The sequence below is a fragment of the Schistocerca nitens genome, chromosome 12, assembly GCF_023898315.1.
Source record: "Schistocerca nitens isolate TAMUIC-IGC-003100 chromosome 12, iqSchNite1.1, whole genome shotgun sequence".
In the NCBI taxonomy this organism is placed as follows: Eukaryota; Metazoa; Arthropoda; class Insecta; order Orthoptera; family Acrididae; genus Schistocerca; species Schistocerca nitens.
Window position 1 is genome coordinate 11,106,062 of NC_064625.1, and position 72,089 is coordinate 11,178,150.

The following is a 72,089-nucleotide window of genomic DNA, read 5'->3' on the forward strand; positions in this document are numbered from 1 at the left end:
TCGATGAGTTTTAGAGACGTTGTAGAGGCACCTCTCCTGGGTACCTGGCTAGCAGCTTTTGATGCGACGGCCCTAGTTCCCGAGAAAATCGATATTGTTTTCCAGAAGCGGAAATCACCATCAAGGCGTATACTCGTATATTTGTAGGAAAATTAACATTCTCGGTTGGAATAGCTGTGCGCAGTGTACGAGGTGCGACAATAAAGTACGAGACTGATTTTCTTTGCAAGATGTGGCAACCCTGCAGGCTTGTTTAGGCACAATATCTTTGACCTTGGTCTATAAGCTGCTTGTAGTCCAAGCGGCACATCGATGCAACTGCTCAGTCGTGAGTTGTGCTGGAATACGTTAACACGTGTTTGTGTCTCTCGTCACGGAAATGGAACCGCATAATATTGCCCAACGGTATGCAATTTCTTTTTGCGTTAAGTGGGGTGAAAACGCGACGACAACTTACGGCAAGCTTCAGAAGGCTTTTAGAGAGGAGGTTATGTCAAGAGCTCAAGTTTTTCGTTGGCATAAAATGTTTAGTGAAGGCAGAAGAAATGTTGAGGATCAACACCACAGTGGCCGACCATCAACCTCACGGACTGATGTCAACTTGGCCAGGGTGAGTGAACTCATACGATCTGATCGAAGATTATCCATGAAAATGATTGCAGAAGAACTGAACATCAATCGAGAAACGGTTCGTGTAATAATAACTTAAGATCTTGGTATGAGAAAGACTGGATTCTGCATCACGATAATGCACCATCCCATACTGGTCTCAAAAAAAATTTCCGTAGTACCACAACGACCTTATTCCCCAGATATCGCTCCATGGGACTTTTTTCTATTTCCAAGAGTTAAAACGGCGGTCAAGGGACACGATTTTCAAACAACACAAGATGTCTGAAAAACTGTGACGAGGGTCTTGGAGGATATTACAGATGATGAGTTCCAGAAATGTTACCATCAACGGCAGAAGTGCTGGAAAAAGTGTGTGCATTGAGAAGGGAACTACTTTGAAGGAAACAACACTAAACTTGACTAAAACGGTAAGCAACATTTTTTTTCACGTCAGTCTCATTATTGTCGCACCTCTTATATGCAATACTATGAGATGCAGTCAGTATGTCGACATATACTGTCAGATTGTTTCACATTTGATGTCAGTAGCACAGTATATAGCAAGACATCAACTACTGAGGTGGTGGAAGGTGGAACTCGGTATAATGGGGGTCTGCTCTGTGCGGTATTTGCGTGTGAGTACGTGTCAGACAGGGAACAGACACCATTAGTGAGAGTACGTGTTGTGTACATATATCACGATTCTCACAATGCCACGCGGAAAACAGTTATCTTGTAACGAAAAAGCAAAAATAAGTGATTACGAGGAAATGGGGCACACTAACCGTCAAATCGCCAAGAAACTGAACCGTTCAAGTGAAGTGCTTGATAGTTTCGTTAGATTGGAAGCTGATATGGGCTGAATGGAAAATACTGACAAAGTAGAAAAACATCTGGATCATCTAAACAGTTACTTTCGCTCAAAGCAGGGGACAAAAACCGTTAGTCTTCTAAACCTGTTGCCAATCTACAGATCGCAGTAACTGCTAGACATGTACGATAAAGACCTCGTCCTGTACTTTCCAAACTTTACAGAAGCTCTTGCCCGCGAAATGCAAAGGTCCTGGGTTCGAGTCTCGGTCTGGTACACAGTTTTAATCTGCCAAGAAGTTTCACGTACGATAAATTTTGTCAACTGACAAACATATTGCATTCAAGAAACAACTGCATAACCTGGCCTACCTTCAGGATGTAAACAGGATGGAATGGAGTTTACTGAAAAACTTATGTCATGGACTTCAGAATGGGATAAGGTCATCTCCAGTGATGAGTAGAGGTTTAATTTAGATGGTCAGGATGAATTTCAGTATAACTGGCATGTTCTGAGAACAGAGCAGCAGTTAAGAATGAGCAAAAATTTTGGAAGTGGAAGTGTTACGATTTTAGTAGCTTTCTACGCTAAAGGTAAATCTCGCTTTGCCTGGATGAACACCAGAACGAACTCTAACATGCACACTGAGATGCTAGAGACAGAATGGATTAGAACGTATGTCAGGAGCAAGAGGGACGAAAGTCTAATGTTTCAACAAGATACTGCGTACATGTTTGTGCTGCAAGCAAAAGAGGATTCAAGATAAAGATATCGATGTCTTGTAGGAATTTGAATCCCGTGGAAAACCTATGGGGAATATTTGCTAGGCGTGTTTATCGCAATGGAAAGCGATTTCAGGACGTATGGCAGCTGGAAAGAACGACACCAGAAGAGCGGGCGACAGTTTCACTGCAAGAACCGGAAACCATTACAAAATCAATACCGAAGACAATTTCTCAGGTAATCAGGAAAAACGGAGGTTGGGCAACAAAGTACTAACAGTACGGTAACACAACACGACAGGACAGTGAGTCCACCCAGGAAATGCAAACGCCTTATTTTTTTACTCGTATTATGAAAGACACTGTGTAATTCCATCATGATTGTTTATATTTATCTACTACTTCAATAACAACGAGCGAGGTGGCGCAGTGGCTAGCACTCTGGACTCGCATTTGTGGGAGCGACGGTTCAAACCCCCGTCCGGCCATCCTGGTTTAGGTTTTCTGTGATTTCCCTCAGTCGCTTCAGGCAAATGCCGGGATGATTCCTTTGAAAGGGCCTGACCGACTTACTTCCCCATCCTTCCCTAACCCGATGGGACAGGCGACCTCGCTGTTTGGTTCCCCTCCCCCAAATCAAACATCCAGCCACAACAAATTCAATAGATACATGATTCAGACATTGTACTATTACTTTCGTAGGAAACGTGCCTTTACGCCGATTTCCACCATAGTATGCGTACGTCCTACATCCGTGCCGTTGGCTATGCTTCGACCGAGTCAGCTTACCACAGGGGGCTAAGGTTCACGGCTAACACACCGGCTGTACGTTTACACACCCTGCGTGTGTACCCTCTTCTCTTCTTTCAGTTTCATCGTATAGATAATCGCTAAATAGTTTACCTCAAACAAAATTATTCAAAACTAGTCGTTTTCGCCCTAGTAGTTCCACTAATATATCAATTATTATTACATCACACTTTCCTCAAGTTTGTAATCTGTTTATGATTCTACATCTACATCTACGTGGATACTCTGCAAATCAAATTTAAGTGCCTGGCAGAGGGTTCATCGAACCACCTTCACAATTCTCTGCTATTCCAATCTCGTATAGCGCGCGGGAAGAATGAACACCTATATCTTTCCGTGCGAGCTCTGACTTCCCTTATTTTATCTTGGTGATCGTTCCTTCCCATGTAACTCGGTGTCAACAAAATATTGTCGCATTCGGAGGAGAAAGTTGGTGATTGGAATTTCGTGAGAACATTCCGTCGCAACTAAAAGCGACTTTCTTTTAATGATGTCCATCCCAAATCCTGTATCATGTCTGTGACACTCTCTCCCATATTTCGCGATAATACAAAACGTGTTGCCTTTCTTTAAACTTTTTCGATGTACTCAGTCAGTCCTAACTGGTAAGGATCCCACACAGCGCAACGGTATTTTAAAAGTGGACGGACAAGAGTAGTGTAGGTACTCTCCTTAGTAGGTCTGTTACATTTTCTAAGTGTCCTGCCAATAAAACGCAGTCTTTGGTTAGCCTTCCCCACAACATTTTCTGTGTGTTCCTTCCAATTTAAATTGTTCGTAATTGTAATACTTAGGTATTTAGTTGAATTTACGGCTTTTAGATTAGACTGATTAATCGTGTAACCGAAGTTTAACGCGTTCCTTTTAGCACTCATGTGGATGACCTCACACTTTTGGTTATTTAAGGTCAACTGCCACTTTTCGGACCATTCAGATATTACTTGTAAATCGTTTTGCTGTTTCTTTTGGTCTTCTGATGACTTTATTAGTTGATAGACGACAGCGTCATATGCAAACAACCGAAGACGACTGCTCAGATTGTCTCCCAAATCGTTTATATAGATAAGGAACAGCAAACGGCCTATAACACTACCTTGGGGAACGCCAGAAATCACTTCTGTTTTACACGATGACTTTCCGTCGGTTACGGCGAACTGTGACCTCTCTGACAGGAAATCAGAGTTCCAGTCACATAGACGATATTCCATAAGCACGTAATTTCACTACGAGCCGCTTGTGTGGTACAGTGTCAAATCCCTCTGGAAATCCAGAAATACGGAATCGATCTGAAATCCCTTGTCGGTATCACTCAACACTTCATGTGAATACAGAGCTAGTTGTTCTTCAATAAAATTCTTCAGGGTATCAGACCGCATCGTCATAATTTAAAATGCGCCAATGCATTTTAAATTATGACGATGCGGTCTGATACCCTGAAGAATTTTATTGAAGAAGACAACGGCCGCGGAAGCCTTCGCTTACAGAGCTAGTTGTGTTTCACAGGAACGATGTTTTCTAAACCCATGTTGACTGTGTGTCAATAGACCATTTTCTTCGACGTAATTCATAATGGCCGGCCGGACTGGCCGAGCGGTTCTAGGCGCTACAGTCTGGAACCGCGTGACCACTACGGTCGCAGGTTCGAATCCTGCCTCGGGCATGGATGTGTGTGATGTCCTTAGGTTAGTTAGTTTTAAGTAGTTCTAAGTTCTAGGGCACTGATGACCTCAGAAGTTACGTCCCATAGTGCTCAGAGCCAATTCATAATGTTCGAACACAATATATGTTCTAAAATCCTGCTGCATATCGGCGTTAACGATATGGGCCTGTAATTCAGTGGATTACTCCTACTACCTTTCTTGAATATTGGTGTGACCTGTGCAACTTTCCAGTCTTTTGGTACGGATCTTTCGTCGAGCGAACGGTTGTGTATGATTGTTCAGTATGGAGCTAATGCATCAGCATACTCCGAAAGGAACCTAATTGGTATACAGTCTGGACCAGAAGACTTGCTTTTATTAAGTGATTTAAGTTGCTTCACTACTGCGAGGATATCTACTTCTACGTTACTCATGCTGGCAGCTGTTCTCGATTCGGATTCTGGAGTGTTTACTTCGTCTTCTTTTGTGAAGGCATTTCGGAAGGCTGTGTTTAGTAACTCTGCTTTGTCAGCACTGTATTCGATGGTATCTCCATTGCTATCATGCGGAGAAGGCATTGATTGTTTCTTGCCGCAGATAAAATTCCAAATACACTAGCGGGAAAAATATCGCAACGCCAAAAAGTAATTAATGTAGATTAATCAAACTTCGGGAATACTTTTGTCTAGGTAACAATTTTAAGTGGTTGACGTTGCAAGATGTCAGGTTTGTATAGGCGTCAGATAAGCCATTGCAAATCTAAAATGCTGGTACATTAACAACCGGTGTAACCGACAATATGTTGAATGCAGGGACGCAAACGTGGATGCATTGTTTTGTGCAGATGCCGGATGTCAGGCTGTGGACCGGAGTACCATGCCTGTCGCAGTTGGTCCACCAATACAGGGACGGTTAATGCTGTTCTCATTCGATGATGTCCCACATGTGTTCCACTGGACACAGATCAGTCGATCGCACAGGCCAAAGGAACATGGCGACACTCTGTAGAGCATGTTGGATTACAGGGGCGGTATGTTGGCAAGCGTTATCCTGTTGGAAAACATTCGCTGAAATTCTGTTCGTGAATGGCAGCAGGAGAGGTCGAATCAGAAGACTGACGTACAGTTCTGCAGTCAGGGCGCGTGGGGTAACCACGAGAGAGCCCCTGCTGTCACCCGAGACCATAACTCCAGGTGTAGGTCCAGTGTGTCTGGCAAGCAGACAGGGTGGCTGCAGGCCCTCAGCCGGCCTCCTCCTGACCCACATACCGCCACCACTGGTACCGAGGTGGGACCTGGTTTCTTCAGAAAGTGCAACTGACCTCTACACTGCCCTCCAATGAGTTGGCAAATGGTGGTGGCTTAGGGTCAGTGGAACGCACCCCACGGAGCGTCTGGCTTGGAACTGTCCTCGAAGTAACAGCTTTGTAACACTTCTTTGTGTCACTGTGGGCGAACTCCTGCTCGAATTGCCGCTGTGGGTGCAGTACGATGTTCCAGAGCCGTACGCCGAACACGGTGGTCGTCCGTCTCGCTAGTGCCATCTACATCTACATCCATACTCCGCAAGCCACCTGGCGGTGTGTGGCGGAAGGTACTTTAAGTATCTCTATCGGTTCTATTCCAGTCTCTTATTGTTCATGGAAAGAAAGATTGTCGGTATGCCTCTGTGTCGGGTCTAATCTCTCTGATTTTTTCCTCATGGTCTCTTCGCGAGATATACGTAGGAGGGAGCAATATACTGCTTGACTCCTCGGTGAAGGTATGTTCTCGAAACTTCAACAAAAGTCAGTACCGAGCTACTGAGCGTCTCTCTTGCAGAGTCTTCCACTGGACTTTATCTCCGTAATGCTTTCGCCATTACTAAATGATCCTGTAACGAAGCGCGCTGCTCTCCGTTTGATCTTCTCTCTCTCTTCTATCAACTCTATCTGGTACGGATCCCACTCTGCTGAGCAGTATTCAAGCAGTCGGCGAACAAGCGTACTGTAAGCTACATCCTTTGTTTTCGGATTGCACTTCCTTAGGATTCTTCCAATGAATCTGTCTGGCGTCTGCTTTACCGACGATCAACTGTATATGATCATTCCATTTTAAATCACTCCTAATGCATACTCCCAGATAATTTATGGAATTAACTGCTTCCAGTTGCTGACCTGCTATTTTGTAGCTAAATGATAAGGGATCTTTCTTTCTATGTATTCGCAGCACATTACACTTGTCTACATTGACATTCAATTACCATTCCCTGCACCATGCGTCAATTCGCTGCAGATCCTCTTGCAGTTCAGTACAATTTTGCATTGTTACAACCTCTCGATATACCACAGCATCATCTGCAAAAAGCCTCAGTGAACTTCCCATGTCATCCACAAGGTCATTTATGTATATTGTGAATAGCAACGGTCCCATGACACTCCCCTGCGGTACACCCCAAATCACTCTTACTTCGGAAGACTTTTCTCCATTGAGAATGACATGCTGCGTTCTGTTATCTAGGAACTCTTCAATCCAACCACACAAATGATCTGATAGTCTATATGCTCTTACTTTGTTCATTAAACGACTGTGAGGAACTGTAATTTGAGAAACACGGCATCTGCCTGGGAACCCGTGTCTATGGCCCTCTAAGTCACGTGGACGAATAGCGCGAGCTGGGTTTCGCACGACCGTCTTTTTCGAAACCCATGCTGATTCCTACAGAGTAGATTTCTAGTCTCCAGAAAAGTCGTTATACTCACGGCCGTTCGGAGCCCGGTCTTCTTGCGACCGTACACTCCCGTGACCACCGCTGCCATCCAGTCATGTACAGTGGCAACATTCCTGTCAAGTCTTTCTGCAATATCGCAGCAGGAACATACCACTTCTCGCAGCCCTATTACACGACCTCGATCAAACTTATTGTTGATGTTGTCGTCTTGGCCGCCTTAAAGACATTCTTGACCAACATCAAGTCAGCAAGACCAATCTCAAAGATAACTAATGCTTACGGCCCTTACAGCGTGTATTTAAAGCAAACCCTAGCGCCTCTCTTGGGCGACTGGCGTGATATACACTCCTGGAAATGGAAAAAGGAACACATTGACACCGGTGTGTCAGACCCACCATACTTGCTCCGGACACTGCGAGAGGGCTGTACAAGCAATGATCACACGCACGGCACAGCGGACACACCAGGAACCGCGGTGTTGGCCGTCGAATGGCGCTAGCTGCGCAGCATTTGTGCACCGCCGCCGTCAGTGTCAGCCAGTTTGCCGTGGCATACGGAGCTCCATCGCAGTCTTTAACACTGGTAGCATGCCGCGACAGCGTGGACGTGAACCGTATGTGCAGTTGACGGACTTTGAGCGAGGGCGTATAGTGGGCATGCGGGAGGCCGGGTGGACGTACCGCCGAATTGCTCAACACGTGGGGCGTGAGGTCTCCACAGTACATCGATGTTGTCGCCAGTGGTCGGCGGAAGGTGCACGTGCCCGTCCACTTGGGACCGGACCGCAGCGACGCACGGATGCACGCCAAGACCGTAGGATCCTACGCAGTGCCGTAGGGGACCGCACCGCCACTTCCCAGCAAATTAGGGACACTGTTGCTCCTGGGGTATCGGCAAGGACCATTCGCAACCGTCTCCATGAAGCTGGGCTACGGTCCCGCACACCGTTAGGCCGTCTTCCGTTCACGCCCCAACATCGTGCAGCCCGCCTCCAGTGGTGTCGCGACAGGCGTGAATGGAGGGACGAATGGAGACGTGTCGTCTTCAGCGATGAGAGTCGCTTCTGCCTTGGTGCCAATGATGGTCGTATGCGTGTTTGGCGCCGTGCAGGTGAGCGCCACAATCAGGACTGCATACGACCGAGGCACACAGGGCCAACACCCGGCATCATGGTGTGGGGAGCGATCTCCTACACTGGCCGTACACCACTGGTGATCGTCGAGGGGACACTGAATAGTGCACGGTACATCCAAACCGTCATCGAACCCATCGTTCTACCATTCCTAGATCGGCAAGGGAACTTGCTGTTCCAACAGGACAATGCACGTCCGCATGTATCCCGTGCCACCCAACGTGCTCTAGAAGGTGTAAGTCAACTACCCTGGCCAGCAAGATCTCCGGATCTGTCCCCCATTGAGCATGTTTGGGACTGGATGAAGCGTCGTCTCACGCGGTCTGCACGTCCAGCACGAACGCTGGTCCAACTGAGGCGCCAGGTGGAAATGGCATGGCACGCCGTTCCACAGGACTACATCCAGCATCTCTACGATCGTCTCCATGGGAGAATAGCAGCCTGCATTGCTGCGAAAGGTGGATATACACTGTACTAGTGCCGACATTGTGCATGCTCTGTTGCCTGTGTCTATGTGCCTGTGGTTCTGTCAGTGTGATCATGTGATGTATCTGACCCCAGGAATGTGTCAATAAAGTTTCCCCTTCCTGGGACAATGAATTCACGGTGTTCTTATTTCAATTTCCAGGAGTGTATGAAGAGGCATAGGCGCGCCTCCCCGTTGAAATGGGCCCGCCGGTTCGTCCCACACGACTTTACTTAATTTGTCACTTGTGCGGCGTGTTTCCCCCGCCGTTATCTGCATCGCTAAATTTTTGCTTTGGCAGGAATATCCCTCGGAAGAGATAATGGACCAAGCTAAGTGTTTCACGCTCTAAGGCATAAAAACTACACACGCGAACGGAAATCGGCAGTTGTCCAAAAAAAATTTACAATTTCATAAAAACTGGGTGATTGTTTCAAGAGAGAGAGCTTCACAAATTGAGCAATTCAATAAAGCGTTGTTTGACTTCCAGTCGTAATGCAGGCACTTACTCTGTTAGGCATTGCTTGACAGAACTACAGGATCTCCTCCTGAGCGATATCGTGCCCAATTCTGTCCAACTGTCATCTTAGGTAGTCAAAATCCAGGGATTGTTCTCAACTGAGGAGAGACTTGGCGATTTTGCTGGCCAATGTAGAGTGTGGCAAGCACGGAAACAAGCGGCAGGAACTCTCGCAGAGTGCAGGCGGGAATTATCTTCCTTAGGTTATGAAACGTCCCCTTTGAAAAATTGTACAAGACTGTGCTTAACCTGACACACAATATTTTTAGCGCAACGCAATCTGACTTTCAAAAATCCCTACAAAAGAATGGCCCTGACTAACATTAACCTATACCTTCCACAAATCACTTACCTCACCAAAAATCTTCGTTACTCGAACTACTGCAATACAGCGAGCGCCACTACTGCCAGCTAAATAAAAGATTCAAACTACTGAGGGCACTAACTACTGATAGGCATAGTTAGCAAATGAAAGATTCTGATAGAGAACAAACAATGTATTTACCTTAATAGTCATAATATACACTCCTGGAAATTGAAATAAGAACACCGTGAATTCATTGTCCCAGGAAGGGGAAACTTTATTGACACATTCCTGGGGTCAGATACATCACATGATCACACTGACAGAACCACAGGCACATAGACACAGGCAACAGAGCATGCACAATGTCGGCACTAGTACAGTGTATATCCACCTTTCGCAGCAATGCAGGCTGCTATTCTCCCATGGAGACCATCGTAGAGATGCTGGATGTAGTCCTGTGGAACGGCTTGCCATGCCATTTCCACCTGGCGCCTCAGTTGGACCAGCGTTCGTGCTGGACGTGCAGACCGCGTGAGACGACGCTTCATCCAGTCCCAAACATGCTCAATGGGGGACAGATCCGGAGATCTTGCTGGCCAGGGTAGTTGACTTACACCTTCTAGAGCACGTTGGGTGGCACGGGATACACGCGGACGTGCATTGTCCTGTTGGAACAGCAAGTTCCCTTGCCGGTCTAGGAATGGTAGAACGATGGGTTCGATGACGGTTTGGATGTACCGTGCACTATTCAGTGTCCCCTCGACGATCACCAGTGGTGTACGGCCAGTGTAGGAGATCGCTCCCCACACCATGATGCCGGGTGTTGGCCCTGTGTGCCTCGGTCGTATGCAGTCCTGATTGTGGCGCTCACCTGCACGGCGCCAAACACGCATACGACCATCATTGGCACCAAGGCAGAAGCGACTCTCATCGCTGAAGACGACACGTCTCCATTCGTCCCTCCATTCACGCCTGTCGCGACACCACTGGAGGCGGGCTGCACGATGTTGGGGCGTGAGCGGAAGACGGCCTAACGGTGTGCGGGACCGTAGCCCAGCTTCATGGAGACGGTTGCGAATGGTCCTTGCCGATACCCCAGGAGCAACAGTGTCCCTAATTTGCTGGGAAGTGGCGGTGCGGTCCCCTACGGCACTGCATAGGATCCTACGGTCTTGGCGTGTATCCGTGCATCGCTGCGCTCCGGTCCCAGGTGGACGGGCACGTGCACCTTCCGCCGACCACTGGCGACAACATCGATGTACTGTGGAGACCTCACGCCCCACGTGTTGAGCAATTCGGCGGTACGTCCACCCGGCCTCCCGCATGCCCACTATACGCCCTCGCTCAAAGTCCGTCAACTGCACATACGGTTCACGTCCACGCTGTCGCGGCATGCTACCAGTGTTAAAGACTGCGATGGAGCTCCGTATGCCACGGCAAACTGGCTGACACTGACGGCGGCGGTGCACAAATGCTGCGCAGCTGGCGCCATTCGACGGCCAACACCGCGGTTCCTGGTGTGTCCGCTGTGCCGTGCGTGTGATCATTGCTTGTACAGCCCTCTCGCAGTGTCCGGAGCAAGTATGGTGGGTCTGACACACCGGTGTCAATGTGTTCTTTTTTCCATTTCCATGAGTGTATATAGCAGTTCATGACATCCAGTCTTACAAATTTCAAAACTCCGCCATCTCTCTCCCCACATCCACCACTGCTGGAGGCTCACCTCCAACTGCGCAACGCTATGCGCTGTTAACAGCCAACTGCCCAACACTACAATGGCAGACAACAATGCAAACTAGCCACAGACTGCACACAGCACAGCCAGTGATTTTCATACAGAGCGCTACGTGGAGTTACCAATAAGAAAACCTAAATAGCCTACTTACATAGCCCCCATGCTCCCCACAAAAAATTTTACAAATTGTTTTGGGCACTGGCCAATACATATTTGTTAAAATTTTTTCACAATTACAATAACAAAGAAATCAAATGCACACACTTATTGATACAATGTTGGTCAAAAGCTAAAATTTTCACACAGTTCATAAAGACAGTCCTGATCGTTCATCACAGTAAAATTGCAGTGTTTTTCTCAAAGTCTGAGCAGTAAACAAAAATGCACACGGAAGTAGTGGATTTCCATGCAGTCTTGAAGAAGTAGTGTTGTCCTTCCAACGGAAAGACGGTGCTGACTCTTGACATGCAGACAGGTAGTGGGCCACAACAGAGCAAACCCACAGCAGAGTCAGTCGAAGTTTTGAAGAATACTGGTAGGTAGGTCATCACAGAACAGACCCACAGTAGTCCTGGTAGAGATTATGGTATTGGTGGGCCACCAGAGGTGCAGACCCACTGCAGTCCTTGTAGAAATAATGGTATAGGTGAGTCATCGAAGGTGTAGACCCACTGTAGTCCTTGTAGAGATGGCTAGCAGCCATCCTTTGTGACTGTGCAGGTGCACAAGCACCATCGAAGAGTCTTGTGGAGAATATAGCAAGTCCATGAACCAACACTTCTGCACTGAAAAAAAATTTTTTTTAAATGTCCTTAGAACCAGCAATGCTGTTATCCAGTCCCTTGGTGAATTATTAACACACTTCCAAACACTAACAGTCCCTACTTCTCACATATTTTGCATATACCATGACCATCAGAAATTTGATGAACTGGTGTCAATTACAATTTTATGATATGAGAATACAATAACAACGGTACAAAATACATAATTAAAAACATAATAATACAGATAACATTTGTAGTACAAGCTTTACAAAAGAATCGAAATAACATATACATCAGTGTTACAGGAATTATGACATGAGTACATACATAAAAGATCAGAATAACTTTCGAAACATCAACTTCACACATGAGCATTAAAACAGAACAGAATAAATAATGTCTAAACATCTTTACAAAGAAAATAACATATTATCAGAAAAATTCTACAACATAACTCTCATCAGATAAACACATAAAGACAGGAAAAACACAAATATACAAGAGTACACAAACACATAGCAGAATAACACAGGGGGAAAGGACAGGGTTTGTTTTCAGTGTAACATTTGGTACTGCAGTATTTTGCAAACAAAACCTTTTTTTTTCTTGGAGATCTCCCTTCGTTCATCATTATTCTCAAAAACTCCTATCTATACCTGCTTTCTGTACTTTTTTCGTATAACTTCTAAATGCATTTCTTCCAATTCATCGCAACTCATTCTCTTATATAGTCTACGCCCTCTTAAGCTAACTTAAATCTACTGAGCTCAGTTGCTAAACTAAGGGACGAGGCAATGCAGCAGCACAAAACAATTAATACAAACAGCAATGAAAAAAATGGAAATTGTCAAAGCAAGCTACAGTAAATCTAAATTACCAAGCAATGCAACATTGCAACTAATATGAGCCAATGTGCAGCAACAAGAAAAATAAATCAGTAGTAAAACTAGCTTAACAGAGTAATACAAAGTGAAATTTAGTAGCACTATGCCTGGCAAACAGCAGCAGCAAATGTAATAACTTATATCTAAACATGACAAAGCTCAAGCAGAAAAAATATTACAGTAAAAATGGCCATGTTTAATACCTATGTCACATCTTAACACTAGAGTGATGCATCATGATAACTTACTCTACCAAAAAAATTACCAAGTAGTTGAAAAGAAAATTATGTATGCAGTTACTGTTATTAATCCCTTCTTATTGTTCTTTCCATTCCAAGTGCTCCTTTTTCGAGGAATATGGATCATAAAATAATTATTTAATAGATCTGTTGACAGAAAGTGTTCACATTAGCATATGCATTTAAGTTTATTTTATAAAACCAATGCTGCAACACAGCTGGAAAACAGATATCAAATGAAATAAGCAATTACGCAAACCAAAGCATAAAAACATCATTCAACAGCTATGTGGCATTTCATAAGTCAGTAGAAATTCTCTCAATTCTCGTAGAAAGACACTTGTCATCAGGTGTGCAGATGTACGAATTTCCCATCAATTCATAAGCATTTCAGTAAGTAGCACAAAGTATGAGTAATCATGTTTCCAAGTAATGAGGGTGTCGTATTTGCGATGCTTTCTGCAAAGAAATGTCAATAGCGAGGATAATGGCCTCTTTTTTTTCTCCATCTGTGCCTCTGAAAGGCACACACTAATGGCTTTTTTCCAGGCAGGTGGTACAGCTGGGCATTCACGACGCATTACGTGAAGGTCACTTAACTTTCTTACCGAAATATTTACGACAGCAGTGACAGTCTCATATAGAAATTTCACAGGTCGAGAATTTGCGTTACAAATGTGTAGAAACAAAATCCTGTAAATATAACAGTGTCCAAAAAATTTTCGCCGGCGTTGTGATACATTCACGCATTTACACACATTTCATAACTCTTAAAGTACGATTCTTGGTTTCCAACATCCTTTTTCACAAGTCAGAGTCCCTAACCACTACTCCTTATTCCTTACCTTATTACACATATACATATTCATCAACACATCTTCAATATTTCATCATAATAAATATATAGCATAATCAGATTCCTCATATAGCATCATCTCATTGATCATAAACGTACCTCAACGGCATAATACACATCGTCGTCGTAATAATATCATAACAGATCAATCACATCTCAAAATTGTCGTAGCTTTCTGAATATTTTAAAACCTAAAAAAAATTCTCTGCTCATTTCAAAAGTGTTATCTACCTCAAACGTACTTTAAAAATCATGATCCCATAGCAAATACGTCATTCAAAACTCTCATAGTATCACAATGGTTCTGAAAAAATATGAAGAGTTCACAAAGTACAGACAAAATACAATTTCATGTGTGAAGTTATCCAACGGTGTAATTACGTGAACATCTGTCACTGATGTAGTAAAATAAATGTTTGTCTCTCTTAGATAATCAGATAGCTGTGAAATTCTGTGTTAGAGAAACATGGTACCGATGTGTAAAGTTGTATAAGCAAATACCATATTAGCTAGGGCTCCTTGTGCTTGCCAAACACATGATACACAAAGTAAGCGTGTACCCCCCTGAGAATTAATGTAATTATACCCTCAGGTGTTACAGATTACAGCAATGGAATGAAATGTATCACGGAAAACCTTTGTATCATTGTAATTCAAAAATCTTTAAAAATAAATGTTTTAAGTACAAAATTAATCACTCAAATACGTGTACTGTAGCGCTAAACTGTGCGTTTTGTTGTAAGATAATCTCTGTGGAAGTGTCGTAGTTATCGTCCTCCGAAAGCTAAGTTCTGCAGAAGCCAATGTTCTTACCTCATGATAAACAAAAGTGAAATGCTTTGCGTATAGATATCTTAGTTATTACGCTTATTGCCGTGATGAAGAAAGTACTGTACTGTAACGTATTGTTGTGCTACAGAAAAGGCTGTCTCATTGTAGCTATACCACAAAAGTTACTACTAAAACATGTTTTACTTTCCAGAATAATGCAGAAAAACTGTGCAGATATAAAACAGAAACACCGCAAAAGCAACATTGTAAATTGTCACTCATTAGTAGCGTCGTGATAAAACCGTGTAGTTGTCACATAAACTAACCACTGTGTCGTCTGGTATGTCACAGAAAGTACTTTAAATCCAGAATGTATTTTCAAGTAAACCAAAATGTTGCATTAAAATCTCATTAGCAGTACCAGTATATGTTCTATGTATGTAAGCCTTATAGTCGTTACGTAGTCGTGCAACTAACAAGCAAGAATGTACACACACAATAACACTGTGACGTCTGTTCACTACAACAATGCTTTCGTAATTTCTGTTTCAATAAGTTCTCTTGGTTCTTGACTGGATATTTAACTTCAAACATTGTTGCATGTTAACACATTCTAAGTCTGACAAGCATACTAGTAATGTTAAGTGAAAAGTTATATGGCAAAGACAAAGTTAAAAAGCAGATTATCTTTCAATAAACGGTTTTACATGTGAAATGTGGTGCAATCCTTTACTCTTCCTAGTACGCAGAGTTTCAACTTCAACGCAATTATCATGTGGTATACGTCGGATTCTGTAAGGTCCATTGTAAACTAGAAAGAATTTGTGACTCAAGCGTTTCTTCTTATGTGACAATGAATGAGCTTTAATGAGAACTTTCTGACCAATGTGTAATTTCTTTGCATTTGCTTTACCGTGTAGTTTTCTCCTTTTGTCTGCTGCAGATTTTATATTTTTAATAGCCAAATCAATTATGTCCTTGTGTCGAAGTTTACGTGTATTCGGGAAAGGTACAAGCTCTCTGATTCTGTTCGGTGGTTCTTAATTCTTCAGTACAAGAGTAGGTGGTAAAGCAGTGGAATCATGAGGCATTTCATTCAGCACATTTTGAAATAAGTGTAAATATCTGTCCCAATGCTGATGCTTTCTGTGACAATAAAGTCTGCAAAGCTTATTGATTTCTTTCATAATCCGGTCAGATGGGTTACAATGTGGTGAGTACAATGAAATAAAACCAGGTTTGATTTTATGATTCCGAAGCATGCGTGACCAGATCTGAATTGCGGTCCGTTATCTGAAATGACTTTAGCAACGTGGCCAACTTCACGCAAGAAATTTTTAATAAAGGCGTTGGATACAGACTGTCCAGTGGCTTTACGTAACGGAGTGAAAGAAACAAATTTTGAAGTAAGTTCAACAGCGACTAGAACGTACGAAAATCCATTCGATGTTCTGACAAGGGGTCCCAAGAGATCAACAGCAGCAAATTCTTTTAATTTAGAAGGAATAATAGGAAACAACGGAGCACGATGGGAGATAGATAGAAGGTTTCGCCTTTTGACAAAGTTTGCAAATAGACAAGACTCTTCGAATTCTCTTTTCCATATTGTTAAAATAACAAGTCGTCCGAAGAATATGATGACATTTTTGTGGACCAAAATGTGCATAGCTGAAATGAATGTAGCAAATGAGCTTATTCACAAAATCGTCAGGAATTCAAAGTACCCATAGCTTGTCATCAACAGTGCAGCGTTTGAAGAGTATGTTGTTTCTAACCAGATAATAATACCGAATCTGAGTGTGCGGCTTTTCATGCCATTTACTTTTGATGTCTTTCCAAATCGGATCTTTATCTTGTTCATGAGCAATGTCCTTTAAAGACGTGGTGATGAAGTTTTCAAAGGCGACTTTCTGAATGTGAAGAATACTGAAATTTTTCTCGAGGTTGCCTTCTGTGTTACTTTTCTCAAGCCCAGCTGGTACGCCTGACAGTGCGTCCGCAACAATGTTCTCCTTGCCGGGAATGTAGACTATTGTGAAGTGGAATTCTTGCAGAAACAATGCCCAACGTCAGTAAGTCATGATTTAATTTTGAAGACATAAGAAATTGTAATGCACGATGATCACTGTATACTTTTACGTGCTTACCAGAAAGAAAGAAACGGAATTTGTTAAATGCTCAAACGATAGCTAAAGCTTCTAATTCAGTAACGGAATAATTTTTTTCAGATTTTGTTAGCACTCGGCTAGCAAAAGCAATGGTTTTCTGAACGGTAGTGTCATTTTCTATGGCTTCTTGAAATAAATGGGCACCAAGACCGACTTTAGAAGAATCCATGCTAAGGCAGAAATCTTGTGACAGATCTGGATGAGCTAGTATTGGCGCGTTAAGTAGCGATTCTTCCAAAGAATTGAATTCCAACTGTGCTTGTTCGTCCCAGTTCCAAATAGTATTTTTTCCAGTGAGGGAACAAAGTTTTGGTGTAACAAGAATTTGCATATTCAGAAAACGACGGTAAAAATTTACGAGACCTAGAAAACTGCGGACTTGTTTTTTTGTGGATCGAACTGGAATGGCTCTGATTGTTTCTAACTTTTCAGGATCCGGCTGAATGCCTTCAGAAGAAATAATATGTCCCAAAAACCTCACCTTTGACCTACCGAATTCAGACTTTTCTAAGTTAACTGTAATTCCAGATTCTGCAAAAATACGTAACAAACTGTTGAGGATGCGATTATGTTGTTCCCATGAAGCTTCTGCTATTAGAATATCGTTCACATATAAGGTGATGTGACGTTTTAAGAGCTCAGGTAATATGGAATTTAGCCCGCGAATGAATGCTGCCGAAGAAATGTTCAAACCAAAAGGAAGTTTCCGAAACTGATAACAAACGCCGAAACAAAGGAAAGCTGTGTATTTTCTACATTCTGGATGAAGTTCGATCTGATAAAAGCTGGATCTGAGATCAATGGAAGACAACACTTTTACACCATTAAAATTTTGAAGAAGTTCTTCCATCGTTTGCGGCCTGTCTGTTTCAGGAATAATGATAGTATTGATTTGTCTCGAATCTAAGACAAGCCTGATCGATCCATTTTTCTTCTAAACAACATGTAATGGATTGTTGTATGAGCTTACTGCAAGCTCAATAATGCCCTCGTCAAGCATAGATTGTATTTCTGTTCTAACACGGTCCCTATAATGTGCCGGAATTACGTATGGTCTAACATAAAATTTAGTATGCTCACGAACACGAAATTGGTATTGAAATCCCTTGAGTGTTCCTGTTTTGTGAGTAAAAACTGTGGAATGTGCTTGTAAAATCTCAAAAAGGTCCTGCCTATCAGTGTCATTACAATTCTCAGTTATTTGAATTTTATTCTGAATTAACTCATTAGTATCAAATGCGCCGTCGATATCATCCCTGTCAGTACTTGCAGAGTGATTGTTAGTGTCAAGTTCCGTCGAAAATTCCGAACTGTTGTCTAACAGGAGGTAAAGCCGATTAATTTCTTCGTCATGGTTTGAGAGCCAATCTTCAAATTTCAAAGCTACTGACTTACCTTCTTTTTCTAAACTTATTTCAGCATTGTGAAAGTTTAAGATTGCTTTGTATTCATGCAAAAAGTCTACTCCCAGTATAATTTCCGTCGACAATAATGGAACAATAAGAAAGTTCATAGAGAAGCTTTGGCTTTCACAAAAGAATTCTAAGTTGGTTTGTTGGCGTACATTTACACTTTTTCCAAAGATTGTACCTTGTAATTTAATCTTACGTAACGGAAGTGTGGGGCAATCGTTCGATTTGTTGCATTTGCTAAAGGCTGTTTCACTAATTACTGAAATGGGACTGCAAGAGTCAAGTACTGCCGTAAATTTTACGTCATTTACAGTAATGTGAATCACAGGATATGCAATGTTGTTATGTTTTACGTCGTGTTCCTGGAGTAAGATGTCCCTAATGTCTTCCATTTTTACGTAATTACTAGCTACGGCAGCTGCGTCGTTAGTTTCAACACGTACGTTTTGTGGCTGCCAGCGGTATGAGTCATTGCCTATTGTCTCTTTGTTGGCGCGCGTCGTTATTGGGGTTTGGAGACCTAACTTCTACAAATTCACCTTGTCGAGAGGGCCCTGCCCTGTTTAAATCCCGCCAGTTCTGATGCAATTCATGTCTGTCGTTACGATCATATCGTCTGTCGTCATGTCGGTAGATTCCATAGTTTCTTTCTTGTCGGTCACGTGGTGGAGAATTTCTTCCTGAACTGTAACTGCGCGCTGGACCGTTGCGTCTAAAGTCATTCTCTCTCCCTTGATAATATTTATTTTGGTTCCCATATTGTCTGTTTCTCTGATTGTCTCTGTGATAGTCATTACCGCGGAGAGGTGATCTTTCCCTGTAATTGTTACTACTCTGCCAACGGTTGTCATACGGGTGGTGTCTGTTTTGGTCACGATTTGTGTTGTGAGAATAGCCTTGTCGTGTACAGTTATTATTTCTTTCATCGCGGACTCGTGATGGCTGGGTGTTGTGTGATGTCCTTAGGTTACTTAGGTTTAAGTAGTTCTAAGTTCTAGGGGACTGATGACCATAGCTGTTAAGTCCCATAGTGCTCAGAGCCATTTGAACCATTTTTTCATCGCGGAATTGCGACGGATGTGACCTGTAATTGTTGTGTTCCTGTTTTCGCGTTCCGCGATTGTCAGTGTCAATTTCTAATTCTTGTAAGAGTCCCTGAAAGGCTTCAATGTCGTCTTTGCAACGTCCTGCCAAAATAATATGTCGTAAATTTTCAGGTAATTTGATTAAGCAAATGCGGATGAGTTCTGAGGGGCTGTATGGGTTTGACAGGTACTGATTCTTGTGCAACATGTCTTCAAAATATTTCACAAGACTGGAAAATTCAGATTGTTCGAAATGTTTCATCATTATGATGCTATGTTTTACTCGGTCTTGTGTAGCTTCCTTCACCGTGACAATCGTGAATGACCGATCGCATTCTTACAGCTGGTTCATTCTCTAAGTAGCCACACATACATTCTAATCTGTGTTCTAACGACCAGTTGGGAGGAAAACAATGAGAGAATTGATGGAGCCATGCTTGTGGATGAATGTCGTTGCCAGAATTCTTAAATGTTTTTAATTTACGTGTAGTAATGAACAGCTTATAGTCAAAATCATCATGTCGGCGAGTCGCATGTCGGTCATTGTTACGTCGTTTCGGCGGTTCCATCTCAAAATTCGGTGTCCCTTGCCAATTTCTTTCATAATTTCCGAAGTGTCCTGTGTTATTATTTTGTGGCTGTTCCGTATTTCTAAGTTCCTCTTCCCGTGTTGGAGCGCGAGTGTCCTCTGAAATATGTATTTTTTGTATTACTTGTGCCAACTGATCTTGTACTTCCCGGATTTCTCTTTTGTGTTGCGTATTAATTTGATTCTGATTTTGTTTGAATTTCTTAATTTCTTCATACTCTTCTTTGTCAGTGATGGCTACAGGTCTTGTGTCATTCAGATCATCATCTACCTTTGTAGATAAGTTAGTGAACTGATCCGAAAGTTCGGCTACTTTCTCCGATAGTGTACTTATTTCCTCAGTGTGTTTTTCTGAACCAAGTTTCAGAGTATCTACTGTGTCCTTTAAGTTTTCCTGAGTTTTTGCAAGTTGCGTAACCGAATCGGTAGATGCAACTGAGTCAATTTTAGCTTGCAAGGTGTCGTGATTTTCATGAACAATGGTTTGCAGTTCTTTCATGGCTGCTTCGTGATTCTGTAATGCATTTTCATGCCGCGAAAAAATAGGTTGAAAATGCTCACAAATTTGTGTTTTTACTTCATTACAGACTTTTTGACATTTCGATTCAATGTTATGTAACTCAGTAGTTAAATCTTCACGTGTTTGTTCAAGTGTGGTGTCTAACTTTTGAAGCTTTTGCTGTGTTTGTCTCTGATTTTGTTCCATGGTGTGTAACTTTTGAAGCATTTGCTGTGTTTGTCTCTGATTTTGTTCCATTTCTTGCATTAACTGTAATAACAATGCATTAGTGTCTGGAATCTGTTCCTCTACGCTTTTCGGCAGTGCATTTGCACCGGCAACATTCACATTTTGACAAGCAGAAAATGTGTCTTGACTTATTTGAGAAAACGGTGAGGACGCAAAACCTGAATCTACAGTATTTGCAAAATTGTGTCCTGTCATTTCGGATTCCTGAGGCGAGCTGTTGCCGAGTGATCGATCGATATTTGAAGAGCAAAATAAGATAACACATTAACATAGCAATGGAAATAATGTCTACTTAATTGCAAGCGCAGCTGCGAAATACTTGGTGCAAATCTACATGCATGTCACAACTGTTTTACTGTACAACAATGAAAAACTACAATTACAGAGGAAATTCTCTCTATGATTACGCGCTAGCAATAAACAAAGGCTACACTAATTACACAAACTACAAGAAAAAATCTGAAATTTCCAGTCAAGTATCCTCGGCTAAGGGTCGACATATGAAACGTCCCCTTTGAACAATTGTACAAGACTGTGCTTAACCTGACACACAATATTTTTAGCGCAACGCAATCTGACTTTCAAAAATCCCTACAAAAGAATGGCCCTGACTAACATTAACCTATATGTGGTGTCACCGCCAGACACCACATTTGCTAGGTGGTAGCCTTTAAATCGGCCGCGGTCCGTTAGTATACGTCGGACCCGCATGTCGCCACTATCAGTGATTGCAGACCGAGCGCCGCCACACGGCAGGTCTAGAGAGACTTCCTAGCACTCGCCCCAGTTGTACAGCCGACTTTGCTGGCGATGATTCACTGACAAATTATGCTCTCATTTGCCGAGACGGTAGTTGGCGTGGCCTTAAGCTGCGTCATTTGCTGCGACCTAGCAAGGCGCCATTACTAGTTACTATTGATGCTGTAAAACATGTACCGTCAAGAGCGATGTTCACCAATTATGGATTGAGGTTGAGTATTCCGTTTTTGGCTATTCTCATTTCCGTGTCCTGTTCCAGACCTCACGCCAGCCTGCGTGAGCTTAAACGCGTGCCTTTTGGCTTCCTCCTAGTGGATTGGCTGTCTTGCCAATCCACAACACTAGACGTTTCACAAATCACTTACCTCACAAAAATCTTGGTTACTCGAATTACTGCAATACAGCGAGCGCCACTACTGCCAGCTAACTAAAAGATTCAAACTACTGAAGGCACCAACTACTAATAGGCATAGTTAGCAAATGAAAGATTTTAATAGAGAACAAACAATGTATTTACCTTAATAGTCATAATATATATAGCAGTTCATGACATCCAGTCTTACAAATTTCAAAACTCCGCCATCTCTCTCCCCACATCCACCACTGCTGGCGGCACACCTCCAACAGCGCAACGCTATGCGCTGTTAACAGCCAACTGCCTAACACTACAATGGCAGACAACAATGCAAACTAGCCACAGACTGCACACAGTACAGCCAGTGGTTTTCATACAGAGCGCTACGTGGAGTTACCAATTTGAAAACCTAAATAGCCTACTTACAAGGTGTAAGCTGTAACGCCGGAAATGCATAGCCTCCTATTTCCGTCTATTGTACTGTAAATTTTTTCCTTAATTTGTTACCTAAAGATATGACATTTCTTGGTTTGTTTTGTAAATATTATTTGTATTTTTACGCTGGGTCTGGCCTAGGGAAAACAATGCTATCGAACGATTACATCGATAGGTCGTGTGGAGAACCAAAGTGTTTAGGATCTTTGGTAGTGTTAACTCTGCCGCGTGGATCGCGGGCAGAGCAGAGTCTGGCGCGAGTAGGGCGGCGGAGCAGGTGTGTTGTGTGACGCTCCCGCGAGTTGCCGCGCTTTCGGGGTTTGGCGGTATGTAATTGCGCTCGACTTGCTATGTTAGTTTCTGGCACGGTGTCGCGGACGGGACACGTTAGCTGGCACACATCATTGCCGACAATAAGAGATTGCCGCCACCTCCTCGATCGACGACTTCAAACCTTCAATCAACCAACAAGGAAGACTGAAGAAAGCACATAAAGTTTTAGAGCTGTATGGCAGACCTCAGCTTTTCAAACTGTTCCATTTGCATCACTAAAATATAGCAACTTAGCATGAAACTTTGTTGCTCATTGTCCCAATTGCATTACCAAGCAGGGTCCCTTCCTTTTCCGAAATGAACCCGAGTGTCGTTGAAATTCAAACGCCAGCATTAAAGTAATATCATTCCATTTCACTGCTATAATTTCAAAGTTCAGTTAAAGTACTCATAGCTGGGTACAATATTTAGATTACACAGGCACAAATTAAGAGTGCGAGTTTTGTTACCATATTTTAGCTTACCTGTGACTGCAGCTCAGCTTGGTACGTACTAAATTTTACTACTGTTAACTGTACAAGATCATTTAATTCAAGTTCAAAGTTAAACCTCTTGTTTCTAAATTGCGTAGATTCAAGTAGCTTTTGAGATGATTGTTGAGGTAGCCCAAGACTAACCTTATTTTATTTTATTTTATTTCTTAGTGCTTCAGAAACAAAGTTCACTATTAATTTCAACCACTAAATTAACTTTCAATTTTCTGGTTTTATTAATTCGTTTGCTAAATTAAGTGAGAGTGTAGCGAAATTTATTACTTCTGACAAACATTCAGTTTTCACACAACACTTGTCAACCTTCAGTTGCCACACTTTTAGTGCTAATTATATGTGCCTTTCTTTTTCAGTTATTATAGTAGTTGTCCACAGGACTGGCGACCGTAATTTTCGCCAAATCTCAAATATATAATTAGCGCAAGTTAATTGTTAACGTAACGACCGCACATTTACTTTCTTTATTAACTTTACCCTTTTTCAAAATTAATTTACACCAATTTCATTTGCATTTTTCCTTTCATTGAGATGTAACTTTTCCTACCGACAGATTAACTTCGGTGAAGATTGCTTTTCCCAAATTTCCATTAGGTACACGCGGTTTAATTTTACACTGTCATCAACGTCGATAAGTGAGGGGGAGGTTACAAAGCCCAGGACAGCTTGCCATCAAGGGCAACAAAACGGATCGTAGAATATCGTTGGGTGCCGCAGATGACAGCCAAAGAGATCCTGCTGTGAAAAGAATTGGCAACCCACACCATCCTCCTTGGTTGTGGGGTCATACGGCGGGTGACAGACATGTTGGTATCCTACCATTGTTTGGGGCGTCTCGGTGCAATTTACGAATATTTTATGGAACAAGGTGCGTCGTTGCGTGTCCTCCTGTTCATACGTCATTTTACGCGATAACTAGCCCATAAGCCACACATTGCCAGGGTATTCATTTACTCCAATTTTCTGTCAGTCCATATAGTCCTCCCCCTTTCTGTCTGTCCATCTTCTCATCCACTTTCCCTTTCCACCTCCTCCCACTCTTCTCTGCCCATCACCCTACTATCACCCACACCCCAATGGGAGGTTGATGATTTTTAATACTACTGTATTTCTTTCCTGGCGGTAAGTAATGTGTTACGTACATTGAAGGCAGGAGGGGGGAGGAAGGAAATCAAAGGGAAGGAACTAATGATATCAGCTGCATCAGGACTTGCGGCGGTGCGGTTCCTTCCGTCCCTTTACGACGCACCTGCACCTACCTGTGAGCATTGTCTCAGCAGATCATCAGTAGGGAAGCCGAGCGAAACCTACTGTACTTCGACTTGAACCAGGCTGCAATTAAAGTCACTAATCTATATTTCGGGAGAAAGTTTTCACACGAAATGAAAATTTGGAAATTTTGTCCTTAATTAATATATCCTGAAACTTACGTGAACGCCGGCCGAAGTGGCCAAGCGGTTCTAGGCGCTACAGTGTGGAACCGCGCGACCGCTACGGTCGCAGGTTCGAATCCTGCCTCGGGCATGGATGTGTGTGATGTCCTTAGGTTAATTAGGTTTAAGTAGTTCTAAGTTCTAGGGGACTGATGACCTCAGAAGTCCCATAGTGCTCAGAGCCATTTGAACCATTTTTTGGGACGCGAGTGGAAGATGACAATAAAGGGAAGTTACATGTGGGATCTGGCTGATCCACAATTACACTATTGTATATTTGTAACTATAATAGAATGAGCCACTTGCAATTGGAGGAACTCTTTCTGCATGTTTCTGCATCAATGCAGCTAGCACCATGTCAAACGATATGAAAACATATCCAGCAACGGATCTTCATAATGATGACACAGTTGACCAGGAATGCGAGTGCAACGTCATGTGCACTTGATATACGCTCTATCCAAATAGGACGGCGAAATGGTAGATGCGATGTGCATTTACAGACAAGCTGATGATTACTGAGCCGTGTTGGGCTCATGTTTGAACCTTGGTTCCTGTTCTGTGTTTCCCGCGGTTATTGCAATTATGCTGCTGTTCTCTCTCCCTGTGAGAGGCAGCAGTGGTGTTTATCGATATTCGCACCTTGTACTATATTTGGTCTGGTGCTTAGAGTTTCCGGCTGTGCTGTGTGCGAGCAGTCGGTCGGTTGGCGTAGAGCAGCAAAGAAATACCCGCGGGGCGTGGTTTGGCCGGGCCCGCTGGTGGTATCTACGCAGTGTCTGAGTGAGTGGGGCTGTTGCTATTGCTACGAGGTCCGTGGCTCACCGGCCCTGGACACGAAAGTTGAGTTTGGATTTAATTTACCAGCAAGTCAAGACTGTTGACATTGTGCCGTTTGGTTCTTGTTGTTGGCTGTTGGGACATTCCCGCGAGCAACAACGTGTGTGTTCGAGTTGGCAAAGGTTTAGCCACCGTCCGGTGGAGTGTAAATGTACTTTGTTATTTGCAGTTGAAGTGCACCAGCGGAATTTTCTGCCTTCTGGCCGTTAACGATCCAGTTACCTGCCCAGGCCGTTGACGTAAATACAGGCTGTGTCCTTTCCTCTCCGTTTTGTCGCTGTCCAGCACAGTGTGTAGTTTGACAGCTTAATGTATGCTTGGTTGTGAGCGTCCATGCCTTTTTACGTTTTGTATTGAACTCCCGGTTGTGCGCTGGTCGAGTGGAGCGAAAGTTACCTTGTTGGTGGGTCCGTTGTCTTTCTGTTGGTTTGGTTGTCGTCGGGTCGAGAGTGGTTGGACCGACTACCTGTCTCACCTAAGTGATCGTTAGTATTTCAAGTGCTGGCCGACCCCAGAAACTTCTGAGCACCGTTAGCTGCACTGCCTTTTCTTATTTTCTGTTGTGTTTATTTGTATGGCTCATAGATGATGGTTTCGAATTAAAGTTGAATTGTTTTTAGTGGTGTTTTAAGTCACGGGCCTTCAGCCACTTTAAGATTAATATATTGTTTAAAGGTAAAGCCTTGGGCCTTCTGCCTATTAAAAATTATTGTAGTTGTGTTTCAAGTCATGGGCCTTCAGCCGTTTTAAAATTAAAGTTCCGTGCTTGTCATGTGTTAGATGGTTTGGGGCCTTCAACCTAATTTAAGATAAGGCTTTGTTGTTTAAATTTATTTTACGTCTAGTTTTAAGCTATGGGGCCTTCAGCTGTTTTTAAATTAAGGATCTTTTCAACATCAAACTGTTTGGGGCCTCAGCCTAAAGATAATGCCTTCTGCCTTGTGTTTCTTTTTAATTTAATTTTACCTTGAGTCTTAAGTCATGGGCCTTCAGCCTTCTTTAAACTAAGGTTGTTGCTTTTCAAGTGTTAGATTTTTGGGCCTTCAGCCAAATTATACGACTTACTTAACGTGAGGCCTCTGCCTTCTAAATATTCTATTTGGTGTCTGAATTTTGAATTAATGACTTTTAATCGTTTTTTTTAAATTAAAGTGGTTATGCCCTTAAGGCATACGATAGTGTGGCGAATTTTCAGCCGATAACTAAGTTCAAGAATTTGTACCGTGATGTTTGGTCAAATAAATAAAGTTATATGTGTTCGAGCGTAACTGACAGCCGCTCATTTTGGCCCCTTTTCACAATTCCGACTACCTGTCCTATCCTGCGGGTTTAGCAGGGCGTTTCAATTACAATTTTATAAAAAACTTGACGATTATTTCAAGAGAAAGAGCTTCACAAACTGAGTAGATCAGCAACTCTTTGATCCACCTCTGGATCTAATGCAAGCAGTTATTCCATCAGGCACTGATGTACAAAGTTTTTGGATGTCCTCCAGACGGATATCGTGCAAATCTGTCCAATTGGCGCCTTGGATCGTCAAAATCTCGTGATGGTTGGAGATCGCTGCCCATAATGTTCCAAACTTTCTAAGTTGGGTGAGAGATCCGGCGGCCTTGCTGACCAAAGTAGTGTGTGACAAACACAGAGACAAGCAGTAGAAACTCTTGCCGTTTCCAGGGGGGAATTACTTTGCTGAAATGTATGCCCAGCATGGCTTACCGTGAAGAGTAACAGGGGGCGTAGATTGTCGCCGACGTTCCACTCACTGTGCTGTGAGGGTGCTGTGATGGCCTCTCGCTACGAAAAGGAAGTGCGCGGGATGGCGCGTGACAGTCAGATTGGTATCCCACCTCTTTCCAGGATGTTTCAATTTACGTCTTCGTCCTAGAGTTTCACTGAGTAGACTGGAATTGACTTCAGTGATGTTTCGAACTGAAGCCTGATGACCAGCTAAGACGTTTATGGAGACGCTCCAGACAGCAGTGGGGTACAACCTCACCATCGCTCAACATACGGCCCGAAAACCAGAAGTGATGGTCTGAGGTGTCATTTGATTTCGTAGCAGGACGCCTTACGTTGTCTTCGGAGGCACTCTTACAACCGGCTGTACGTCGACGATATTGTACATCACGTTTTGCAGCCCTTCAGGAGAAGTCACCCTGGGCTTACATTTCAGCAAGACAATGCCCTCCTACCCACTGCGTGAGTTGCTTATCTTCCTACTTCCCAGACCCTACCTTGGCCGGCAAGTTCGCCAGATATCTCCCCAGCTGAGAAAGTTTGGAGCATTATGGTCAGGGCCTTGGCGATCTAACGCGCCAATTGGACAGAATTTGGCACGATGTCCATCATGAAGGCATCCAACAACTCTATAAATCGATGGCAAGCTGAACAGTTGCTTGGATAACAGCCAAAGGTGGGCCAAAGGGCGCGAATTGGACAGAATTTGGCACGATGACCATCAGGGAGACATCCAACAACTCTGTAAATCGTCCAACGTTTCTGAAATTGGAATCATTTGTTTGTCTGTACACTTACATCTCATCTGTAAGTAGGCTGTGTAGGTTTTTATGTTGGTAAAGTCTCGTAGCGCTCTGTATGAAAATCACTGACTGGCCTGTGTGCAGTCTGTGGCTAGTTTGCATTGTTGGAATATTCGCTATTGTAGTGTTGGGCAGTTGGAAGTGAACAGCGCGTAGCGTTGCACAGTTGGAGGTGAGCCGCCAGCAGTGGTGGATGTGGAGAGAGAGAATGCGGAGTTTTGAGAGCGGATGATCTGGACGTGTGTCCATCAGAGACAGTAAATTTGTAAGACTGGATGTCATGAACTGATGTATATATATATAATGAATTTTGAACACTATTAAGGTAAGTACATTATTTGTTCTCTATCAAAATCTTTCATTTGGTAACTATGCCTATCAGTGCCTTCCGTAGTTAGAATCTTTTATTTAGTTGGCAGTATTGGCGCTCGCTGTATTGCAGTAGTTAGAGTAACGAAGATTTTTGTGAGGTAAGTGATTCATGAAAGGTATAGGTTATTGTTAGGGCCATTCTTTTGTCGAGATTATTGAAAGTCAGATTGCGTTGCGCTAAAAATATTCTGTGTCACTTTAGTGTTGATCAGAATAGGTGAAGAGCGAAATGTCTGAGTACGTTGTTCTGCTCAGCTGTTTGAAAATCAAATAATGTAAGAGGTTTATCAGCACAGTAATTCATTAATTTCTCTAGGGGGATGTTTCACATCTGCGCGATTTCCGTCCCATTCACATAATTCCTTTGTGGTGTATCGATATTATTTATTTATTTAATTAATTTTACAGTATGAACTGATGCTTGAGCTGTGTGGAGCTGTGTAGAAGGATTGGTACATGCTTGCCCAGGAAATGTTCAATCATGCCTGCTTCTGAAGCGCGCCGTTACGTGTGTGGCCACCTTTACGCTACTTGAACGGGAAAAAAACCCTGGCATGCACTGCCGTGCTAAGTACCCTCCGCCATATACGTCGCAGCAGTTTCCTGCATATTGTAGATGTAGATCTGTATGCAGATTCGGCGCTACTGTGTGTAGTACCGGCGCGACCTAGGCGTCTATCCAAGGGCGGAGTTAATGGTGAGCGCAGAACGGAGCGGCGCGGTGGTGGGGGAAGGCCGCGGTGGTGGGGGGGAGCCAGCCGCAGCAGCGGCCGGCTGGCGCCGCCAGTCGATAGCCGACCGCAGCCGCGTCAACATCGCCTGCGTGGCGTCCACTACTCGTTCCGCACGCACCTTGAAGCACCACACGCGTCTCTCGCGTCGTATCTTCCGCGCGTCGTTGCTGCTCTATCGGCCTCCGGGGGCACGGTCGTTTCCCGACATCCGGTCTCCGGCCCACACACACAGTACCTGCTACACCTGTTCACTTGTCGGAGGGACAGAACTTCCACCTGTTCGCGCTGCCGGAACGGCGTTCTGACAGGTATGTTTCCATCATCTGTCTGTTGCTAGAAGTGCGGTTACGGTGTATGCGGCGCTTGCGTTGCGTCCTACGGCTTGTTATTCGTTGAATTTGGTCGTAGCCAATTGGGTGTCAGTATACAACCGAATGAGATACGGCGAATCTGTTTCTTTCGGAAGAACATTATTACTTCAACACATTATATATATATATATATATATATATATATATATATATATATATATATATATATATATATATATGAAGAGCGCGGGATAAACTTTTACTAATGACATGAATTTTCGTATTTATTTGGTGAGTGAAAAAAAACTGTGTGCTGACAATCTGATAGCTATGGTATCTTACAACAACGAAACTGCGTGTATAGGCAAATTATTATTGCTTATATTCACCACATGAGGCCGGATTGTCAGCTATTGTCCATTTTTAAAACACGACTTTATTTGTGATGAAAATTCATCACAACATTAACGGCCATCAGTTTCGATTGTCACATCACCTTCACACGTTGTTGTTGTTGTTGTTGTTGTTGTTGTTGTTTGTCTGTTTGTAATTCGCTTCGATAATTCCTCGCTTGTTTTATATGTGCTAGTCGCTTCATCTCTGCGTTCACTGCGACTCTCATCTTATTGAATGACCGTAAACAGCTGCATTGAGTAACGTTACTTGGATTAAAAAATCATATTTTGTCTACTTCAGTGCTGCACATATTAAGCCCTAGACCCCTTTCAAAGTCTAAATTGGACTGAAAAATGCTTAAATCACAGTAATTATGAAATAACTTTGGAAATGCTGTAAAGTTGCTCAAAAACATTTTTTTTGGGGACTGCCTTTACTGTTTTTTGTCATGACGCGTTTCAGTATCATCCCATCATCTGATGACCATGAAGTACGTATGTACAACACGACTTCAACACACCAGTCGAGTACCATCAATTGAAGTTTAACCTTCATGAATCAAACACTTCACGCCAACAAGAAACCTAACAGGCATAAGGCTAGAAAGGTACTAGCCTTTTAATTGACATTTTTTAACTGATCAAACTTAAACTTCACGACACATGATTGGTATGTCAAAGTCGTGTTGTACAAACTAGTATGTATTCTGTTGTCATCAGAGATGAATATTTTCGAGCGTCTTCAGTGTTTCACATAGTTTCCGATTGACTACGCTGCTAATAGGTAGCGAGGCAGTAGTAAATTTGCTTCATTGGGCTCAAAGGTAATCAGTTAAACGCTTTAGTCTTACGTGCGTGTAAAGATGTCCTTCGTACAACTCAGTCGTGTGTCGTATTTCATTAGCTTTACGGCAAAGCTTGACTAAGTAAGGAATAGGAGGACAGGGCACCTCCCAATGTATCACGGACTACGTAATACACTAATAGAAAGTAATGTTGGAGGACAACAAACTGGAGAGGAATTTTTCTGTACACCCTAAACTTTTGAGTTTACTTCATTCGTGATATTTTGGTTAAACAACTCCCTCACGGTCAGATTTATTTGATGCCTATCTGCAGCGTGTTTAGGCGAAAACTGTAATAAGTGCTTCAAAATGGATACACAGCCGAAACTGTGAAAAAGTGAAAAGTACAAAATAAAAGGGTATTACGAGACCGACACAGAAAATTTTTTAGAAAATCAAACGCGGATTATTTTTTTAAAAAAAATTATCAATTAGCTTTTGCATTCGATGAAGGTAGTCAAAGCAATGATTCCAATCTTCTTGGGGCACTTCTGAAACCAGGTTTAATATTCCACACGTGTACCCTCTGAAAAAACGATTGCACACATTTGTCGTTAATTTTTGTGAACAAACAGGTGCTAGGTCAGGGCTGTATGGACCTTTAAGAGATTCAGATACTTCGTTGTTAGGTTTGCTGTATACGATGGTGCGTTGTCACGATTGGAGAAAGTTTTTTCACGAATTTTTTCAAAAATTTCCAGCAAACAGACTTGACTACCAATCGACGGTAACGGTACAAACTTGTACTGGAAAAATAAGTATATGGCACATGTTAGCAAAGAGAGAGAGAGAGGAGGGGGGGGGGGGAATAAACAGGAAACATCTTACTAGCCAGGACATCCACTGGGGCCGTATTCTTCCGACCTGAAGGTTGGAGCGGGCGAGCAACATTCGACACGTGGCCGGCACTCAGCAGGTCGCAGGGAACTGCTTGCTTTGGCGAGGGGTAGTGATTCGTACTTTCTAGAAAATACTTGCCTCACGAGGCAAACGAAGCGGGTTAGAACTTCATTACTTCAAGAGTTCAGCACGCAATTACGAAAACGTAGAGTGTCAATGAAAGTATACTGCCCGAGGTACGTTTGGCTTCAAGGACGCTACACACACCGACCGATCTGGAAATTGGACGTGTGTAGGCGTTTTGACCGACTGACTGAACGACGAATTTTCCTCATCGGGTGAGTAGGATCAGCCAACACACACCCCACCTCTCCCTCTCCATCTCTCTCTCTCCCTCTCCCTCCCAAGTAAATTGTGTCTTGTGCAGGGCTGTCGTACCAACCGTCCGACAAAGTTCGTTTTTCGTCACTCCGGGCGGGATTAAATGCTGTTGTATACATAAGTTTGGGGCGAAATTTAAAAATTGCAGATATTTGTGGGACACTTGTTGCGAAGAGTATAGCAATATAGATGCGATGCATGGAGCACATTTTTCATTCTTTAACAAATCCACAATGCTTTCTTGTGGCAAGTAGAGAGAATAAAAGTCCAGCGAAATTTTGTACTTCTGTCTTTAGGTTCTATTTCCGATACATACCGGAAATAAACTCTAAATGCCGAAATATCGAAACTCGGTGGACGTTAATTCATAAAATATACTTTTTATCTTTATGTCCATCCTATATTCAAGCCGCTATAAGGAGCCAAGTGTGGGACTTTTTTCAGTTCTAACATTTGCTAAATGCGTCCTTTCGTACGTATCTTTTGTAGTGTTTATTAGATGATGCGCGCCATGTGTAGTTTCCTTCCTCTCTTAAGCTTAAAATAGCGTCTTTTATGCTAATAAGTAAATAAATTAACAACGTGTACATGAGACTTCTGTTTTATTTTGCATTTCCGTGATGCATTTCTTCCGCCAACAATAAATCACGTTGCAGGTTTCGGGAATCTTTTTAGTTGATAATTGTGGGTATACAACTGCACTGAAAATGGAAAGTATCGTATGGCATTATTGGCCGGGAGGCCCCCATTCGGGGGAGTTCGGCCGCCGTATTGCAAGTCACTTCGGCGTTTTTGCGAGTCGATGATGATGAAAATGATGATGGAAACACAACACCCAGTCCCCTGCCGGGAATCGAAACCGGGTCCCCTGCGTGGTTGGTGGTAACGCTACCGCTACGCCACGGAGGCGGACTACAACTGCACTAAATTTGAGTTTCTCATAATTTCTGCCAGTGGTTGGAAGTCGCAATGTATCTAGCAGCTTCTCCCCACAGCTTACAACCCCTCTCATAAATGCATTCTTTTTCGTTAAGAATCGTTTGATGATAATCAGCAACTCCAAAACGCATGATTCATCCATTCTTAATTGCCCAGGTGCTTAAGTAACAGATCATGGGTGAATTTCTTTCCTTGCATTAGGTACTTCTTTGCCCAGAGTTTTTGTCTCGACTTTTTTTTGGTCCCGTTTCTATTTCGGTGTAAAACCAAGCGGGATGTCGTAGAACATAAACTCCATGAATTTCAGATAGACAAACCGGTCGATAAATTGGTTTGAGTGTAGGGGCATTAAGCAAAAGAAGCCGATGACGAGAACTTAATTAGATACATAAAGAACTAAAAAGAGATACGGGAAAATTTTTGAACATGGAAAACTTTGAATACATCCTTACAAATATTTAACCCGTAATTACGAAATGATCGCATTTCAGTGAAACTATACTACTCCTGGAAAGTTTTGCTTCATCATAGATGTTAAGTTGTACACGTTATTAATGGTGTGAAAAACAGTAGCCGGCCGCGGTGGTCTAGCGGTTCTAGGCGCTCAGTCCGGAGCCGCGCGACTGCTACGGTCGCAGGTTCGAATCCTGCCTCGGGCATGGATGTGTGTGATGTCCTTAGTTAGGTTTAAGTAGTTCTACGTTCTAGGGGACTGATGACCACAGATGTTAAGTCCCATAGTGCTCAGGGCCATTTGAACCATTTTTGAAAAACAGTACGGTGTTACTCTTATAATAATATTCTTGAAGTGTATTACAAAAGAGATTACAAAAATATGTGACTCGTTTATAGTATTTACATATATTGTACACGAAGCAAACAAAACATCGTTTAAGAATCAAACAATGGAAAATCCGGGATCAAATGTAACAATATTATGAAAAGTATAGTCGGTATAGTCGCTACTCCCCATTCAGCGAAGATGCTGAGTCGCAGATGGGCACAACAAAAGGAGTATCAGACAATAAGCTTTCGGCCAACGACGTCAGGCACGCGCGCGCGCGCGCGCGCGCACGCGCACACACACACACACACACACACACACACACACACACACACACACACGCATGCGCGCGCGCGCGCGACACAAAAAAGCACGCCTGCCTGCCTTTCCGTCGTATTCGGATAATTCATTCGTGGTGTATCGTGTTTTCGTCTCTGAGTGTAATTTGCTTACGGAATAACGTGTGCACTAGTAGTTGCATCTGGCAGGCGGAGAAGTAAGTTCGGCGGCTTGAGTCGTAGCACTCGAATTCTACTGTGTGTGTTTGATTTTATCCGGTAACAATCGGTCTGAAGGTTGGTTAGTATCCGCAAGTAGGTAACGAGGCCCTACGAGCTTTTAATACTTCTTGCAACAGCCTTGTTGTGTGAGGTACGTTTTTCAGCATTGGCAGTCATCACGAAATACAGATCACGAACGAATGTGCAGAAATAGATGCGAGTTGCAATTTCCAATCTTGTGCAGAGATTTTACGAACTGATGGTGAAGAAGCAAGCTTACGCATGCCATTGTTTTCGATGTAAAATGGTTCAAATGGCTCTGAGCACTATGGGACTTAACTGCTGTGGTCATCAGTCCCCTAGAACTTAGAACTACTTAAACCTAACTAACCTAAGGACATCATACACATCCATGCCCGAGACAGGATTCGAACCTGCGATCGTAGCAGCAGCGCAGTTCCAGACTGTAACGCCTAGAACCGCTCGGCCAATCTGGCCGGCAACAAAACTGGACAATTGTTGTTGACTTTCACTCACGACATACTTTTCAAAATATTGATGTGTCAGTAACGTCCTGAGCCTGAAAATACTGAATACGACATTCAATGGGGAAAGTGAAGTTTGCTACGAAGACTGAACAATTTAAAACATTTATGGACTCTGCTAGAAGACTTCAATAAAAACAATAAATATTTTTCAAAAGATGGACAAAGTGCACGTTCCACCCACCCACCCACCCATACCACCCCCACCCCCCCCCCCACCTCACTTTTAGGTTCAGGGAAATTGTTGAAATGATGGTAATTAAGAACCATAACAAATCTGTGGAAGAACACGGCAGTCAACTCGCAAATCATTACGGAGAAGCTGTCAGATAAAATAAGTTTGTTTTTAGAGCCATGACATTAAAAAAAATTTCAGAGCCTCCACTAAATAATCCAAGTAACGACAAGTGAGACAGATTTTTGCCATTAACAAGAATCTGTTTAGGCTCTCGACCTTACTGCAACTAAAATGCACCCATTTCGACCTCCTTAGTGTATTCAGGCCCTGGATTCCCTCCGCAGTGTACCGTCCCTCCACAATTCTCTCCGCTGCCACATTAATTTTTCATTGGTGCCTCGTGATTTCTGCTATCAACTCACCCCTTGTCACTGGTCAAAGCCGACGCTTACAAATGGAGCAGAAGTATTTCCGGCGTTTTTGTCTGAAGTTCGTGAGAGAACGAAGTGTTGGCGTGGTGCCAAGGTTGGACGATTTGCATTTTGGCGTGACGCCACGCAGCAGTTTCGAGTATACGTGCATCTCCACAAGCACTTTCATCAAAACGGAGCGTTGCTCTCCTTTGCCAGAACGCTTCTACTGCGAGGGCGTTTTGGGCGATTTCAGAAAAAAGTTCTCTGTTCTGCAGAACAGAGGTATTTTCCGATTCTGTTCAACTGCAGTATTTTGACTCAAAAATTTCTTTTATAGCTCAATAGCCTTATGGTGCAGCATGAATCAATTTTATGGCCTCAGACTTTTAACAAATCTCGGCTACAAGCGGTGTAGCCGATTTTGTTTACCTGCCTGCGGATAAGTACGCCGTAGCTCTTTTTCTCCACGGGCATGCCGCTTCACATTCCCCAGACAGGAGATTAATGCGTCAAGATTTATCTGTATTCCTGTCCAATGCTGTCATTCGTTGGCTTCGCGAGCTCACAAAGTGCCACAGTCCAGCTTAGCCTACGCTTCGCGCTTCAGCAAGTGACGTATTTTTAGTTCACCAAATAAGTACGATAATCATTGACTAACTTTTAAATTTATAAGGAATCGGAAATGATTAATCTGGCGCTCTCCACAAGGGAAAAGAAACAGTTAAAACAGTTACTTAGACAGATAAATAGAGTGAATAGTACGACAGTTATTACGTCGACAGCTCTTAGGGTAGACAGTCTGTGAGTTAGTGAAGTCGAGAGAGATGTAGGTCGATAGTTAATAGGGCGACAGTAAATCAGAGGGTTGTTAATCGAACGTTAGCTAGTAGGTCGGTATTTAAAAAGTCGACAGTATTAATGCAAACAGTTACTAGACCGATTGTTAATATGTCGAAAGTAGTATGTCCACGGTTAGTAGGTTGATAGTTCAAAGGTTTATGGTTAAAAGTCGATAGTTAATAGGCGAAATCTAAAGATACTCAAGTAAATAGTTATTTATGTCGATTGTCTCTACATCTGATGTAACTTAAGTTGGAAGTATAGATATATCTAATGTCATGTATATCGATAGATTCAGTCGTGTTTCATCAGATCGATTGTCAGTCGATCGAGATAGCTTTAATTTCTACCCGCCATCTGTCACATATTATAATAGGCATTCTTCTGTGGAGCGGAAGAAATTGTCAAGCAGAAACTTTTCCAGTTTGTTTTTAAATTTTACTTTGCTGCCAGACATTTTATATTATTGGGTAACTGACCAAAAATTTTAGCTGCAGCATTGAGCACCTATTTGTGTTAAAGACAACCTTAAGGTGGAGTAATAATGCTATTTCACCTTCTGGTACTGTAATTAAGCATTTCATTGCTCCTTTTGAACTGTAGTGGATTAGTAGCAGCAAACTGCACGACGGAATAGATATACTGTGAAGCAGTATCCAGAATTCTCAAATTGTTAAACAAATGTCTGGGAGATAATAGTGAATGTGCACCACATAATATTCATAGAGTATTCAATGTTGAGGGTTTTCACTCGAAGTCACTGATGGCTGTTTTAAGGGTCACGAGGATTACTCGAGACGAGTCACACTAAAATATTCGGTAGTTGTGAGGAGCATGGTGTGTACCGTCAGCTTTGTCTACTGACGCTATGAAATGAAATGTTACGGTAACTGTGACGTCATACAACCCCGTGTATTTTGAGTATGAACGTGTCCGGAACCCTTAGGAAATACGTGCCATCCAGCCCGAGACATATGAAACGTATTGAAAACTTTTAGCTTGTTTAATGTTATAGCGTAGTATAAAGAGTCAGTGGAGGGAACGAATATACAGAAACTTCATTGCAATATGTTTGTTCCTGTATGCAAATACATGGTGTCCGTAACTAAGGTTCCAGTATCAAAACGGTGTAGAAACAGAACCACTGCTCAGAATGACGTCAAATTTGAACGGCAAATTGTTGACACAGGGGGACATGTCGTGCAACAAAAACATTTAATGAAAATTTGATCAATACATCGCACTAGAAGCGTCCGTTTATGCAGACCAACAGACGTTTGGCACACGCCCGTTCTTCAGTTTACGTCCGAGACGTTCAACATGCCTGTCCATGAAGGATCGCGCGCTGCTGTTACAGATCTCTTGCAAGGACGGTGACTGTGCACCGGCTTCCCTGCAGAAGTCACGGACACTGTGGTATGAAAAAAGGCATTGGTCCGATGTCTGCTAAGGGTCTGGAGAAAACGATTACAAAGCTCGAAGAGACAGGGTCTTCTGAAGAGCAGTGTGGCAGAGGGAGGAAAGCAGTTGATCCGAAGTCTGTCAAAGATGTGGCCACAGCATTGCAGGTGGGGTCGAGCAGTGGCGTGCGAACATTCTGTGCACCGCGAACTGCCCACACCCTATACACGCCTGCCAGCACGGAACACAAAATCCCACGAAACATCTTGCATTGCTATTGCGATGCCACTACCCGAATGTACTGTAATATTTTTAGACCATGCGGCATCGGACGTCTGGAAAGCGGCTATCGTGTAATAAGCCTGAATAGCTTTGCTATGTAGTTCATACTACTACACAGAATTACTGAATAAATATTGGCGATGGCGTACAAGAAATCGGATGTTAAATGAATTCTGATTTTAATTGACAAAAATAACCTCTTTGAAGTGACTGAACAGAATGCACTAACTGGTGTACGTTAACCACGCCTAGCAGGCGAACAACATTTACGTAACACAATACACACACACATATGATAAACACTTGAACTTGCTGTTAATTTAGATTTATCTACACCAACTGTCAGTAATGATCTTAATGTTACCGCATTTGCATTGTACAATGAGCACTGTGGTGGCAGTAAATTCTTTCATTGAATAATCAATGAACACTATAGAACTGATGGTTACTAGAGATGTTAAAAACATTAGAATCATTTTGTTCTAATGAAACTGAATGAGTTTTTACGTTGATAATGTACTGAAAAGCCACCACATCCAGTTGAACTGTAATTAATGTGTCACAGTACCTGGCGTCTTCTGTCAGTTGTGTAATCCGGCGTTTGTTGGAAATTTTCGGCGTTAACTCCGATTATATCCTCTTGTAGCATTAATATGCCGATACTCACGTAATATTGCCTTTTTGCTGGTATTACTGCACACACACACTGATGGATTTGGGATAATAATGAACTATTTTCTGGAAATAATTGATTACACTCGTGGAATGCACTTTGAATCACAAACTTATTATTTCACTCAGACATTACACTGTAGAGAAGTTGACTAGATAAATACATAAACTGGCTCGCTATGGATAAATGCACTTGTTATGGCGGCGGTATGAAATGCACTGTTCATAAAAACACCGTACGATAACTACTAGTTCGTTGCTTGTGCTCGCGTGAGCTCATCAATGGATCTCATATGGTAGTAAGAACACATTGCAACATTAGCTGCAGAAACTGATCACTTCATACCTTGCTGCTGGTCGCTGCAGTCCGTCGTAAATTACGCAGACTTCCAGAAGGCGTGCCATGTGCTTTTTGAGCGGGAACGGCAACTATATCGCTCACAAGCCGTCTCCGTCGAAATGTTGCATCGTGCAAGCCTTATTGTCCACTTGACTTGCCGACACACCATAAATCCAGTTCGTGTTTGTTGTAAGCTCCCTTTTAACTGTCTATAAGCAACGTTACTGTACCGTACTTAAACCGTCACTTTCGCGCGCGTAATCTCCGTTCTGCATCTGAACAATTCCAGAACACATGTCTCTCTCTCTACTGCCAAATTCACGCGCCAACCTGCATTGTCCGCATTCTCGGGGATTTCCCTCACATTTAAACATTAATTTACACTATGCCAAGTTCTCTATTTACAAATGGACATAACATAACATTACCATATTCAGTTACAGTCATATATATATATATAATTAATATTTTTACTATACATAATATTATTCTAGTTTAATGCTTCTTTATTTCGTCATCCGAGCGCAGCACTATTCAGATACTGTCTCACTCGTAGCGCTATTTCATTTGACTGCCGCCAAGCGGAAGCACCTGTGCTTTTGTTTGTGCAACTATCCAACAGATGGCATGAGCGTTCACTTATTCAACTGCTGCGCCTTGGCTATGCTTCGTTGTGGCATTACACTATCCAGACAAAATCACTCGTGTTCAGCAGTTGTTTCCTGGTGACATGCGAGCAAGACAAACGTTCGCTCTGCAAGTTCTGGCTCGCACGGAAGTAGACAATGAATGGCTATGGTGCACTGTCGACAGATGAAATCCATTTCCAAAGGCATTTCCATATGCAGAACTGCAAAATATAGCCAACGGAAAATCTGCATGCACTTCATTCTGTAAAGGTGACACTGTAGTGCAGGCGGACGCCATCGTTTATAGTAAGGCCATATTTTTTCAAGGAGATGAATCCTGTGGGTTCTTTTACCTGTACTGTCACTGGTAAACGCTGTGACTATCTTTTAGGCACGAACGTCATTCCAATCCTTCAACAGCGTGGATGTGTGAGTAGGATCATTTTCATGCAAGATGGCTATCCTCTATGCATAGGTTGTGCGGTGGTGGTATCATGGTCAGCATAGTTGCCTTCCAAGCAGTTCATCCGTGTTCGATTCCCGGCCACTGCAGCCGGCTTTTATTTTTTCCCCTGCGGGTCTGGGGATTAGAATAGACCCGAGGTATTCCTGCCTGTCGTAAGGGGACGACTAAAAGGAGTCTCATACGTTTCGGCCTTTATGTGATGGTCACGTCAGGTTTGGCCTCCATCATTCTAAATTTTCCCGAACAGCAAACCAATTGGGAGAGGCTGCCTTACATGGTGCACTGTGTCCATCTTCTGCCCACTTTCTCGTCGTCGCATTTCAGTCCTGCTCATTCTCCATCTCCTGGGTGAGGACACCTTCCTGGGTGCGTTTCCCATCATGCACTATGCAGTGATGCTTTCTGCGCCGACGATGACTATGGACTTCTTAGCACCTCATATCCAGCTTGGTAGCCAGTCCGTTGTGGTGGAGCCACCATGTACCCCATTGGTTGTAGTCCCCTGACAACACAGGGATCACTCTGCTGATGCCTGCGCCCTTAACTCTCCACGTATGCCAAGAGGTAGACGTCCATCACGCTGGGGCATCGGGACTCCCGGCAATGGCCATCCCGCCAAGTGGCCCTTGCTGAGACTGGGTGGCGCCCGTGGGGAGGGCCCCTGGTCAGAGTGGGTGGCATCACGGCAGTCTCTAAGCTGGCAAAGTCTAAATGCTATGAAATATGACCCCAAATCGTGCCCCTCCCTGGCCACACCACGGAAGCAATGCCAGGCTAAGGATGGCAGTGAAGCTTATTCATCCCAGTACCTCGTATGTACGAGAGTTGATGGGAATCTTTCATGTCCATGAAGCCTCTATTTTTTGTGGAGCATTTGGAGGACAAGTTTGGGGAGGTGGAGGGCTTGTCCAAAATGCGCTCTGTGTCAGTCTTGATAAGTTGGTGAATGTTTCTGTTACCATCACGCTCCATAAGAGCTTAAATATAATCCAGGGTGCTATATTCCACAGGGACCTTCTTTTAAAGTCTGATGATGAGCTGCGAGCCAGTTTAGAGTGGTGAGGTGTTCACTTCGTCCGGCACGTCCACTAGAGTGCGAGGGATAACCAGGTTGCCATCGGTGCCTTCATCTTGGCCTTTGTGGGTGACACATTGCCTCAGAAGGTCAAGATAATGATCTACCACTGTGATGTCAAGCCATATATCCCTCCCATGATGCGGTGCTTTAAGTGCTGGAAGTTCGGACATGTTTTCTCGCTATACTTACAGCATCACATTTCGATATAGTGGACGTCCATCACATCGCAATACTGCATGTGCCCCCCCCCATCTGTGTCAACTGCAAAGAGCATCATTCACTTTGCTCGCCAGACTGCAGGATTTTACAGAAAGAGAGGAAAATCATGGAATATTAGATCCTGGACTGACTGACCTACTCTGAGGCTAAGAGGAAATTGGGGCGCTTACATCCTGTGGCTATGACCACCTCTTACGCCACCGCTACAAGATGAGTTGTCTCCCTATCACATTCCTGTCGCCTCTCAGAACCAGAAGAATACACCTGCCCCCTTGATGGTAGAGGCCACTTCATTCCCTGTAGCTCCCACGCCACCTACTTCTGGTGCAACACTCCCCCAACCATCGGGGATACCAGTCCCCTTTTTGGCCAGAGAAGTGTAAGTCTGCTTCGGCTCCTCTCGCTAGGAAGGGGACCCTTGGGTCACACCCTTCCCAGGTTTCTGCTAGTGGGAAAGACCACTAGTGGCTGAAGAGCCCAAAAGCAGCTGGATGTAGGGCTTCACACTCATACTCAGTCCTGAAGACTGAATCAGCGGTCCTCCCAGCCAGGGAAACCCAAGGAACAGCGAGAGAGATCCAGAAAGAAGGTCCCCAAAAACAAGGGAATTGCAGTGGAACCCACACCACCGCTACCTTAAAGCTCTGCGACTGTGGATGAGGTGGAGATCCTGGGGTCCACTGAGGACCTAGATCTCGCCACACCCTTCAACACAATGGATATAAACTGCTCAGGCAAAAAGTCGGTGGCAGCAGGTGACTGTGGTGTAAACATCGCTGAGGCCGGAAAAAGATCCTCATAGAATGGGACCAACGAAGAGAATCGTTCAACAATACAGAAGTGCAACATTTTCACATATTGCTTCACATTTCAATTCTGGGGCATCAGCAAATGCCAGCGTGCGAACCACTCAAGATCATCGATACGGGCTTAGGGGAAGCAGAAGGCCTGCTCGTGTACCCTTGATGACTGCACGACACAAAGCTCTACGCCTCGCCTCGGCGCGTCAACACAGACATTGGACTGTTGACGACTGGAAACACGTTGCCTGGTCAGACGAGTCTCATTTCAAATTGTATCTAGCGGATAGTCGTGTGCTGGTATGGAGTCAACCCCATGAATCCAGGGACCCTGCATGTCAGCAGGGGACTGTTGAAGCTGGGGGAGGCTCTGTATGGCGTGGGGCGTGTGCAGTTCCCACTGATACGTGTAGATACGACTTCCATAGAAGTAAGTTTATTGGTGATACTGTGCGTGAAGCGCATTCCACTGGAGCTGTCCGAGCCAGTTTACCTGCTTTCACCTCGCCAGCGCGGCGATGAGTCAACCGTTGAAAGTGACAGGACCTGAACGAGATAGTGCTATGGTCGGCTTCGCCAGATGCCCGCCACTTAAAGTGACAGGACCACAAAGAGGTGACAAGTTCGTAAGCATCCTGTCTGAGTAGCTGCATCCATTCATGTCCATCGTGCATTCCGACGGACTTGCGCAATCCTAGCAGGACAATGCGACACCCCACAAGTCCTGAATTGCTAAGGAGTGACTCCAGGAACACTCCTCTGAGTTTAAACGCTTCCAATGGCCACCAAACTCCCCAGATATGAACATTATTTACCATATCCTCGATGCCTTACAACGTGCTGTTCAGAAGAGATCTCCAGCCCCTCATAGTCTTACGGATTTTAGAACAGCCCTGCAGAATTCATGGCGTCATTTCCCTCCAGCACTACTTCAGAGACTAGTCGAGTCCATGCCGCGTCATGTTACGACACTTCTGTGTTCGCAGGGGTGTTACACGATATTAGGCAGGTGTACCCGTTTCTTTTGCTCGTCAGGCCGAAGGTGGTTGTGTGATACTCTGGCGTAGTTTTCGTACCACTATCCGAGGCTGTTCATACAAGTTACCATAAACGTGAACAGTTGAGTTTATTTCAACATTATTGACGGTTAAGAGTTTTTTTCCTGTTTATCAGTATCCTAAGGACACCTCCCTCTTTCGAGATGCCAGCAGCCGTGTTCTGAGGACTGCACGTAGCCGTTCCCAGTTTCACGAACAATCAGGCTGCGTGGCCCGCTAAATTACTCGATCTTTGTTGCATGGAAAACGTGTCCAACCACGCTGGCTGAGAGAGAAAGTGAAACAGGCGGAGGGGCAGGACGAAGTGAAATGTCACACTTCGGGAGTGTATGCGATATTATCTACATCTACATCCATTCTCCGGAAGCCACCCGACGGTGTGTGGCGGAGGGCACTTTGAGTACCACTATCTGTTCTCTCTTCTATTCCAGTCTCGTATTGTTCGTGGAAAGAAAGATTGTCGGTATGCTTCTGTGTGGGCTCTAATCTCTTTGATTTTATCCTCATGGTCTCTTCGCGAGATATACGTAGGAGCGAGCAATATACTGCTTGACTCCTCGGTGAAGGTATGTTCTCGAAACTTCAGCAAAAGCCCGTACCCAGCTGCTGAGCGTCTCTCCTGCAGAGTTTCCCACTGGAGTTTATCTATCATCTCCGTAACACTTTCGCGATTACTAAATGATCCTGTAACGAAGCGTAGGATTCTTCCAATGAATCTGTCTGGTATCTGCTGTACCGACGATCAACTTTATATGAACATTCTGTTTTAAATCACTCCTAATGCCTACTCCCAGATAATTTATGGAATTACCTGCTTCCGCTTTCTGACCTGCTATATTGTAGCAAAATGATAAGGGATCTTTCTTTCTATGTATTCGCAGCACATTATTGTCTACATTGAGATTAAATTGCCATTCCCTGCACCATGCGTAATTCGCTGCAGATCCTCTTGCATTTCAGTACAATTTTCCATTGATATAACCTCTCGATATACTACAGCATCATCCGCAAAAACCCTCAATGAACTTCCGATATTATCCACAAGGTCATTTATACATATCGTGAATAGCAACGGTCCTACGATACACCCCTGCAGCACACCTGAAATCACTCTTACTTCGGAAGGCTTCTCTCCATTGAGAATGACACGCAGCGTTCTGTTATTTAGAAACTCTTCAATCCAATCACACAATTGGTCTGATAGACAATATACTCTTACTTTGTTGATTAAGCGTCTGTGGAGAACTGTTTCGAACGCCTTGCGGAAGTCAAGAAACACGGCATCTACCTGGGAACCCGTGTCTATGGCCCTCTGTGTCTCGTGGACGAATAGCGCGAGCTGGGTTTCACACGATCGTCTTTTTCGAAACCTATGCTGATTCCTACAGAGTAGACTTCTAGTCTCCAGAAAGGTCATTATAGTCGAACATAATACGTGTTCCAAAATTATTGCAATCTTTACTTTCATATGAAAGCAGGTCGGCGTCTATCTATCGGTTCTGCCGGCCAAACTATCATTAGTTTTGGGTGGTTTCTCCACACATTTTCAGGCGATTGCTGTGCTGGTTAACTGTCCAAAGAATATTAAAAATAATTGGCCAGGCGCGAGTAGAGCCCTCACGGTCAGGGTTCCGCACAAACTTAATTATGGATACAGACAGTTGATCCACTCCGAGAAGCGAGAATGCGGACCACTTCTGTCGCCGTTTGTTCTGGGAAGATAACAGCACCAGCGATGGCAACACTTCCAAGATTGTTTTGTTTACTTATAGACGCAGTCACATTCTTATGACACAGTCATAACCGGTTTCGTCCATACAATGACCATCTTCAGATTCTAAAGGCGGCATACGCTGAACACAGGTTCATGGGTTGTCACTGTGTTCTGTGTATGCCGCCTTTAGAATCTGAAGATGGTCATTGTATGGACGAAACCGGTTATGACGGTGTCATAAGAATGTGATTGCGTCTATAAATAAAAATATTTTACAAAATAATCACTCACTCCATTGACAAAATGTCGTTTTCCACTTTCAAGAATGCCGCGCGGAGTGGACTCGCGGGTAGAGGTGCCATGTCACGGATTGCACGACAACTCACGCCGGAGGTTGGAGTCCTCCCTCGGGCATGGGTGGTGTGTGTGTGTGTGTGTGTGTGTGTGTGTGTGTGTGTGTGTTTTGTCCTTAGCATAAGTTAGTTTAAGTAGTGTGTAAGTCTAGGGACTGATGACCCCAGCAGTTTGGTCCCTTAGGAATTCACACACACACTTTCAAGAATGTTTTAATTTCCAGTCTGAAGTCGGATAACAAATGACACAGTAAATGTTTCTTTCGTGTGATAGAATTACAAATTAACAATTTTCTTATTTTTTTCCCCCCTTTGCTTGTACTGTGAAAGATTGCTTCATGCCAGATTTCACGATTCTAGGTTTGCGAGTATCAAAATACGTGACATAAATGGCCGTATCCTTTCATTGCACTAACTTAGAAGCTTCGCTTGTTTGCACCGCCAAGGGACCGAAGACCTTAAGGGCAGGCTTACTGTCTTTGGCCCGAAAAAAGGATGTTCTTTGAGAATTTTTTCTCAGGATTTGTTACAGATATCAGTTTCAAATTTGGTCAAAATGTTTATTGATATTTCCTCTACAAACTGGAATTTATTCGATCGGAAATGTCGAACAGCAAAGGCGGAAGTGCCGTCGGGACGAAACAAAATTTCGATGTAGACCTCCACGTGCGATATGTCGGAGGTCAGCCGGCTCGTCTGAAATAAAAATTAAGTTGACGTTAGCGAAGTATATAAGATTCTTTAGGAGTTGTACCTCGCTTAAGTTATTTGGACCATAGGAAACAAAATGGCGACCATTTGAAAAAAACAGATTTTTTCATCAATTTTTTCACTTCGTCAGGCCAAGTAAAAATATTTATAGTTGATGGCTCAGAATAAAAGTGGTAAAACTCCTAGACAATTTAGTTAGCTTTGTCTGAAACAAAGAATCATGCCAATCGGTTCAGTAGATTTGAAGTCACCATATCAAGCGATAAAAAAGTCTTTCGAGAAAAACGCGTTTGAAGTTTTGACTACATATAAATGCAATATTATGCAACGTACGTTCAATCTGCTATTCCGGGTCCATAAACTAGTCCTTCCTCTTCCTCACAGAGGGCGTTCTGCTCGATCTGGGCCATCCTGCGCTGCTCCAGAGCCGCTCGTACGGCCGGTGACAAACGGTTTTCGGCCGCTTGAATCCGGTGGTCGTCCGAATGCTTGGCGAACTGCGTCGAATAGAGTCCCAGGGGGACGTTCATCATTGCCACAATCTTCAGAATTGCTGAATACCCTTCGTTGAAGCTGCTCACTGCCAGGAAAGTCGCAATCTCCACAGTGTTCGTACCACATTGCAGATGCTTGGGGACTAACTTCCAAACACACGCGTTGAAACTTTCATTTGAATTTTGTGTGTTTCCTCCCAAGCACCGGTACAATGACTCGTCCTCCGAAGAAAGAAAAAAACTGGTGTGTGGGGGGAAAAGGCCGATTTCAGGCAGGTGCATTTTTTTGTTCAACCGCGAATAACGAACATTTCCGCTCCATATTCGGAAAAACCGTTTCAGGGGTGGATTCTAAACACTTATATGGATCCAAAAATGCAATTTTAAAAAAATCGACTTTTTGAACCAAAAGATAATAAACCTCCCCTTAATATGTGACATAAACTTCAACTTTCTGGGCTCACCCGTTCCCAAGAAAAAGTGTTTCTGATAGCCGGACGGGTAGGCAGGTAGGCGGGCGAACGGACAACAAAGAGCTCGTGTAAGGGTTTCTTGTTTACCGACTGAGGTACAGAACCGAACAAATGACGACAAACTACAACGGATCGACTATTTTCATTCAGTTGCTTTGATAGAGTGGGTGCACTCGAAAGGAATGAATGAATAACTATCCAACCAATACGTAAAACTACCACCAAACGAATCGATTGTTTTCATTCGGTTGTTGTATGGACGGGTTTAAGTGAAGGGACGATCGATTCAACCGATACGTAAAACTGAACCGAACTGGTTGTTTGTTTTTCCAATAGTCGTCTCAAAGACTTTTGGTTGTTCCCATCAGTAGGATGTAAGTTATTCGCTGAGGCAGCGGTTTACACAGGACAAACTGGCTGCATCAAACCAGTGCAAAGGCGGAAGATGTACTGCTGAATAGACTCCCAGTCTACAGCCGCGAAGAAATCAAACAGACGTAATGAAGGCGATTGTCGGAGCAAACCTGTTGGACTCGCAAATGGAAAACTCTGTCGCGTAGCTGTGTTGCGGAGATAAGTGGGATCGATCGTAGCATTTTTTCCCTCCCTCCCTCCCCCCCCCCCCCCGCCTACATTCCCCCGCCGCTCTCCCTCCCTCCCGCCGGCGGGTATATTTGGCGCCGGTTCAACGCGATCGCGCTATCTCTTCCGCCAGCTGCCCGGCAAACTTTCGACGGCGCAGCTTCTGACAGCAGCCGCGTCTGCGCCACGCTTCGCTACCCACAGCACGTAGCGTGACCTCGACCTGCTGTTTTTCCCCCCACACAGCGATCCACCGTACTGCCCTGGAACTATAGACCTATATCTCTATCAGTTATAGAATTTTTGAACACGTATTATGTTCGATTATAATGACTTTTCTGGAGACTAGAAATCTACTCTGTAGGAATCAGCATGGGTTTCGAAAAAGGCGATCGTGTGAAACCCACCTTGCGCTATTCGTCCACGAGACTCAGAGGGCCATAAACAGAGGGAGTTCACAGGTAGATGCCGTGTTTCTTGACTTCCGCAAGGCGTTCGATACAGTTCCCCACAGTCCTTTAATGAACAAACTAAGAGCAATGGACTATCAGACCAATTGTGTGATTGGATTGAAGAGTTCCTAGATAACAGAACGCAGCGTGTCATTCGAAATGGAGAGAAGTCTTCCGAAGTAAGAGTGATTTCAGGTGTGCCGCAGGGGAGTGTCGTAGGACCGTTGCTATTCACAATATATATAAATGACCTTGTGGATAACATCGGACGTTCACTGAGGCTTTTTGCGGATGATGCTGTGGTATATCGAGAGGTTGTAACAATGGAAAATTGTACTGAAATGCAGGAGGATCTACAGCGAATTGACGCATGGTGCAGGGAATGGCAGTTGAATCTCAATGTAGACAAGTGTAATGTGCTGCGAATACATAGAAAGAAAGATCCATTATCATTTAGCTACAGTATAGCAGGTCAGCAACTGGAAGCAGTTAATTCCATAAATTATTTGGGAGTAGGTTTCAGGAGTGATTTAAAATGGAATGACCATAAAAAACTGATCGTCGGTGAAGCAGATACGAGACTGAGATTAATTGGAAGACTCCTAAGCAAATGCAGTCCGAAAACAAAGGAAGTAGGTTACAGTACACTTGTTCGCCGACTGCTTGAATACTGCTCAGCAGTGTGGGATCCGTACCAGATAGGGTTGATAGAAGAGATAGGGTTGATAGAAGAGATAGGGTTGATAGAAGAGATAGGGTTGATAGAAGAGATAGGGTTGATAGAAGAGATAGGGTTGATAGAAGAGATAGGGTTGATAGAAGAGATAGGGATGATCCAACGGAGAGCAGCGCGCTTCGTTACATGATCATTTAGTACTCGCGAAAGTGTTACGGAGATGATAGATAAACTCCAGTGGAAGACTGCGGGAGAGACGCTCAGTAGCTCGGTACGGGCTTTTGTTGACGTTTCGATAACATACCTTCACCGAGGAGTCAAACAGTATATTGCTCACTCCTACGTATATCTCGCGAAGAGACCATGAGGATAAAATCAGAGAGATTAGAGCCCACACAGAGGCACACCGACAATCCTTCTTTCCACGAACGATACGAGACTGGAAGAGAAGGGAGAACCGATAGAGGTACTCAAGGTACCCGCCACCACACACCGTCAGGTGGCTTGCGGAGTATGGATGTAGATGTAGATGGTCTAGTTCCACAGTGCGTCTCCTCGTACGCTGGTGTGCAAAACGTAAAGACGAAAGTAACTTCCGAATGTCACTACCAACCAACATAGCGAGCGCGATGAAAGGAGGAGAACTGCTACAGTATAGTACAGGAGGTAACCGAAAGAAATACGTGAAACACCTGTTTAAATCCGCAGGACAGAACAGGTAATTGGAATTGTGGAAAGGGGCCAAAAATGAGCGACTGTCAGTTACACTCGAACACACATAACTTGATTTAGTTGCCCAAACATTACAGCTCAAATATCCGAGCTTTACTATCGACTGAATATGTCTTACGATCTTATGACTTAAGGGCACAACCTCTTCAATTTTTAAAACGGCTGAAGGCCCATGATTTATAACACAACTAGAATAAATTTTCACATGGCGGAAATTCGCTAGGTTTTATCCTTAAATAATATTTAAAATGATGCTGAAGCCCAAACAATCTAATACTTGACAACCAAGGAATTTCAATTTTTAGACGGCTGAAGGCCCATTATTGAAAAACACAACTACAATGAATTTTCAAAAGGCAGAAGGCCCAAAGCTTTATCCAAAAAAATATTTTAAATGAAGCTGAAGGCCCAAACAATGCAATACTTGACAAGTAAGGAACTTTATAATTTTAAAGCGGCTGAAGGCCCATTATTCAAAACGCAACTATAAGCATACAAATTGAAACCATCGGCTATGAGCGATTAAAATATACAAACAAACACCAATAAGAAAAGGCAGTTCAGCCAGTGGCGCTCAGAAGTTTCCGGGGGTCGGTCTGCACTTGAGATATTAACGTTCGCTTAGGGGAGCCAGGCAGTCGGCCCAACTACATCCGATCCCCCGGCAACCCAACCAAGAGACAGTCAACGGACCCACCGACAAGACGACTTGCTTTCCACCCGACCAGTACACAAGGAACTCCAAAGCCAACACATAAGAGGCGTAGCCGCCCACAACCAAGTACACGTAAGCTGTCAAAACTACACACACGTGTTGGACAGCGACAACACGGTGAGGAAAGGACACTGCCTGAATTTTATGTCAGCGGCCAGGGCAGGTTACCGGAAGGCTAACGGCCACAAGGCAGAAAATTCCGCTGGTGCGCTTGGACTTCAAATAAGCAAAATACAGTTAAATTCCACCGGATGGCGGCCAAACTTTCGCCAACTCGACCACTCGCTGTTGCTCACGGGAATATCCCCAACAGCCATGACAACCAACGGCACAATGTGAACAGAATGGCTTCGGTAATTAAATGGCCCTTTCAACTTTGACGTCCTGGGTCGGTGAGCCACGAACCTCGTAGCAATCTGAACAGCTCCCACACACCCCGACACTGCGTAGAGACCTCCAGCGGCCCCGTCCCACTGCGCCGCGCGGAGGTTTCCTGGCCGATCCACACCAGCCGACCGACTGCCGCACACCGGCTAGCCGGAAACTATAAGCACCAGACCAAAGATAGTACAAGGTGCGAATATCGATACACACCGCTGCTGCCAGACGTAGAAAAAGGAAGAAACACAGCATAACCGCAATAACTGTGGAACACCAAACGCAGAGTAACAGTCAAGGTTTAAACCAACAGAAACGACACTTTCATTCAGACTACACTGCAGTCACCGTGATTCGCGACGCTCCCCTGGACATCAAAAGAGCTGTGCCACAAGGTTGGTGCGGAGGTTCTGTGGTCGATCGTCCTACTCCCCCCACCAGCTAGAGTGACACCTGCTGTGGACGGTCGTTGATGCATGTCAACGTACATCAGTAGTCTCCTTAATGCATCGCACACACACACTCTGTAGGACTTAAATCTGGGGAAACGGCAGGCCCGTCCATTCGCTCTCCCAAGAACTGCACAGTTGGATGCGGGTGCGCATTGTCGTCCATAAAACAGAGCCGAATGCACATCTCCAGAGACCCACACGGCGAAGCAGTACGGTGACGTTGACCGGTGGGTGCGCCGTGTCCAGACACGGAGCTCAGTGCGCACGTGCGACTCCTTGCCTCACCACACCACACCACAACATCTGCAACACAAAAACTGTCATCATCGACAATGCTGGAGGTACCCTCATACGTCGAGAGGAGGAAACACGTCGTACACCCAGGAAGACTGTCAAATATGATAGTTCTGTCTTCCAGTAGTCTATCCAACTACTCTCGCAATTATAATTGTTTCCCTTAGACATTTAAGTCTCTTTTTATTATCTACGAAAATGAACGAAGCACACGAAATGAATTAAAATTTGCGCTGCGGCCAGGACTCGAACCCAGGTCTTTTACTTGCTATGCAAAAATGCTGACCATTACACCACCACAGTACGATGGTCAACATTGCTGCACTAACTACCTTAGTGCCCTCCCCAACAAAAACTTAAATTCATTTTTCCCTTACGTATTGTCGTTATTGCCATGGACGTAATGGGACGTCCTTGTTCCATCGGTGATCTTATAGATCTTCGATCATTATCTTAGATAATGAAAAGAGACTTAAATGTCTCACGGAAGCATTTAATTATAAGATTTATACAGTTCTGAGGTGTTCCAGCTCTTGGGGCAGACACTCTGCGTCAGAGATGGAGCGCGCCCTGTGCACCAGTGTTTTTAGCACACCATTCCTCTGCGCAGGGTGGTGGCAGATATCCGCATGCAATTACAGGTAGGTTTACGTTTTCTCCATATGGAGACCGACGCAGAAGGAAAATTACCATTCCTGGGCATCGTGGTCAAAAGAAAAGCGGATGGCACCCTAGGCACCTTGAGCAGTTAAACACAGAACCGACTCGTGGCGATAACATATTAGACCTTCTGGTGACAAACAGACCCGAACTATTTGAGACAGTTAACGCAGAACAGGGAATCAGCGACCATAAAGCGGTTACGGCATTGATGATTTCAGCCGTAAATAGAAATATTTAAAAAGGTAGGAAGATTTTTCTGTTTAGCAAAAGTGACAAAATGCAGATTACAGAGTACCTGACGGCTCAACACAAAAGTTTTGTCTCAAGTACAGATAGTGTTGAGGATCAGTGGACAAAGTTCAAAACCATCGTACAATATGCGTTACATGAGTATGTGCCAAGCAAGATCGTAAGAGATGGAAAAGAGCCACCGTGGTACAACAACCGAGTTAGGAAACTGCTGCGGAAGCAAAGGGAAGTTCACAGCAAACAAACATAGCAAAAGCCTTGCAAACAAACAAAAGTTACGCGAAGCGAAATGTAGTGTGAGGAGGGCTATGCGAGAGGCGTTCAATGACTTCGAAAGTAAAGTTCTTTGTACTGACTTGGAAGAAAATTCTAAGAAATTTTGGTGTTATGTCAAAACGGTAGGTGGATCAAAACAAAATGTCCAGACACTCTGTGACCAAAATGGTACTGAAACAGAGGATGACAGACTAAAGGCCGAAATACTAAATGTCTTTTCCCAAGCTGTTTCACAGAGGAAGACTGCACTGTAGTTCCTTCTCTAGATTGTCGCACAGATGACAAAATGGTATGTATCGAAATAGACGACAGAGGGATAGAGAAACAATTAAAATCGCACAAAAGAGGAAAGGCTGCTGGACCTGATGGGATACCAGTTCGAGTACGTGAAGAAACTTGCCCGCCTTCTTGCAACGGTGTACCGTAGGTCTCTAGAAGAGCGTAGCGTTCCAAAGGATTGGAAAAGGGCACAGGTCATCTTTGTTTTCAAGAAGGGACGTCGAACAGATGTGCAGAACTATATCTCTAACGTGGAGACTAGAAATCTACTCTGCAGGAATCAGCATGGGTTTCGAAAAAGACGGTCGTGTGAACCCCAGCTCGCGCTATTCGTCCACGAGACTCAGAGGGCCATAGCCACGGGTTCCCAGGTAGATGCTGTGTTTCTTGACTTCCGCAAGGAGTTGGATACAGTTTCCCACAGTCGTTTAATGAACAAAGTAAGAGCATATGGTCTATCAGACCAATTGTGTGATTGGACTGAAGTTCCTAGGTAACAGAACGCAGCATGACATTCTCAATGGTTTTGCGAAGTAAGAGTGATTTCAGGTGTACCGCAGGGGAGTGTCATAGGACCGTTGCTATTCACAATATACATAAATGACCTTGTGGATGACATCGGAAGTTCACTGAGGCTTTTTGCGGCTGATGCTATGGTCTATCGAGAGGTTGCAACAATGGAAAATTGTACTGAAGTGCAGGAGGATCTACAGCGAATTGACGCATGGTGCAGGGAATGGCAATTGAATCTGAATGCAGACAAGTGTAATGTGCTGCGAATACATAGAAAGATAGATCCCTTATCATTTAGCCACAAAATAGCAGGTCAGCAACTGGAAGCAGTTAATTCCATAAATTATCTGGGAGTACGCATTAGGAGTGATTTAAAATGGAATGATCATATAAAGTTGATCGTCGGTAAAGCAGATGCCAGACTCAGATTCATTGGAAGAATCCTAAGGAAATGCAATCCGAAAACAAAGGAAGTAGGTTACAGTACGCTTGTTCGCCCACTGCTTGAATACTGGTCACCAGTGTGGGATCCGTACCAGATAGGGTTGGTAGAAGGGATAGAGAAGATCCAACGGAGAGCAGCGCGCTTCGTTACAGGATCATTTAGTAATCGCGAAAGCGTTACGGAGATGATAAACTCCAGTGGAAGACTCTGCAGGAGAGGCGCTCAGTAGCTCGGTACGGGCTTTTGTTGAAGTTTCGAAAACATACCTTCACCGAAGAGTCAAGCAGTATATTGCTCCCTCCTACGTATATCACGCGAAGAGACCATGAGGATAAAATCAGAGAGATTAGAGCCCACACAGAAGCATACCAACAATCCTTCTTTCCACGAACGATACGAGACTGGAATAGAAGGGAGAACCGATAGAGGTACTCAGGCTATCCTCCGCCACACACCGTCAGGTGGCTTGCGGAGTATGGATGTAGATGTAGGCCACGGGGTATACAGGAAGAAACGCACAGGGACCTGTATTTGCACGTGGATAGCTCCCACCACCCTGTGCAGAGGAATGGGGTGTTAAAAACACTGGTGCACAGGGCGCGCACCACCTCTGACGCAGACTGTCTGCCCCAAGAGCTGGAACACCTCAAAACTGTATTCCGGAAAAACAAGTACTCGAAATGGCAGATCAGACGCGCTCTCCGCCCCAACTCTACAGTACAGCGTGTGGAGACGGAAGAAGTCACGGAGAAAGAAATATCCACTGCCTATATATTGTATACTGGCGCACTATCGGGGAAAATAGGACGAATATTGAGGAAACGCCGAGTAGGAACTGTCTTTTGCCCAGCAAATAAAACACGAGCGTTATTGGGAAGTGTGAAAGACGATCTCGGTTTGCGGAAGGCCGGTGTATACCAGATTCCGTGTCAATGAGGGAAGACATATTGGACAGACAGTGCGCACCATTGATGATCGTTGCCGAGAACATAAGAGGCACACTCGACTTGTGTACACCAACAAGTCGGCAGTCGCAGAGCACTGTTTGTCCGAAAATCACGGAATGGCCTACCCACATACCACGTCTTAACTAGAGTCCTGCATGACCGAGTAAGCGAGCACAAAATACGAGATTGAGCGAGCACACCCTAACTGGATAGGCTGCTCGCACTAGAGCTAGTGACAGAGCATAGAAGCCGTGACCGAACACGGAGCACGTAACGTCAAACACATTACACGTGTCATTATCCGTGTGAGACCGCAGCTAGTACGGGCTTCTCATTTGTGGTCTCTCTCTCTCTCTCTCTCTCTCTCTCTCTCTCTATCTCTATCTCTATCATGCAGTGCGAGGAAGCCAGTGCAGTAAGACGTAAGATTGAAACCAATGTTTACACATTGAAGAGACGGGAAGGTCTAAAAAGCCAAGTTGGTTTTAGACGAAAACAGTGCGACTACTGGGTACGTATCATGGATAAACTGCTCCACATTATTGTGTTTCCAATCGGGAACCACTCATTTAAAGAAACACAGTTGCAAGAAACCTCACAAAGATACAGCTCCTTCAGGAATACCGACAGTAATAAAAACCAGTGTTACAGCAAAGTGTGTTGGAATGTGTGCTAAAGATATGAGACCTTTTAATGTTGTTTCCAGTGAAGGTTTCACAGAACTAGGCCAAGAATTAATACATGTAGGTGCGCATTATTGAGAAGTTAACGTGGCAGATGTCATGCCACATCCATTTACTATAAGCAGACATGTCAAAGAACAAGCTGATGCAATACGAAACAGCATACTGCCTTATGTTATTGCGGAAGTTATTAATAAAACATGTGCTGCGACAGTTGATATGTGGACTGATTCGCATAATTAGGTGCACTATTTGACGCTTACAACACATTACATTAGCACAGATTGGTCTCTTGTGAACAATGTTTTATTTACAACAAAATTCCCGGGCGTTAAGAAGACGGGAGTAAATACTGTAAAAGAAAGTGCTCTATGAATTTAGCTGTGTTACGTACCCGTTCTTGGAAACGTTACTTTTGTATTAAAAGAGAAAGAGAGACAGAGATAAATACATTGTGTGTGTGTGTGTGTGTGTGTGTGTGTGAGAGAGAGAGAGAGAGAGAGAGAGAGAGAGAGAGAGAGAGAGAGAGAGAGAGAGGCGTTGGATTTGCACAGTACAGTGCAGCGAGGTGAGGCGTCAGCGGTGACGGGTCATGCTCGGTTATCCGCGTGTCCGGGATCCGGACAAACAAACATGGTGCGAGTACGTGACCGAGCCGAGCAGAGTCGTGTGGAAGCCGGCACGGTAGCTCAGCGTGTTCGGTCAGAGAGCCGGTTGGCTTCTGTAATAAAAAAACTGAGTGGAAGGATCAAACACCGAACTTGAACAGGACGTCTTGCGACGTCCGCAATGACCAAACACAACGATCAATAACAAACAAAATGAAGAAAAAAAAAAGACACAAGCGGCTCGGTCCCCCCGTCAACGGGCGAGCCCTGACCGGTCAAACACTGAGCGTTGCAGCAGTGTAGTCTCAACCCACACATCTAAATACAGGGACAGCGTCCTTAGAGAGGCTATCGAAATGCCCGAGATTGCGGCTACAACCTCAGCAGGCCATGGGAACCAGCAAGGGAAACGGACGGGCGACTAGGGCAGACGAGGCAGTTTCACCGACGCCACCACAGACGCCGACGCCAGCGTCTCAGCGACCGCTGACACGCGGGCGCGGACCGCGGACCGCGGACCGCGGAGGGAACACTTCGCGAGGGGAGGGGATTTAAGACTGCCGCCTGCTCTCAGGAGCTCAGTTCGTCAGCGCACCTGACGATGGCGACATGTCTGATCGCCGAAATATTGTGCCCGTAGGACACTATGGGCCGGCAGTACATCCGTGGACTGCTCGAGCAAGAAATACGCCGGGACAAACTGAAGAATCACAGTACCATCACTTACTAATTTATGTGGTATATATCTCTCAATTGCTGTCGATACTATCTCTTTGAAATCGTTCCACAACTTTTCTACCCTTACATGATCAGATCGGAAGGAGTGCAGACTGTCTCTTAAAAAGGCATGGAGAGCATTTTTATCAGCTTTTTTAAATAGATATACTTTGCGTTTCTTTTTGATGGCTGTAGAAGCTACTGCCTTGTGGTCGCTAATCCCTGTGTTCGTCACAATGCTCACAGTTTGTCCAGGATTATTTGTTGCTGAGAGGTCAAGTATGCTTTCGCAACCATTTACGCTTCGAATGGGCTCATTTGTGTGTGTGTGTGTGGGGGGGGGGAGCCTATTTGAAATGGGACTCGTTTGCTTTGGACTGTTCAGCAAGTATATCTTCTGAGTAAGGGGGTCGGTAAAACGACCCAGTTAATAGTTTAGTCCGATTGTTAAGATAACCTCTACCCATACTATTTCGCAGGAACTATTTACATCGATTTCAGTATAAGACAAACTACTTCTGACAAAAAGAAATACTCCACCACCAATTGTATTTAATCTATTCTTTCTGAACACTGTTCGCTCGTTAGAAAAAATTTCTGCTGAGCTTATTTCCGGATTTAGTCAGCTTTCTGTACCTATAACTATTTGAGCTTCAGCGCTTTCTATTAGGGCTTGGACTCTGGTTCTTGCCCAACACAGCTACGACAATTTACAACTACAATACCGATCGTTTCTTAACTAACTTACTGTGTTTTACCAGTCCCGTTTTAGACGGACAACCTTCCTGTGGTTCCCTGAGGCCCTCTAACCTAAAAAAACTGCCCAGTCCCTTCCAAACAACCCCTGCTACCCGTTTAGCCGCTTTCTGTGTGTAGTGGAGTCCTGACATATAAAGTGGAACCTGGAAACCCACCACCCGATGACGCAAGTCAAGGAATCTGCAGCCTACACGGTCACAGAACTGCCTGAGCCTCTGATTCAGACCCTCCACTCGGCTGCAGATGGTGAGCTACACCGTAATCTCGCAAGCAAGACTGGCAGTCTTTACCATTTCCGCTAGCCTCCCAAAGCCAGAGAGAATCTCCTCAGAGCCAAAGCAACGTACGTCATTGGTACCAACATGCCACTACCTGCAGTTGGCTGCACCCTGCACTCTTCATGCCATCTTTAAGCAGCCTTTCCACATCTGGAATGACGCCCCCCAGTATGCACATGGAATGCACACTGGCTTCCTCCCTCCCCCTCCATGGCAACCATGTTCCTAAGGGGTCCCACTATGTGCCTAATGTTGGAGCTCCCAACTATCAGCAAACTCACCCTCTGTGAACGCCCAGACCTTGTGGTCCGAGAAGCTTCCTCTGGAACAGGGTGGCCGACTGCATCTGGATCAGAGACATCGTCAGCCACAGATGATGCCTGAAACCTGTTTGCCAAACGAACCGGGGAGGCCCTACGATTGGCCCCTCCAAAAGTTTTTCGGTGCCTGCCAGACTTTGGAATGATCTCCCACTCAGCCACAGGTGAGGGGTCAACCTCAGTGCAGGCAGTACCTAGGTCAGCCACAGCAGTGGACCGATCGGTGGACACGTTGGACGTGCTCGACGTCCTTTGCACCCCTGCGTCTGAGCCCCCACAATAATGCCCCTTGGCAGCAGCCTCAAGCTGTGTGACAGAAGCCAACACAGCCTGGAGCTGTGAGCGAAGGGTCGCCAACTCAGCTCCCATCTATACACAGCAATCACAGTTCCTATACATTACTGCAGTCGCTCCTGTTTGAAGCTCGTAAAAATGACAAACGAACGGTGTACTCAGCTTATTGGCAGCAGGAATTCGAAGTGCTCTCTCACTAAACGACACTGAGCTACACTAACTAAAACAAACAAAAGCCTGTATGATCGGAGGGTCGATATAAGGGTCGATAGCAACAGCAGTACTGTACGCTACACTGGCATTAAAACAAAGGCTTGTGCCTAGCAGGCACTCGAACACGCAAGAAATTACGAAAATAATCTAGTAGCTTCACAGGTGTCTGTAAATAAATAAGTCGCTCCTGCTGGAAGCTCGTAAAAATATACAACAAACGAACGGTGTACTCGTCTTCTTAGCAGCAGTGCTCTGTCACTGACGGTCCATCCGAATATGTCCTGAAATATATCCAGCAAATAATCGAATATGTAGGTTGCAAGTGCTACTCTGAGATCAAAAAAGTGGGCGCAGGGGAGGAATTCTTGACCGGCCGCGTCTAGCCCGTCAGAAGACCGCTGGTAAAAAAAAAAAAAAAAAAAAAAACTATTAACCATATCTTTGCAGTGCATTTATTCGCTCATGAAATTTGTCAACGATCTACTGCACTTTGAAGGAATAGAGGTAATCAGCAGCAGAATACTAGAAAGAAAAGTGTTCTGCTCTGCCCTGTTGTAGTGTAGTGGATCTAACTTTGGCACAGAAAGCAACACAATGCACATAAATAAGTCTTTGATAAGTGAAGTAAAATATCTGATAGACAACAGAAGAGTTTTCAGATTATATTAAAGTTTTTTATCCTTAACTACTATTTCTATGCAGCAGACGCATTCTTGAATGTAAATAATTAGTTAATTACAAACTTGAAAACAGCGCTCAGGGCGAATTCGAGTAACAAGACACGTGATTCGTTCGACCTGGCGATACGTTCCCATTGAGTCTATGTGACGCTTCGACTCTATATCCATAGACATCATTATGTACAGGTAGCAATTAGGTGAAAAATTTGGAAAGGTCTTTCGGGACCAAACTGCTGAGGTCATCGGTCCCTAGGCTTACACACTACTTAATCTAACTTAAACTAACTTACGCTAAGGACAACACACACACATCCATGGCAGAGGGAGGACTCGAACATCCGAGGGGTGAGCCGCGGCGACCGTGATAAGACGCCCAAGACCACGTGGCTACCCCACGCGGCAACTGGGTGATCTATTGCGGATGTGACTTAATGTTATAAGTTACAACCTTTCTTTTAGTTTTGTGAAGCGGGTTCTTTTGGGTTTCTGACCATTTAAATCTAGTTAGCTGTGTTTCTATGTCAAACCAGTTAATACAAAAGCTAGTGAAATTGAAGATGCTCTCTCCAAAACGCGCCTGTATTATTTTGTCGTAGTAACACTGAACTATACAAAGGACTTTCTCATTTTATACCCGTCTAGTTTAGCGCCCGCTGCTTCGCTCACGTACAGATTTTTGTTTTCCTTTAATCGATTTTAATGTTGCTCACAAACTGCAACACCTTCTAAACTTTTGACGCTAAGTAAGGCCATAGAAACGTGGTCCTTTCCGAATCAACTTCTGAGTGAAAAGCGATTCTGGTAGCTGGAGTCGAAAGTTTTTGGTTAATCCTGCCTCTTGCGTTCTTGTGGTGATACTTTCATAGAAACTTTCATCCCTCAACACACATTTCTTTATATGTAACAGGGAAGGACCTATGAATTTTAGCTTTAAAAAATATTTAATACAACGAAATATTAAGTTTTCATACCCTGTTTCACGCCGTTAGGAGTTGAATTTGCAAAAACAGTGGAATACCCATTTTTTATTTCTAACAAACAATCCAAATACAAATTTTCGTAGTCAGCTTTAAAAATGCTTTCATAATGAAATGTTTCATAAAATATTTCATTCCCTATTTCATCCGCTTAGACTTCCTATTTCCAAAAACACTGAAACGCGCATTTTAATTTGTAGCTGAGAAGTCGCATACCAATTTTCATAGATGTAGCTTTAAAAATACTCCAGTATTTCTTTAATAATTACGCACTTAAATATTTTTTTCCATTGGCTAAAGTTTTTAATGAAAGTTTTACCAATAAATGACGCTGTCAGCGATCTGCTACAAATAGAAGTACGCAATACAACGACTATGATTAGAGTTGCCCATCCCACCAGTACTCTTCAACGTGCATAACTGCACGAGTTCGTAAGTCAACAGCTGTGGATCTGTTAGTCAGTCTTACCACACTGGATGGTAGAAAACAGTTTTAAAAAAGCCAAATGACGTAAGTTTCCTAATTGTCGTGAGCCAGTATGCTCTACACCGTTTTTCTTTTTTGCTGCAAGTTGAAATCGAGAAACAGCGAGTTCCAAACAGATCGGAGTGTCTCCAGGGTCATGTTCAGAATGCGTTGCGCAATGCACGCTTTCAATTCAGTTACGTTCGTAACTGGAACACTGTACACAATACATTTCACGTAACCATACAGCCAGAAGTGGCACGGATTAACATGGGGTGATCTGGACGGCCAGGCTGTAGACAAATGCCGGCTGATAACTCTAGCATTTCCTAGATGCCTCTGCGGCAGCCGCTCCATTGGCTGTGCAGCTTGCATAAAATGATCCTACCCAAACACTCACACTGCTGAAGGTGTGGAATGAGATTGGTGAGCAAATGGCTCTCGTAGCGTTCACCAGTAACGGTACAGGTGACAGGAGCCGCACAACACATCTGCTCGAAAATATACAGCCCTAGGATAAACGACGCCGTGAACCAAACCCGCACCACTCACTCACCTCTACAGAACGAAGCGGTACTGGCTGAAGTGTGTGCGGATTATCCGTTGCCCATATTGTGCATTTCTGTGCCTGCCAAGAAAATGCTCCACGCCCATTCATTGTCAAGTTCCGTGCTAGCAACGAATTTGAGAGCGAATGTTTGTGCTGCTGGCAGGTCAGGAGGATCAAACGCCTGAACACGAATGATCTTTGTACCGATAGCAATGCAGGGTATTTCGTAGGATTTTATGCACCTTGCTCGCAGACATGTCCGACGCTCGTGCGATTCGTCGCTCCACCCCTCCTGCAATACTGTGATCGCATCTTCGACAGACGTCGGATCAACTGCTTTCCTCCCTCTGCCACATTGCACATCAAAAGTACCTGTCACTTCCAATTTTGTAATCGTTTCTCCAGACCCTCAGCAGACGTCGGACCATTGCCTTTTCTCATACCCTTGAGTGTCCGGAACTTCTGCAGGGCCACTGGCGCACAGTCACCGTTCTTGTGAAATAGCTTCACCAGCAGCGCGCGATCCTCCTTGGACGTCTCTGACACAAACTGAGGAACAGCCGTGTGCCGCGCGTCTGTTGATGTGCATATTACGACCATTTCCGTACAATTTTTTTTCCTCCATGACGCTTCCCCCCTCCATCAATAATATTCTGTTCATATTTAGCGTCATTCCGAGCAGTGGTCCTCTTCGTACAGCGTACTGAAACTGGAACTTTAATTATGGACACCCTCAACTATGGAGCACATAGATATGTAGAACTAAAAATATTTACGAATGCTGTATAAAACACAACCTCAGTCTAACAACCACAAAACTGTAGAAGACCACGGAAATTTTTTGTGGCTGTTTCAGGTGTACATTCCTTTGTCTGACGGTAAAATCCGTTACTAGACCGCGTGTTCATATGTACACTATCCACTAGGTACAACAGTCTCCACTGTAGTAATAGCAACGTTGAGTAACTGTTGGTCCTAGGATACAGATCGAAACACTTGAAAGGAGGAAAAGAGACTTTTCGTATGTGAGAAGCACAAACTCACGTGACTGGTTGGAAAAAATTTCCTTCTGCGTATATGAGTTCTCACTCCGCAGATATTTCTCTTCGATGCTACACTCGCGGTGTGGACAAATACTCACAGCCAAGGGAACAGAAACAATGGCGGGAAAAGGAAAAGAGGATACGGGGTGTGTTTCGCGGCGGCAAACTTTCTTTCTTCCGGATACAGAGCCAGTGGCCCGCGGCTCTGACGCCATCTTCCGGCTGACACTTGGATTACCCTCATCTCGCGTCATTCTAAGTTAGCAAACTTATCTGTCCTCCACGTCGTCGCCGGCGGCGTGTTCCATCCCACAGGAGCGCACACTTTGTGGATAAAAAAAAATACGCCCGACCTTTCTCCTTAGAGTTTGTGACTTGTCTCACACGGAATATTTCAGCGGAATATCTTAAAGAACTGTTGTATACAGTTCCCGAGAACTGCCGGCTTCAGCAACTTCGTGCACTTTGTTTCGGCGAAAAATCTTCTGGTAATCTTCAGGTGAGCCTATACATTGTGAGGGTCAACAGTGATCAATGTGTTACAAACATTTACTATCAAAAACAGTCTTGACCAAAATTTATTTATTACGGTGACCGGTTTCGACCCCTACTGTGGTCATCTTCAGACCAATGAGTAAGAACCACCTCCTGGTGGTAAATCACTACTAGGGTAGAGTAGTGTAGAGTAATGATTTACCACCAGAAGGAGGTCATCTTAATAAATAAATCGTGGTCAAGACTGTTTTTGATAGTAAATATCTATGCCGAATAGTTGTGCCCATAACTTACTATTTTTTTAGTGTCAGGTTCTGTGGGAAAACGAGCTAAACGTATATGGCCATGGAGCGAGTCAGTGCACTTTTAGATCGTACGCTTCAATGTGTGAGGTATCCCTATTACTTTGCTCACACTGTCAATTCTGTTTCTTACGCCAATATCGATACACACAGCTCACACAGAGCAAAACCATGTAGCTGAGTGATCTTTGAGTATTGTTGCAATATCTTTGTGTTACTGCACCGCCTCTGCCTGCGAACGTTGGTAAAGTTCGATGCATTCTAGTTGAGCAGTGTTGAGTAGCAGACGTGTTTTGATGAATGGAAAGTAAATTTTCTTTGTAAGTATGATTGATGGAATTTGAGCCTGAATATTTTTGATGCCATTATGGAGAAAGAAGATAAGGAGATTATAAGTTTATCTCTGATGTTGAGAGACTGAGCGGTAAGCGCACAAGCATGTAGCATCAGTTTGTGTTATTGAGATTGCACTGACTAAGCTCAAATTCTAAAACTGTTATATGGATTGCTCTGATAGAAAGATGACATTCCCCTTGTTTAAAATTATTTCTTAAAGTCATGTTATGCAAATACTATTCTGAGCATTAACTTGAGTTTTGAAGCTGTACTTCTCAATACAGACTTTGATTTGAATTTTGTCGGAAGTTACTTCTTAAGAGTTAAAATTCTCACCCAGCATTCAGTTTACTATGTACGTACGAACGTTGCACTTTGTGAGACGGAATTTTCAGTCGTAGTTTTTGACTATTGTTTTGCTACAGCATTCTGTGCGCTGCTTTCGAGAAATCCGCAAGAATGATTGTCAAGACATAAGGTAAGTGAAAATACAGTTTAGGGCCAGTAATTTTTTTATGAGCTCAGTTGCGCGTATTTCAGGGTACCAGTGCATTTTTATATATACAGTTACCTTCAATTTGTTTGTGTGTTGATGCAATCACATTGTCTTCGTATAATTCAGTATAGCCAAAGATCTGCGCAGTACGTGGGTTTGGAATTAGATTGTTTGGTAATGACTGTTGAAAAGTTTTGCTAGAGTATTTTAGGGCTTCACTCGGGTAGAGAGAAGCAGTCAATCTGAATGAAACCCTTCTGAGTGTTAGCCCACGTCGGTATAAAACACTAGGGTTCCTCTAGAGGAACGCTACAGATACGCCGAAACGTCGGGCGTGTAGTTCTTTTAAGGTTTGTTTAATGGCGCTGTCCTACTTTCAAATAGATTTTCATTCTGTACGTAGTATACATCACGATGATTAGAAAATTCGTAAATAGGAGAACAATTAATAAAACGTGCAAATTTTTAAATTCTCTCCCGCCATTTTGTTAGCATTTATACATAGATTTGCCTGGAGAGAAAATAAAATGGCCAAAATGCAATCCTGTAACGTAGGAGAAAACGAACATAATCTACGTTTCTCGTGTGCAGTCATTCCACCCTTCTCTCTATATTAATCGACTCTCGCTACTAAGGAACTTCATAAATCGCAAATGAGCACTGTCAGTGAGGTAACAGATCACTGCCAGGTCTCAAACACGAAAAAGTACGCGAATAAATAAATCGTTACAGATTTACGTAGATCACTGACGCCTCTGAGGAACTCCTGTACAGAGCGGGAGTGTGCCGCAAGGGAACCTCTGAATTTAATTTGAAGATTTCGGATTTATCATTGATTTTTTTCTTTCAGTTTTGCTGGAAGCCTATTCCTATTAAAACTGATATGCTCTGAACTGCGCACACTATTCTGGTCAAAGCATAAGGTACACCAGTCAACAAGCGGCAGATTAGTTTTAACATCGCAGTGCTTTGCTTAGACGAGGTGCTGCTGGGGCTGGTACGCCTTTGGCATCCTCCGATCTTGCAACTGATCCTTCGGTAACGTGTGTTCTCACACGGTGTTCGGAAGAATGGTCGGATTTATACCGCCATATGTTTATTTTACAGTGATCTGTACCATGTTGCAGTACATGACAACATCATGTTGTTAAGCGGGTTCCTTTGCCCCACGTAAGTAATTCTGCATTCTTATTCTTCTTTATGATCGAATTTGTAAACTTTGTGCAATAATTTGTGGGATGATTGCTTCCAGACCACCCGTAACAAAATGTTGAAACCGATATATAAACAATATACACTCATGCTCATAAATCAAGGATAATGCTGATACATTGTGAATCAACGCTCTGGTGGGCGGTTTGCGGGTTTAAATCACCTCTGAGTATGACCATGCGGTGCATTTGACCTGCGGTCGTCGCACGGTGGCGCTGGCAGCAGTCCACATACGCAGAGGTGTGTTGGTGCATGTCACAGTACGGTGCAGCGAGTAAGTGTGCAGTCGTTTTCAGAAGTGCTTATTGTGACCGAGTGTTGAAAATGGCTCAAAGAACACATATTGATGTTATGAGGGGTAGAATACTAGGGCGATTGGAGGCTGGTCAAACACAGCAGGTCGTAGCACGGGCCCTACGTGTGCCACAAAGTGTGAGGATTATGGCAACTAATCCAGCAGACAGGAAACGTGTCCAGGTGCTACAGTACGGGACGTTCACAGTGTACAACACCACAAGAAGACCGATATCCATCAGTGCCTGCAGACGGCCACGGAGTACTGCAGGTAGCCTTGCTCGGGACCTTACCGCAGCGACTGGAACAGTTGTCTCCAGACACACGATCTACAGACGACTGAACAGACACGATTTATTTGGCCGGGGACCTGAAATGTGCATTCCACTGACCCCTGGTAACAGGAGAGTCCATAAAGCCTGGTGTCAAGAACACAGTACATGGTCAGTGGAACAGTGGTCGCAGATTATGTTCACGGACGAGTCCAGGTATAGTCTGAACGGTGATGCTCGCCGGGTTTTTATCTGGCGTGAACCAGGTACCAGATACCAACCCCATAATGTCCTTTAAAGGGACCTGTATGGAGATGGAGGTCGTCGTTGGATGGTGTGGGATGGGATCATGATTGGTACACGTACACCCCTGCATGTCTTTGACAGATGAACTGTATCAGGTCAGGTGTATCGGGACGTCATTTTGCACCAGTATGTCCGCCTTTTCAGGGGTGCAGTGGGTCCCACCTTCCTCTTGATGGATGATAACGCACGACCCCACCGAGCTGCCATCGTGGAGGAGTACCTTGAAACAGAATATATCAGGCGAATGGAGTGGCCTGCCTGTTCTCCAGATCTAAACCCCATCGAGCACGTCTGGGATGCTCTCGGTCGACGTATCGCTGCACGTCTTCAAACCCCTAGGAGCTCAGACAGGAACTGGTGCAAGAATGGGAGGCTATACCCCAGCAGCTGCTCGACCACCTGATCCAGAGTATGCGATCCCGTTGTGCGGCCTGTGTACGTGGCACCACACACATTCTGCAATTATCCTTAATGTATGAGCATGAGTGTAGATTTTTGGTACAGCCCAAGCAGAATGACAACTTTCAGTAACTTTATCAATACTGTGGTCCCAGTCCTCACCAAAATTTTGGACTTTCCTTTTGTTTGAATTATCAGATAGTTGAATCGTTTGATGCGGCACGCCACGAGTTCCTCTCCTGTTTCTTCATCTCGAAGTAGCAGTTGCAACCAACGTCCTCAATTATTTGCTGGACGAATTCCATTCTCTGACTTCCCCTACAGTTTCCATCCTATACAGCTCCCTCAGGTACCTACGGAAGTTATTCACTGTTGTCCTACCATCGTGTCCTTTCTTCCTGTCAGTGTCGCTCAAATACTCCTATCCTAACTGAATCTGCGGAGAATCTTTTCATTTCTCATCTTCCAGTCCCCCTAATTTTCGACATTCTGCTGGAGCACCGCAGACTTCGTTTTCGAAGCCACCAGCCGTTACGTCAGTATTAGTTCGTTGTAAGAAATATTTTAAGTTTTCCTTATGGCTACAATTTTAGTTTCAGTATTTACGTTGTTCCTCAGAAACTGTTCTTGGTGTTCCGACTGCTGCCACTCATTTCACTATGTTACACCGTTCGTGCTGTTGCTAAGAATAATTTTGATTTCCCTGGCACCTTATCCTGCTTACTGTACTGTACTGTGTTGTAATAGATCTAATTGTAACTAAGTTACTGGACTTATTGGTGAGAGTAAGTAAGTAATGGAACACATATATTTTTTCTCTGAAAGGAATTCTGTTCAGAATTCCAATGAAAGATATTATCCTCTCTCTTTTGGCTACAAAATCCTATTTTTCAAGTTAGTCTCCGTTCAATGCGATGGCCTTTTGCCAGCTCACTGGCAGGGCCTGTATGCCCGTATGGTACCACCCTACTGTTCGACGTCGGAGACCACATCTTGCTGCATCAATAACCTCTCCATCACGAGCGTACTGTAGTGGTTAATAAAAAAGAAAAAAGAGAAGAAAAGAAAAGGTTTAAAATGTGGGAAGAAATGGTGAATAAAAAAGGGGTTTTAAAATCGTTAATGACCTTGAAAAAGGGAAAGAATGAAATCGGACTTCGTGATTCGGAAAAGCTATTGTTGGGGTGGTTCTTGTGGCGTTTCTGAGTAAAAGTCAAACCAATTTCCAATACAAAAATTATTTGAAAGAGAACAGAGAATAACAAAATGTGATTAACAGGGGGAAATGGCCTAGATAAGAGTTCATTCTTTACCATGTTAACATATCCTCTTGTGCGGCGTCCAGGTCTTGTTCTCCAAAAATCTCCTGCTTCATTTCTGCGTCAAAAGTCGTAGCTGCTCCGAAATCTTGCAATTAATTTCATTGTCCGGGAATTACTAATGTATACAAATCAAAACCATCTTGATATTGAATGCAATGTATTTTACGTTGCTCCTTCCATCCTCCGAATTTCATACAAACTTCCACTGCACATCAATAAGTTTTTTCGTCTTCATCCGACCAAGACTAGCTAATAAGTAAGTTAAGTTCCGCTCTCAAGAGACAAGAGCGGGTAGAAAACAAAAAGAATTACAATTTTTCTACCTTCATTTTCTTATATATTTTCACTGCCGTCGAGCGCTCATACAGCTGCGACGGTATAATTTCTCTCTCAGGGAACGAGTGTAGCGCGGCGAAATTCAAAGTCCCGCTACACATGGAGTGCGCCCTTCACTGCGATGGTTCTTCGTTGCTCTGTAAGGTCTTCTGTTAGGCGGTGAGTACCCCAAAGGGCGCACAGCTTCGAGTACCCCAACTGGTGAACAAGTGTTTCAGCGCTAGCAATAGAGACGTCCAGCTCTGCAGGTGTTTGTGATCCATCGATCACCTCGAATGAGAGTGTCCGGACGTTCAAACATTGCAGAAGACACAGCTGTGTGCGGGCGGTGGGCACGCGGGAGACCGGACAGGTTTGCACGACTTTGTTCCGATGACACACCTCGCCGAACGACTTTCCGTGCTCTTGTTCACTGCCAGAAGTTCTTCACTGCCACTACGGAGTAATTGGGGTTTAATCGGCTCTGATATATAGCTAATTTATACTGCAACTGTGGAAGACATTTGTCATTGGCTTTAAGCCTTTTTTCTCTTTATTTAATACTTTGATCGTATTTATACTGTAAGTTTAACTATAAAATTTTTCATTTCTTGTAATTCCATTGTTGGCGTATTTTTCTAACTGTAAACAGTTTGACTGTTTTTAAAGAACTATTGTTAAAAAGTACTTTATCTTGTGGTCGCAGTAATTTCCACTCCACTATGTGCTCCCTACTGCTTCACACAGTTGTCAGACCTATTCATTCGTGCTCTGAACAAAAGATAATATGAAATTATCATGAACCAATAAACTACGCTGTTCCACCTGAGTGGTTGTAATTTACGACCTGCTTACGGACGCGCGCATAAAACTTTGACCGTTTTCAGCGTCTCGGACTCGCACTCGCACTGTGACTCAGAATGTGCCCCATTAGCTGGCCTCATTGCGCGACCATTACTGAGAGACCGAACGCCGCTCTGAGGTCAGAACAGAAAAGTGCTTTCAACCGCAACGCTACGTCAGACTCTGGGGGAAAATTCCACTGGCGCTGCTGCCCAGAGTCGTTCGAACTTACGAGTGTTTTACTGGTAATGGTATGCCGGGCTTTTACTGTTAACAGCGTTAAAAGCAGTCCACCACGTAGAATACTTAGGCAAACTGCCCATTAAAGTTGCAACAGCAGGAAGGACAGCAAATTACGATAAACTTAGTTATTGTGCAAATGCAGTGTACTGGGAAACAGTCAACATCCGATTGTTTAAAGAGTTGAACTCCCACGTATAAAGCAGTTTCAAACGTCTGGTTACTTGAAAAATGAGTTGCGGTGTCACGCATTTGACGTTAAACAGGTAAGGGAGAAGTAGTTTAGAAGAGGTTTGAAATTATGTTTAGAAGTTGTCTGCGAATCGCTCAGTGCTCTTCTCAAACGGTGGACGACTTTAGTCTGGGTAATTTGCACTCCGTTTTAAGCTAGAGTTTTTCCACGTTTCTGTATGTTTGACATGTTATCTCCGGAACTATGCAGATACATTTATTGGTGTGCTCGCTCGCACGCTCGTGTGTGCGTGTACGAAGTATGTTGTGAATCGAGTCGCTAGTGAAGAAATAACAAATTGCACTGAGGTGAGAAAAGTCAAGGGGTAGCGATATGCACATATAAAAATACATAAAGAGATGGCGGTTGTATCCGGCAGAGAAAATATAAAAGGGCGATGCATTAGCGGAGCTGCCATTTGTATTCGGGTGTGGTTACCGACGTGATTGTGGCCGCGCGTTAGGAATTAAGACTCTGAACGCGGAATTGTAGTAGGAGCTAGACGCACGGGGCATTCCATTTCGCAAATCGTTAGTAAATTCAATATTCCGCGATCAACAGTGTCAAGACTGTGTCGAAAATACCACACTTCTGGGATCACCTCTCAACACGGACATCGCATTGCCTGGAGGGCCTTCGCGTAACGACCGAGAGCAGCGGCGTTCGCATAGTTGTCAGTGCTAACAGACAAGCAATACTGCGTGAAATAACCGTGGAAATCAATGCGCGACGTACGGCTAATTTATCTGTTAGTAATTTATCTGTTGGAGCAGTGTGGCGAAATCTGACGTTAATGCGCTGTGGTAGCAGACGAGCGACGCGAGTGCCTTTGCTAACAGCACGAAATCGGCTGCAGCGCCTCTCCTGGGCTAACGGCCATGTCGGTTCGACTCTAGACTACTGGCAAAACCGTGGCCTGGTCAGATTTGTCCCGATTTCAGCTGGTAAGAGCTGATGGTAGAGTTTGCGTGTGGCGCAGACCCCACGAAGCCACGGTCCCAGGTTTCCAACAGGGCACTGTGCAAGATGGTGGCGGTTCCGTAATGGTGTGGGCTGTGTTTGACTGGGATGGTCTGGGCCCTCTGGTCCAACTAAACCGATCACTGACCGGAAGTGATTATGTTCTGGCACTTGCAGACCATTTGCAACGATTCATGGAATACATGTTCCCAAACATGTCACCAGGTCACACTTGTTGGCTACTGGTTTGAAGAACATTGTAGACATTTCGAGTGAAAGATTCGGTCTCCCAGGTCACCCGATATGAATCGAATCGTACATTTATGTGACCTAATCGAGAGGTCAGTTCGTGTACAAACTCCTGCACCGACAACACTTGCACAGTCATGGACGGCTGCAAGCCAGCTTGGGTCAGTACTTCTGTGGGGGACTTCCAACGACTTGTCGAGTCCGTGACGCGTTGGGATGTTGCACACAGTCGGGAGAAAGCATATCCAAAACAATATTAGGAGGTATCCCATGACTTTTGTCAACGCAGTGTATCACTGAGGTGATGCTGCAAGAAGATCGATAGCGTGGGAAGTGAGAAACTGTTTTCCTTTGACCAATTTTGGGGATGTCTAAGAGTGAAAGCTTCATAAATGTCTGCCTGTTGTGTCTGCCTGTTGTGTCTGCCTGTTGTGTCTGCCTGTTGTGTCTGCCTGTTGTGTCTGCCTGTTGTGTCTGCCTGTTGTGTCTGCCTGTTGTGTCTGCCTGTTGTGTCTGCCTGTTGTGTCTGCCTGTTGTGTCTGCCTGTTGTGTCTGCCTGTTGTGTCTGCCTGTTGTGTCTGCCTGTTGTGTCTGCCTGTTGTGTCTGCCTGTTGTGTCTGCCTGTTGTAAGTTCTGGCTTGAAGTTGGTAAGTTCTGTATTCTCAAATACTGGAGGAATACAAACGGAGCAAATGGCGCGTAATACGGTACGCTGCATCAAAACATATACAGCGTGTTCCAGGAAGAATCTTCAATATTCAAGGATACGACAGGAATTAATTTCGATGCAAAAAAGTCTAGCTTACATAGGCTCCAAAATGCTTACCTCAAGAGTTGTGAGCGCATGTTCGTCTTCGGTATTGTGAAACACATCTCTTCCACTGATCAGGTGATCATAGCTCGTAAGGAATGTGTTTCACAGCCCATGTTCACTAGATTCCTTGCTTCGAATGATCGTCCGTGTCGTGTCCCCGAATACTGATCACTACTTCTGAAAGCCCTTGTGTACACTTTCTTACTGTAGTACCTCTCACACTCTGTGAAAACTTTAACACGGGAATATAGATATTAATGAGTAGATAATGACATAACTTTTGTTGGTACTGGAAGCCGCTAGATACGCAGGCCGCGAATAGGACTGTGAAGCTTGAATATTTCGTCCACAAAGGACGACATTATGAGGACTGCGATTGTTGATAAATATAAATAAAACAGTTTTCTGCCTCAGTCACTGATTTACCAGGAGATCAAAAAGTCAGTATAAATTTGAAAAATTAATAAACCACGCAATAATGTAGATAGAGAGGTAAAAATTGATAAACATGCTTGTAATGACATAGGGTTTTATTAGAACAAAAAAAAAACAAAGTTCACAAAATGTCCGACATATGGCGGTGGACAGCAAAACATCAGTGACTGCGCATGACAATCATATATAAAATGAGCTGTAACGAGAGAGAGAATCAGAAGCGCCAGCAGTCGCAGGATGTTGACGTTACCTGAAAAGGTGCTATTAGTGAAGCTGTATTATCAGAACGGGGAATGTGCTAGTTCAGCGTTACGATCCTATCGCCATAGGAAGGGGACTCGAACCGGTAAAGGTCCGTTGACAAATGCAGCTGTGGCGAGAATGATTTCG